The sequence below is a fragment of the Leopardus geoffroyi genome, chromosome C1 (genome assembly GCF_018350155.1).
Source record: "Leopardus geoffroyi isolate Oge1 chromosome C1, O.geoffroyi_Oge1_pat1.0, whole genome shotgun sequence".
NCBI lineage: Eukaryota > Metazoa > Chordata > Mammalia > Carnivora > Felidae > Leopardus > Leopardus geoffroyi.
In genome coordinates, this window is record NC_059328.1 from 73,716,158 (window position 1) to 73,788,246 (window position 72,089).

The following is a 72,089-nucleotide window of genomic DNA, read 5'->3' on the forward strand; positions in this document are numbered from 1 at the left end:
AATTTTTAATAGTCATCACTGTATACTTACTATATGCCAGGCACCGGGCTACATGCTTTACAGATGTTGGTTCACTGAATCCTTGTAACAAGCTTGTGAAATGATTTTTATTATTAAATCCATTTCCTAGATGAGGAGACTGAGGGCCTGTGAAGTTAACTAACTTGCCCATGGTTACCCAGCTAGTAAGAGGCAGAGGACAGAATCAGGCAATTCAACTCCCTACCTTATACTCTTAATCACTACGACATATAGTCTCCCCTTTAAATCTGTAGTCATGCATATTCTTCATAACCATCCTTCAAGGTCAGGTGATTTATTGTACATAAACTACTAAGATACATATTTTGATCTCAGGTCTGTCTGCTTCCCGAGCCCACACTTTTTCCTTTCTCTAAGTTGCCTTTGAGAAAGATAGACTTTGAGTTGCCCACCATTACCTGCCTAATTGTACCTTTCTCAGGCAGAGAGATAGGCAGAATTATTTATGCCACACATGATGCCTAAGCATGTATAGTGGTTTAGTCCATTGGTTTACCAATGATTTTAAGCTTAGTATCCTTTCTTCAGATTTTATGTGGTAAACCAGTATGTTCAAGAGATCAAGACAAAGCTACTATGCTTGAATTAAGAGTAGGGGATCAATGCCCTTTTTGTGCCTACCGCCTATAAGCCACGGTTTCTTCAGCTCCTCTATCAAATTTTGAAGGACACCAAAAAGAGCTGGAATATCACTGATTTCATCCTAAGTTAGGTACACATGGCAACCATCCCTAAGTGGAAAGTTATTTATCCCATTTATGTATTTATTGAGCATAACCTTATTCCAAGATATCAATGGTCTCCAAAAGAAAAATATTGTGCTTATCTCAACCAGAGGTACATATTAAACCTATCTTCATATGGTGACCACTAAAAGAAATTTATTTGTAAGATCGAATCAATAAGCATTCCTCTAGTGCCTGCTAGTCTTGAGAATACAAAATTCAATATGACATGGTAACTTGTACTCTACATTATAATATAACTATTATTTTCTCTGTTTTCTGACTCATTTAAGCACAGGCAGTTAAGGCCACTCTAGGACTACAGTAACAAAGTGAGCTGTCTTGGATTTTTCCTCCCATAGGAACATCAACGTCCAAGCTATGGACACATCACAAACAGTGGTCACTCAATGATTTTACTAAGCAACTAGCATCAATCATAGTTCACTTTCTTCCTCCAGACAACCCAGAGAATATGCCAGGCATGGCCCTCAGCTGCCGGTTTCCCTTATATGAAGGCAGATTTATCATAGATAGATAACTCATGGTGAGATGTAGAGTATCATGAAACCAAATTTAAGTTTCCTGGCTGCATCTATTATCTTTACCATTTTATTATCAGATTGATCTTCTGAATTTTGACATTCAGATATAATGACAGGGAAATCGTACTCTTCTGGAGTGAGGAAAGTGGGAAAGATGCCATATACATCTTTCAGGGTATGGGTATACGGGGTGTGCCAAAGAATAGTATGTGTCCATCAAATACCACTCCTTTGTCTTTTAGGCACACACCTAGACTACATTTCCAAGCCGTCTTTGCAATTAGGTGGCACCGTGTCACTTAGTTCTGGCCTATAGATGTTGGCAAAAGTGATGTGTACCATTTCTAGGCTGGCCCACAAAATCACCCTACACAGGCCTTCCTGGTCTCTCCTCCTGTATTTTCTGGTTGAGTGGAGAGGATGAGTATTTAGAGGAGGGTGGAGTCAGAAGGTGGAAAGAGGGTGAGTTTCTCAATTACTATGTAAAGCAAACCCTCCTCCATCAACCTGCACTGGACTGTGACAGTGAGAATCAAAACTTCATTGTGCAAAGCCACCGAGATTTGGGGAATGCTTGTTATAGGAGTTAGCCTACTCTGACTAATACAGAGGTACAGTGAATCGAGCATAAGAATTACAACCAGACAACACTAGGTTCTATACCAACTTTTCCATTTACCAGCTGTGTGACCTTGCACCAATTACTTAGCCTCTCAGAGTTTCAACTTCACTTGTGAAATGGGAATATAATAACACTTACTTCATAGGATTATGGCAGTACTCTATGAAAACATATGTGTATAGTGTCTGTTACATAGCAGGTGTAGGAAGATTACAGATTTACTCACAAAATCAAATTGTGCAAAGAAAATGTAATTTCTTTATTTCTCTCTAACTGACTAAATTTTCTTCAAGATCCTTCAGCCCTGAGGTAGTAGGGAAACAAATGTGAACTTTGAATGAGCCAATTAACAATATGTCAGTCTCCTTTTGGTTTAAAACCATCTTTTTCAGGTAGATGATCAGGCTTTTGGAATCCTTGCCCTCAAGGTGGTAGATGGGGGAGTTTGCTCTGTCACCATGGCAATTGGGAGTGGTCCCAGAAGTCTTCATCAGGCTCTTGGATGCTCTCTGAGTTCTTACTGGTCCTGCTGGATTTTGTCCTTTCTCTGTATTATTAGTGCTTGCACAGCTGGCATCTGCTTCAGGAGACTTGAGACCTCTTTTCTCTCAGGTTGGTGATGGCCTGGTGGACCTCTCTTTTGACCCAGCTGGGGCTAGGTAGCCTTCTGAGGTCTGGCTGTGACTCCCCCATATGCTTGCTGGCCCAGACTGTCCTTGGCGGCAGGGTCATTTTGCTCTACCGTGATGACCCTTCTGGTAAGCTGACTATCCAGCAAGTCAGTTACTTTCCAATTCTTTCTCTAGAGCATCAAGGAACTTCTGAAACTTTCCATACAAGAAGGAGACTTCAGGAGATTAGCTCAAGCTCTCTCTCAACCTAACCATGACTTAGCTATGATATGACTACCACATGCTGAGGATGGGGGTAGGGCCAATGCTCTTCAAGACAGTATTTCCCCAGAGACTCAGACAAGGATAGAGGCCTCTTTGCTCTTGGTATTTGGGGCTGACAGACTTAAGGGTAACCCCTTGTGTTCCCTACTTCCTGGTTTTCATTCCCTTGTTTAATCTCTGCCCCTTGCATATGGGTGGGTCCTGTGATTGCTTCTACCTAGTAGAATATGGCAAAGGCAAGCAGTAACAGTCATGTGATTCTATTACATTGTAGAAGACTCCATCTTGCTAGTAGACTCACTCTATGGACTTTCCTTGCTGACTTGATGAAGTAGCCATGTTGGTAAAGTCCATGTGACAAGAACTGTGGATGAACTCTAGAAACTGTGGGTGACCTCCAGGGTCTGTGGGGCCCGCAGACATCAGCCAATAAGCAAGGGCCTCGAGTTATACAACCAGAAGGAAATGAAAACTGCCGAAAATCTAAGTTTGGAAGTGGGTTCTTTCCTGCCAAACATGCAGATGAGAACACAGGCTGGTTGACATATTGATGGCTGCCCTTGCAAGATGCTAAGCAGAGGACCTGTGAGATAATACATACATGTTATTTTAAGGTGCTAGGTTTGTGGTAACTTGTTTTTCAGCAATGATTAACTCTCAAGAACTTTGGCTGAGAGGAATCATTCACAGCATTCATGTCCCCTCATTTCTTTCCTACCTCTGCCCTCTTACACTTCACACAGTCCTCTGGGGGCTAGAAGGACAGATCTTAACTTTCCTCTTCAGTCTAGGGGAGCACCCCTTCCTCTGTCCCCATCTATACACACATCATCGTTTCCTCCTGCCTGAAGTTCACTCTCTCTACTTCCTTCGTGCTCAGGATGTAGAGTGGCTACTATGAGACCTAAGTTAGAAGAAGAGGTAAAAGGTATAATGAGGATGTTATATTAAAAATATTATCCTCATGGTACAGATCGTAATACATAGTTTCCTTCCCTCTAGTTGGTATGAACCTCATTGTTTTCCCAGGTCAGGAAGTTATACAAGCCATCTTTAACTAATTTTCTCTTGAGTTTTGCCCCATCTTAAGCTCCTCCTGGCATGAGGAAGGTCATCAAAGCTGGGAGGCCTGCACACTCAGATATAAATATGGCTTCCTGGTTTCATATCGGGATGCATCTGTTGGTAAGATGATCAGGATAAGTTACTATCCAGTTTTGGCTCATGAAATATAATCACAGATGATTAGAGCTGGAAAGAGAAGTATAAAGTCCAAATACTCTCATTTTCTAGAAAAGGAAACTGAGGCCCAGGGAAGTAAAATGACTTGGAAAAATTCACCCTTTTAGTTATTCCAAACCTAGAACCAGAACCTGAACATGCCAACAAGCAGTCCATACACTAGCTGTCTTAAGATACCACGTACAGACTGCAAATAAGCGTGTAGCAGACAATTCTTTATGAAACAAGCCTTGCCAAAGTGGATTATTTTTTAAATCCACCTTCTTGAGACCTCTTCTTTTTGCAAGAATTAAGTTTTATCCTTTTTTGCTGGTAAAAGAAAATCTTCCCAGGAAAAGTCAAAGAATAGCTGCTTTTCTCTGACCCGCCAAATGGTAATAGCAGCTGTAGAAATATGTCCCATCACATCCCGGGGAGTGAGAGGTGGGGCATTTACAAACTTTGGGGTCCAGTTGGGGTTGTCTGGATCTGGGCAGTCTGCTGACCTTGGCCGGAGACAGAATTTTTTAACTGTGCTTTTATGTATAGTCTCTTCTGTCTCTATCTTTCTTTTTTCCTCTGAAGAAGGGGAGTGAGTCTTTATATCATTTTTTCTTTTTAGTCGTGAGTTTCTGACAAAGCCGGGGAAATATGAATATAGCCTTTGTGAAAATGAGTGAGAATCTTCTTTAAAAAACAATTCTTTTATCACTTTTATTCATTTTGCAGAGATTCTTTTCACTTCTAGAATTAGAAAATGGTCTGGGTCATAGAGAATGACCTTTTTAAAGCATGTTGTTATCTTATTCCTAATTCTCATAAGAGAGCTCCCTGCAGATGAGTAGCTTGAGACACTGTTAACGTTGCTTCATTTTGTTCTTTCCCAGTCCAACAACAGTCAGTTTATGATGTCAAGCACGGTGCCGTCTTTCCATTTTGTGTGAGACAGTGTAGTGTGGTGGATAAGAACTCTGATTTATGGAGTCAGACAGACCTGAGTTCAGAGTTCTGTAATTTTGGATGAGTTTGTCTTAGTTTCCTTACATGTAAACTGAGGAGAGTACTAGTACTTAGCTCACAGATTGTTATGAACATCTAGCCCAGAGTCTGGAGCATAGAGGGTGCTATCATGACACACAGGGCACTTTCTTAGAATCACTGAGCACATTAGTTTGTCCATGTTCCTAGCTTAGACTGAAAATTCCACTGCAACGGGTAATATGTCTGTCTTGTTCATGGGCGGAATCCAACATCCAGCTTGGTGCCTACTACATAGTAGGTGCACAGAATATATTTATGTGAATAAACGAATAGACAAAAGAACGATCAAGAACTGATAACTATTATTAATGTTACCTTGAACTTGGGCTGCACACCAGCAGATCACACAGGCTGGCTGAGTCCTCTCCACAGTGTCTTGTTCCATATGCACATCCAGGCTTGCCCTGCAGAGAGGTGGATGTCAACTGCTTCTGGGCCTCCTATCTTGGACATATTTAATTCAGGTTTAGCAATTTGGATAGGCATTCCTTCATCATCTGGCATCAGTGGAAGCCTATAGAAAATTCTAACAACCAGACATTTAAAAAACCAATATCTAAAGAAGAGCCAGAAAGGGCAAGCGTTAAAATAATCTGGTTAGAAAAGCAAAGTTTCTCGTAACTTAGTTCTCAAAATTCAAAACCTAACACGAACCCCTCATGAGTTCAATAATTTCTAAGGAAACTGAGGCTTTTAATGTTCCTGTTCCATTATAGATAATTTCCTTCTCATAGGAGGCCTCTAACAGCAGTTGAGATGGAAATAAAAATAGTCTGAGGAGAGAGAGTGGGAGAAATAAAAAAGGAACATAATATGGAAGTGAGGGAGGTCCCTAGGAGATGGAGAGTTTTGTAAACAAGCTGTCTCTAGACAGTGATTGGATTCATTTTTATGTCTCTAGAGCCTAGTGCAGAGCATGGCTGTGTTAGCAGATCTGCACACATTCTTGGGGGGAAGGGGACCTACGGGGTGAAGTCCTGGCAGAGGAGATGGGGCTGGAGCACAAACAGAGCAGGGGGGCACCAAAGCAGAACAGAAAGAGGAAGACAAGTACTTGGAAGGAAAAAGGGAGAGAAGACAAGAAGCTGGAGTGAGAGGTTCTTCTCCCACTTTCCACTTGTCCTCTTTTGATTTCTTTAAGAAAAGCAACAAGGGAGAAATATCAAGAGCAGAGAGTTCTAGAAGGATTTGAAGGCAGAGGTGGGAGAAAGACTAAATTCCTGGGGGTCTGGGTGGCTCAGTCAGTTAACAGCCTGACTTTGGCTCAGGTAATGATCTCACAGTCCATGAATTTGAGCCCCACGTGGGGCTCTGTGCTGACAGCCGAGAGCCTGGAACCTGCTTCGGATTCTGTGTCTCCCCCTCTCTCTATCCTTCACCTGCTTGCACTGTCTCTCTCTTTCTCTCAAAAATAAGTGAACATTAAAAAAATAAGAAAAAAAAGAAGACTAAATTCCTTGTTCCTTTTTTTTTTTTGCTCCGAAAAGGTTAGACCTCTGGTCTGATTCTCCAGCGCCTGTTCCTATTTGTATATATATTTGTCTCTCCCACTAGACCATACCCAACTTGAGGGCGGATAATGTTTTATCCCTCTCTGTTTTCACCACTGGACCTAGCTGGGTGCCTGGTTCATTTGATGTTCAATGAATTGAACTGGCAAGAATAGTTGATGGTACCTGTGAGTGGATGTAGCCATCTACAGAAACTGCACTTTTTTTACGATAGTGGGGCAATCAATTCTTTCTTTGCCCTCTGTCTCATTTGGGACATACACAATAAGGATCAGAAAACGTGTAAATGTAAAGGGAAATTTTCTGCACTTTCACACATGATGTTATTCAAAATCACTAGAATAATTTAACCAGAATAGTAGAAGTCAACTCTATCCTTAGAGACTGTTGAAAGCATACCTCTGAATGAGACAAAAGGCATTCAGAAGCGTGCACCAGTGTTTCGTTATAATCTACTTGTTCTCATCTCAGATTAACTTATTCCATGAGTATAAGGGATACAATTTCTTCCAGCTATAAGGTCCTGTCTATTACAGGCTAGTTAGTGTTAGAAATAGGTAAAGTCATGACGACATATACAGCTAGAATATTTTAGAAACAGAATATTCAGGAGATGAGTTGGGGTGGAAGGATATAAAGAGGGAAAGAAAATAAGGATAAGAAGACAGAAACGAGGAACAAAATGCTCATGCAGTGGAGTATAATAAGGCTACATTGTTCTTATCTTTGATGTGTATAAATGATCAAGCCTATACTCCTACATACTGAGGAGGGGAAAGTGTGGTTTAAGACGTGTTGCAAGTTAGCCCTTGAGTGACAGAAAAAGTGTATCATGTAATTCTACGTGAGACCAGCTTCTCAGCCTTTCCTGGGTCCTAGGGTCCCTTTCAATAATCTGATGAAAAACAAATGGGTCTTTTCCCCAGAAAAATACACAACCATCCAAAATTTTGCATGTGATTTTGGAAGGACACAGACTCCTGCAGCCCATCTATGGACTCTGTGGCAAGACCCCTTCTGGTAGATAAATTCTCCATGTTCCTTACCTCTTATCCCAGATTTGGGCTTTCAGCTGCCATTTAACCCCAGAGCAGATGAGACACAAGTGCTCTCCGTCTGTGGGTAGGGGTGATCTGGTGTCTTTTCTGTATTTTTGGTGCAAACAGTTGGTCTTCCAGAAATGGGAACTGCTATTAATAGCTGATGTTTGGCTGAGGCAGTCTGAAACAGTTTTCTCCAAAATGCTCTACGGGCAACATGAGTGAAGGAGACAAACCAAACACTAATGGTTTACATGAGTCTGTCAAGGGATATGTGGGGATTAGTGGTAAAGGGAGGGGAAGAAGAGGCCATGCATCAGTGTGAGATGCCTCAGAGCCAACATGTGGCAATGTTACTATGTGATGTCACACATCTGTTTTCAAGCTGTGATATGCCTCAGACTAGAACAAATAGATCTAGCAAAAGGTCAGGAATGGCAAACAGAATTCATCTTCCTTGGCAGTTCCAGTAGATTGTGTGATAGTCGGTTATATTGGTTCCCCCCAGTGAATCACTCCTCCTGGTATTCACATCATTGTGTAACCACCTCCCCTCAGATTGAGGCCGCTCCTCTGACTTGCTTTAACCAGTGAAATGTGACAGAAGTGTGGTTGTACCAGTTTTGGCTGAAACCTTGAGAAGACCTGGACATGTCTGCTTTTTGCTCTTGGGAGCCCTAAGCTGCCATGTGAGAAGTCTGTTTGCCCTGCTAGATAGACCATGTGGAGAGGCCATGTGGAGAGAGGAGGGACCCTGAGACTCCATGAAGGAGACTGCAGCCAACAACTGAGGCTCCAGCCATATGACCCCAGGCAAGTCATTCCAGTTGCCCCCAGCTCTTTTTGAGCCATTCTAGCTGAAGCATCAGACACATAAGTGAAGAAGCCAGTTTAGATGTTCTTGTCCCAGCAGAAGATATGAGAAGCAGAGATAAGCCATTTCTGCTGTGCCCTATCCAAGTTCCTCACCCTCAGAATTCTGAGAAACATTAGCGATGTTTATTTTAAGCAACTAAATTTTGGAATAACTTAAAAAAAAACAATAGAGCACAAAAACATTAATTTTTACCTAGAAATGGGGCATTGTTATAACAAAAACATAAACCCGTGGCATTGGTTTGGGGGCCAGACAGTGAGTAAAATCCAGAAGAGCCTTGAGAAGAATGTTAATGATATGCAAATAACAATAAGAAAGTTGTATTGGAGGCTAGAGAAAAGTTGACCTGAATTATGTAATGACAGCAAGTGGCACTGTAATCACATGGAAGACAGAAAATATATATCTAATGAACTTGTGGATTTTCCTGAGGAGATGATCAGGCAGAATGTTGGAAGGGCCAAATGACTGCTTTTAGTGGTGCCTGATAAGGCACAGATAGAGAGAGAGAAATTAGAGAAGGAACCATTTAGTTTTCAAGCAGAATCACGAGGAAACATTCCCAACCCAGAATCTGCTGAGCTGGAAAATAAAAGTTTCTCATTCCCAAACTCTCCAGCCTATAAAAAAAATTCTTAAAGTAAATAAAAATCTGGAAGCAGAGATTAATTCCATGACACTGCCTTGGAGGTCAAAACTGGATCAAAGGTGTGGTTACAAGACCCTTTGTGAAAACCTCGGAAAGATTTAAGGTTGTATTTTGTAGACCTTCTAAGAAGGGCAGCAGGGTTTTAAGAATCGTAAGGCCCTGTTTCCCATACTGTCTCAGCCTGACAAAAGAGTTTGTAAGAGTCTTCATGGCATTTTCCCATAGCACCCTGACTCTCAGCCCAAGGCAGAGTGGAACTTATTTTGGAGAGATTTATGAGTGTGAGTGTTTTTAATAGATTAAATTATAACTTGATATAGGAAGCCTACAGAAACTTAATTATATCAGCATGGGCTAAAAGGGACAAAATGGTTAAAAATCAAAAGTAGCCTCTGAGACCCTAACCTCTAATGGTGGGTCAGAAAGCAGATTGAGAAAGCTATTCTGCACAAACATAAAGCATTTCTAATGGAGAAGAAAGAATGACTCAGTAGGCAGAACCAAGAGTCACAGAAAACTACTTTAGGGGGCAGAACTGAACCCTTTGCCAGGAACATTCTCTGACTTTAGAGTTGAGGATTTACAGTAGAGAATTTCAGAATTGCTATGGACCAGTGACTTCTATGTGCCTCCCATATCCCTCTCCCACTTATGAATGGGAGTGTCTACTGTGGTTATCCAGTCCCTTTCTCACTGCTATATGCTGGGTGTTTGGAGGTGGAAAACTTACCTTTTTAATTCACAGGTCCTTGCATTTGAGGAACCATTCCTGAGTATCTGTACAGAGGGGACCACACATCTGCAGCTATACCTAATTTAGATAATGAAATTTCAGACTTCGAGTTGACACTATAGCCATGATAAGATGAGACTTTTGGAGATCTAGGTAGGGATCACGTTCCTCCTGCATGTGAGAGGAACCTGAATTTCTGTGGTCAGAGAGCAGACCATGGTAGCTCTCAAAACCTGGCTCCCAACAATTCCTCCCCTGGAAGTATGTACAAACTTCTCTTCCCATAAAGAGGTGGAGATTTCTTCTTTTTCTCATTCTCTTGAACGGTGGATGATACTATGACTGATTTTGACCAGAAGAATGTGGTGAAGTGATGTTTTGGGAATGGGCAGCTTCCACTCAGGAAGCCTATCTGCCATGCTGTGTTAAGCCCAAGGAATACAGAGAAATCAGGTAGAGAAGAACTGAGGTTCTCCAGTTGATGGGTCCACCTTAACTCCCAGCTGAAAGTGAGCACCAGCTGTCAGTCATATGCATGAGCCAACATGGACATTTGATCGTAGTTAAGCTTTCTGATAACTGCAGCCCAGTTACGTGGGGCCAAAGAACCATCTATCTGGGCCCAGACAACACACAAAAATGTGAGAGATAATAAAGTGGTTGTTATGTTAAGTCATTGAGTTTTAAGGTGATTTGTTATGCTGCAGTAAGCAAGTGAAACAGGTTCGTAGTGGTTTCTTGGAGTACTACGTTGAGAGAATTTTTAGGCCATATCTCGGTTTGGTAGGAAATACATTGTAACTGATTGCCAGTCTCTCATAGGGCCAGGAAGGGAGAGTGGAATCCTGTGTAAAATGGGACTGGAATTACAAAATCACAACGTATGCTATTTTAGTAGAGCTCAGAAAGAGTCACTGGCAGCTTTTTGTGAGAAAATTGTGATTCCGAATAAAAATAATGAAAAACCTTGGCTTTTGTTTAGCTCTGAGTTTTTCTGTTTTGAGTTTTGAATTTATTAATTTCTGAAGAACTTTAACTTAGGAGAACAGATAGTGAAATGGTCAGGCCAAATGAAACCCTAAGGGATTATCACTAGGATTCAGCCATCTCTGTTTTCTCCCTCCTCTCCTTCCACACTCAGGGCTGCAAGTAACTGTGAAGAGTCCCTGGAACTGTTAGCATCCCTATACATTGGTCTGTATTTTCCTGAATTGTCTAAGCTCAAGCCCAGTATAACATAGGAGTGCTGCACCTGTCTGTGAAAATTTCACTTATTCATTTTAATTTACCTACAGTTATCCTATGTGATGTATGTTATATACAGCTTTGTCTTTGCCAAACATCTCTCCAGGGACTCAGGAGACAGAAATAAACAAGGCAAAAGTTCTAAGCAAGTCATAGTCCCTATCTTTAATGAGCTTGTGTTCTAGTGTCCAGAAATCGATCTGGATATTACATCAGGATAAAAACAACACGGCAACAGAGGTACACATTATAATCCTAACTAGCATTTATTGTGCAGTTACCATGCGCCAAGTGTCTCCTCTAATCTTCTCAAAATTTTTAATTTTAATTACTTTTTATAACATCTTTCTTGAGATATATTTCACACATCACAAAACCCATCTCTTTAAAGTATATAATTCAGTGCTTTTGGTATACTCACAGAGTTGTGCAACCATCCCCAGCATCTAATTCCAGAGCATTAGATCACTCCAAATAGAAATGACACCTACTCATCAGCAGTTACTTTCTATGCCCCTCATCTCCCTAGCCTCTGGTGATTACTACTCTACTTTTTTTCTCTATGGATTTGCTTATTTAGAACTTTTTGTATAATTGGAATAATTCAATATATGACCTTTTGGGCCTGGCTTATTTCACTGAGCATAGTTTTCAAGGTTCATCCATATTGTAGCATTTATCATCTATTTTTTTTTATTACCAAATACTATTCCATTGTACGGATATGTCATATTTTGTCTCTTTACCAATTGATAGACATATGAGTTGCTCCTATTTTTTAAACTAATATGAGAGGGTTACTAGAGGAGGTGTGGGAGGGGGGATGGGCTAAATGGGTAAGGGGCATTAAGGAATCTACTCCTGAAATCATTGTTGCACTATATGCTAACTAATTTGGATGTAAATTTTAAAAAAGTTAAAATAAAAAATAAAAATAAATATAAAATAAAATAAGCTATTATGAATAACACTATTATGAACATTGGTGTATAATATTCCTAGGTATTTACATAAGAGTGGAATTAGTGGGTCATATGGAAACTCTATGTTTAACTTTTTGAGAAACTGATGAATTATAATTGTCTGTATTTTTATTTTAGCCACTCTTGTGGGTGTAAAGTGGTATCTTGTGATTTTGATTTGCATTTCTGTAATAACTAATGATGTTGAGCATCTTTTCATGTGCTTGTTGGCCATCTGTATATTTTCTTTGGAGAAATACCTATTTGGATCATTTGCCTATTTTTTAATTGGGTTGTTATGATCTTTTTCATTGTTTAGTTTTATATATTTATATATTCTGGATACAAATTCCTTATCAGATATATGATTTACAAATATTTTCTCCTATTCTGTGGTGGTGTTTTCACTTTGATGATGTCCTTTGGAGCCTCTAATTCTTTAATTTTTATGAAGTCCAATTTGTTTATTATTTCATCTCTTGTGTTTTTGACATCACATCAAAAAACTGTTTTCTAATTCAAGCTCATGAAGATTTACTCCTACGTTTTCTCCTAAGAGTTTTACAGCTTAGCTCTTATATTTAGGTCTAGGGTCCATTTTGAGTTAATTTTTATATATGATGTGAGGTAGGGGTTCAGCTTCATTTTTTTTTTTTTTTTTTGGATGTGTATATTCAGTTGTCTCAGCCCCATTTGTTGAAAGATTATTCTTTCCTGTTGAATTGTCTTGGCATCCTTGTAGAAAGTCAATTGACTATAAAAATGTAAGGGTTTATTTCTGGACTCTCAATGCAATTCCATTGACCTAAATGTCTATTTTTATGCCGTCATTTAATCTTTATAACAGTTATATGAAGAAGGTACTACTAAGGCTCAGGGACTTTGGGCATTTTGTTGAAGATCATGCAGTTACTATGTAGTGAAGCTAAGACTGGAAACTTGGATTGTCTGATACCAAAGCTCAGACTAGAAAGCTAATAAATCCTCTGCTCTCCCAGGAGGGATGGCTGTGGTATGGGTTTATATAGCCAGGGAGTGCCAGGATGGAAGACATTTGGAGTCAGGGTGGATACAATCTGTAGGGATGTGAAACTAAATAAAGCAATGTCAAGACCCAGGGGACAGTCAGAATGGAAAGATGACAAGACACCACAATTAATTAGAGCCTTTGAAAGCTCAGAGGAAGCAACCTAACTAGCCTGTGTGATTCAGGGATGGTTTTTACAAGAAACTCACATTTAATCAGTGTCAGGAAATGTCTGTATGAGTTTGCCAGATCGTGTGTGTGTTGGGTGAGGTAGGAAAGAGTCTAGAGGGAATATCATGCATGAAGACCTAATAGTGCTAAAGAACATGGCATAGTCAAGGAATGGCAAGAGCCCAGATGAAACCCAGGGGGAGCTTTGGGAACTAGCTTGAGAAAAGACTGGAAAAGTAAGTTGGGGGTATAAGGGCCTTGTATGTATTGTCAAGGAGTTTTTATCCTGGAAGCAACTGTGAACAAATGATTTTATGTAAAGGAGTTAGGTGTTCATATAACTGGTAGCACAGAGCAGGACAGATTAGAGAAGAAGGAAACGACAGCAGAAGGCATGGATTGGGAGCTATTGCAGGTAAGATAATGAGAGTAGGGATGGAGAAAAGAGAGCAGTTAAACAGGAGGCATACGTGATAGGACTGATGATTGATTTGTTATGGAGGAGAGAGAGGGAGAGACAAGAGGGAGGTGGAGAAGAACAGAAGAGAAAAAGGAAGAAAGAAAAGGAAATAAACATTTTTTGAAGGTCTAACATGTGATAGCCCTGTTAATATGTTTCTATTTTCAGGTGAGAAAATATATTCAGACAAGTTTATCCGAAGCCACAGAGGTGTTAGTCAACAGTTAAGGCAGTTTTCAAATTCAGTCCTCTTAGACCACAAAGCTCCTACTCTTTCCTCCACACCATATTGTTAAAGATAAAGCTCAAATTTTGGGTACAGGTGAGAAAATGAGTACTAATACCATTTATAAGAAGAGAAAAAAAGAGCTGATTTTAACCAGCTCTTTTGAAGTAGCTGTGATGACACCAGTGAAGATGACCTCTGCGAGGTTAGACATATGGGAGCAAAGCTCAGGAGAGACACAAGGACTTAAGACCACCGTAAGACTGTCTTCTATTCTTGAGCTAAGATGTTGGGTTATGCCTTGGGAAACAGCTGAGATTGTCCATGGAACCATATGGAGTGTGAAGAGAGGGAGGACAAAAAATGAATTGCTCAAATGGATCAAAGATGAAAGGTGGAAGAGTCTGGGGCATCTTCCCTGGTGGCATCAGTTCATCGGCCCAGCTGGCTTGTACCCGCAGAAATTTGGCTCCCAGGCCTCAGACAGGCTTGAGTGACAATAGCAAGGGGTCCTTTTCTTCCTGTAGTGAGCACTCAATAAATGATCACTATTATTATTACTGTGGTTATGATTCTGCATGGAGCAAAAATCAGCAACTATTTTTCAAGGGTATACTTAGTACAGTCCTCTTCCGAGGCAGGAATATGGGATAACATGATTTCCTGTGGTCCTTCCCAGCTCCATGGCTCCATAATCCTCCAATTTAATATGTAACTAGTGAATAAGAACTATCTTGAAATGTTGATTTTTGGCACAGAGTCTATCATTATACTTCCAAATTTTATTGGGAAATATTTGAAGCCAAAAGAGACTTTCGTGTTGTTGACTTTAAAAAAAGCTTCATTCATATTCATCTACAAGTATTCATTTAACACTTGCTCACATAAATAGTCCTATGCTAGGTGCAATGGAGAAGCCAGGTAAGTACAAAATCTCATCCTCGGGCAGTTTGTAATCTATTAAGAGGGGATGATAAGCATATCTTTAAATGGAGTGGGTGACTAACCACAGTCAAGAAGCCTGAAGGTAGCCTTGAGATTGGGCTTGGTTTAGATAGTCAGAGATAAGGCAATTCCAGCAGAAAGAAAAGGGGAATCTGAGTAGAAAAGAGGAAGGACAGATAGCCCAGGTGTGTTTTAAAAGCCAATTAGCCCAAGGGAAGCAGGGCACTGGCGAGGAATGGCCTTGAAGGCTAAGTTAGAAAGCAAACGAAGAATTACAGGTCAGAAAGCCCATAATTGCATTGTCATGCATCCACTCAGACTAGGCTCATCCTAGACTTTTCACAGGGATGCCATCTTTTCTATATAAAGTGGCATCTATGGGTGATTTGCTCCCATTCCAGCCTCTTGAAATGATTATTTTGGAAGAAGCAAGTTTACCATTTTCTCCCAGCTATTGGAGAAACCCATACACTACCACATAGATTGGTCACTATTGGAGTTCTGTACATTATCCGGAACTTTTTACCATTACTAGAATGTCTTCCCTTTACTCTCTTTCCCAAAGCCATGAAGCCAGCCCCAGATGCTGCCATCTTAGGAAGCAGAGGCAACTGATTCTGAGGACAATTGATGATTGAAATGCTGTCTGATTTCTCCTCCGCATAGCTCCTAATCCCTTTCCTCAGTAATTTGTATATGTTCTATTTATCTGGGATGAAATCCTCCACAGAGGGGCCTGGGGCATACTCTGTTTTGTGTAGCTCCTGGATGGCCAAGGAAGGGGCCTTGGGAGAGGTTTCTTAGATACCAAATAACACATAGATGATTTATACATAAATGAGTCAGAAATATGGAGATTAAGTTTTCGCTGAGATGCACATGAATTAAGGAGAAAAGTGTTTGAGGCAATTTAAAAAGAAATGCCATGAAACTTAAAGCATATGGAAAATAATACAAGATGTTGAAGAAATCTCAAAACGGATGGGGTTTGGCCTAAGGAGTCCTCGGAGCCCCTCCCCATTTCACAAAATTCTCATCGTTTGAAGAAATTAACATGACTTTAGAGACTGGCTGAAAAGGGTCCATCTCTCAAGGTTTGACTGGTTCATCCCTAGTCTAATTGTTCACATTTTAATTTTTTTGTTACCTTGTTCTGCGGTTCATGTCTAAATACTCGAAGATGTTTATATTGCATACATTCAGCTTTAATTGGCCCTTAAAAGAAGGTGTTGATTAGAATCTGCTCAACATCAACAGCTAGCTCACACAACATTCTGTAATTACTGTTTATTAATTTAGTTCAAGTGGCATAGTTGAAAGCCCTGTTCAGATGGGAGAAGTAAATTGTCACTGGTATTGAATATGTAAATTATGTGCATTGTAAATTTCCATGAAGAAATGTTTAAAGTTAAATGCTGTGCACATAAACCCTTCTGGTTTTATCTAACCCAACCCTTGGAGTCGAATCAGGTCTTTACTTAGAGAGCACATGGTGAAAGAACCCTATGGGGGGGTGGGCCATGGCCCCAGGGAGGTGCATCTTACCTTGAGTTTGTAAAATGAGATTTTGTAATCAAGTTTTGTTGTGTGTGTTCCTTTTTTCATGAAACAAGGCAACGCTAATGTGCTCTCTTTATCTTTGTTCACAAAGCCCTTTGATGGAGTCTCCCAGCAGATTTTCTAAGGCTGTTCATGGCAACCCAGCAAATTCCCCTGCTTCCCTAAGGAAGCTTCTAGATGCTGTTGGGTGGCATGCTGCAAACAACAGGAATTGAAGACTGCTTTCCTTCAGCAAATAGCTAAAATAAGTTTGTGTGTGTGTGTGTGTGTGTGTGTGTGCGCGCGCGCGCGTGTGTGGTTTTCTTCCCCTAGAATATCAAAAAAGATGGCAGAAACAGGGGCAAATTCTCCATTGGCATTGTTTGTTGGAGCCCAAACCATCTGACCTCCGGGAGCTGTATGATAGGCTCTGAGCAGCCCCTCCCAGGAATGAGTGTGGTTTAATCTGGTTGTGGAAAATTTATTATATCAAAGATTGTCTTAGATTCTTGCTGTATTTAGGTAGAAGTAAGTAAAGTTTTCTTTGAAACATCAAGAAATGACCAAAATACCTTGCTTTTTTCTGTACCAATGGTGCTTTGGGCAAGTTACTTAATCTACCTGTTTCTTGGATTCTTTACCTATGAAATGAGGAAGACGATAGTACCTACTTTATGGAGTGGATGCAGTGATTAAATGAGATGATACCTGCTCAGTGCTTAAAACAGGCCCTGCCCAAAATGTAGGGACAATAAATGTTGACTATTATTTGTCCCTGTAAAAGTTTGCATGTTAAAACTGGAGCCCCAGATGCTTTTATACATTCATTAAAAGATTCCTTTTCTAGAGATTTCTGATTATTTGGGGAGAGTCTTAAATGCATGACTAATCAGAAAAGATCCTTTAAAAAAATAGAGAGGAAAACCAAGGGTTTTGTAAGTGTGAAAATTCAGTTGTAACTTTTTTTCCTAAAGGTTGAAAAGAGTAGTTGAGGCAAAAAGTACATCTGGCTCCTATGTCACTGAAGCCCACACATGCCCATTTGGGGGGGGCTTTCTGGCTTTGTACAAGTTTTTCAGCCCAGATGTTGGATGTTTTCAATTTTGTAGAATCTGACTATAAATGAACTGAAAGAAAAAATGGCCCAACTGTTACTGGGACTAATTATGATAGTTCCAAGGAGAATGTGCATGCTTTCACTTTTCCTTTATGAAATGTTCCTCAAGAAAGCCTTTTGATTGAAATAAGCCTTTCAGATGATAGCTGACATTTTCAGTAATAATAATCCTCCTTCAGATTCATAAAGAGGAAGTAATGGAAATGCAAAGTGCTTTGCAGATGCTGCCTTGTTTATTTGCATTACCCTCCTGTGTGGCAGGTGGCAAGAATTATTCTCCCTGTTTTACAGATGCAGAAACTGAGGTAGTGAGAAATACAAGCACAAAGCAGAAGCATGAAAGTTCTAGAGCAGGTCAGTGATAGAATAGGGAGGCCTTATAATCTGATGGAACTAAATTCAATCAAGTTAGCAGCCATCTACTAAGGACACTCATGCTAATGAGAGCTCCTGTCAACCAGACGAACTTGCCTTCATGGATCAGATGTGTTTCAGCTAAGTTGTCTGTTCACTGCTATAAAGTAAATCCCATGTTTCTATTCATGTCTTGTGAAAAGACAAGGGCCCCCAAATTACTCCCATAGTTAGAGTTCAACATTTTTGACATGGGAGAGAGCTAAAAGTGGTTACTCAGGCTCTGGCTATTTTTAATCACTCCACCTCCCACCCCACTCCCACCTTATTAGTGTTTTGAGAAGTTGGGAAGAAAGATGGTATGGAGCTGAGAGGACAATGAAGTATTTTATCCCCTTCGGTGTTCACTCTGAGCAATCTTCCTTTAAGTCACCAGGAGTTCTGCCCAGCCAGAGCTCCTCCCTCCCCCCAGAACAGATACTTAATACCTCTAGAATTTGGCTTTGCATCTCCCTTGAGTGATACTAAGCTGTATTTTCACAGATCACAAGTAAGCAACACTGTCTTATTCTTGGTTTAATTTCTTAAAATATTTTGTTTCTTGATCTTTGCCAATCAGTGTCCTCCTTGCATGCCAGATACAGACTGACAGTGGGAAGAGGTAAGTAGAGAGATGAGCAGGGAGTCTCTGCCTTCAAGGAGGTTGGAGCTCATGCCAGTTAGGGGGAAAGAAGCAAATCAACATGGAGAGGCACCTACCCCTTTCCTATGGGGGCTTCAAGGGGAACTGTGGAAGAATGGATAGGAATTAGGCAGGTGAAAATGTAGTGGGATGGCATTTCAGACAGAGGGCATGGCATATGCAAAGGCTTAGAAACTTGACAGAGCTTGACCTCCAGGGAGCTGTGAGTAGTGTTATATGGCAATCATGTACAGTGCACACCCAAATTGACTGGATGTAGAAGTGGAGATGAGTGGAAACCAGGCTCAGAAAGTTCTTTAGTACTGAGGAATGTTTTCCTGAAGACCATAGGGCATCCCCGAAAGCTCTGATATGACAATGATTTGAGCTGAAGTCTTCCAGTTCTACAGAACCAACTGGTTCCCTACTTTGCCAATGGGGTAAATATGCTGTATATTTATGTTTATTAGCCAAAGACACAGATCCAATAGGATGAGTCTGTGTGTATCTGTGTGTGTGTGTGTGTGTGCGCACGCGTGTGTATTTTAAGGGACTGGTTTGCATAATCCATGATAACGGAGGCTGGCAAGTCCAAAATCTGCAGGATGGACCAGCAGGCTGGAGACCAGGGAAGAATTGATACAGCAGTTCAAGGCTAATGGCCATTTGCAGGCAGAATTCCTTCTTGATCGAGAGAGGTTATTCTTTTGTTCTCTTCAGTTCCTCAACTGATTGGGTAAGGCCAACTCCATTATGGAGGGCAATTTGCTTTAGTCAGAGTCCACTGATTTAAATGTTAATTTCATCGCAAAACACTCTCACAGAATCATCCAGAATGATGTTTGATTATATTTCTAGACACTGTGGCCCAACCAAGTTGATATATAAAATTAACCATCACAAAGGGAATATATATACATTCACACAAGTGTAGTATTCCTACACTTCTGTTTTCCATAGGACTCCGTTCATTCATGTATTCTTTAAAGATCACTTACCGAGTGCCTACTATGTGCCAAGTTCTGGAAATCCACAAGTAAGCAAAATCAACAGTATTACTGACCTCATGGAACTTTCTAGTGAAAGCAGGGATTGGCAAATTATGACTCATGGGCAAATGTGGCCACAGCCTATTTTTAAAAGTTAAGATATTTGGGACACAACCATGTTCATTTATTTATGAGTTATTTATGACTAGTTGCATGCTACAACGGCAGCATTGAGTAGTTACTACAGAGACAACGTGCCCTACAAATTCTAAAATATTTACTATCTAGCTCTTTATAGAAACTTTGACAATCCCTAAATTGGAGAATATAGGCAATAAGGGCATAGACAAATAGACATATAATATGATGTCAGGTGGTCAATAGCACTTTGAGGAAAAATAAAGCAGGACAAAAGGGTAGAGTGATGGGGCGCTGTTTTGACATGACACTTAGGAAAAGCCTCTCTGTAAAGATGATATTTGAGCAGGGACCTTAATGGTGGAAGGGAATGCCATGAGAATGCCCAGGGGTAAGTGAGTCCCAGGCAGAGGATTCAGCAAGTGCCTGGCATGCTTGAGGATCTGGAGACAACTGAATGCCAGGACTGATCTCCAGCAAGTTGTTCTCCCATCGGGTGCATCCAGGATGACCTGTGTTTCACTAAAATTAACTGAGAGATTAGATTCTTGCAGAGTGTGTTGTGAGTTTTTGGTTCTGCAGCATTGGAGACCAAGTCTTCATAGCTTCCTCATTGGTCTACCAAAGCCCAGGTGGAACCAGAGGCTTCCATGTCACTCTCTCTTCTCCTCAGCTCTGCACCGTTGCCGAGTCCAAAATGCAGATTGCTCATCCTGGCAATCCAAACTCGGTCCTACTCCAGCCTCCCTGTCTGACATGGCGTCATTGTGTCTTAACCCTTGCAGTTCACACCACCCCCAAGCTCCTTCCCCTCAAAGTTCCAGTATTTCTCCTTCCCTCACACTCCGTTCATCTTCCCTTCAGCTAATGCCATCCTTCTGCTTCTGTAGTGCCTCACTCCATCTTTCTCACTTGCTCTCTCCACTTCTCTCTCCCTCTCTCCCACTCTTCCTTCCTCTTTCCCTCATACCTCCAAGTCCCCTCCCACCCATTGCTTGTTCTTGACTCTCTATCAGCATTGACTGAGTTCATCTAATCCTGTTTATGCTTCTTTATCTCTTTTCCCAGTAGCCTATGAGACCCAAACAGCAGAAATTCAGTGGGCACAACATTGCTTTTCTCTGCAGAAGGAATGCAGTCAAATAAATGACCATCACTCAGCATTTTACTAGAGACTTGTTTGTACCTTGTGCTCTGCAAGGGTCCTAAAGAGACAGCTGTGAATCAGACATAACCTTGACCCTTACAGAGTTCACAAATATACTAGGGAGAAAACATATAAACAAATGCATATGGTACAAATGGGTGTTTGTAGAATGTGCTTCAGAAACAGAGATAGGATGTGGCTAGCTCTGCCTAGATGAATTAGGGAAGTTTCTTTGAGGAGATGGCATTTTAGTAAGGTCTAGGTGGAAGAAAGGAGGGGGATTCTAATCAGAAAAGCTGTTTCTGCAAAGGTAGAAAGCTGAAAAAGGAGCTGCATGTATCTGAGACTGAGGGAGAAGTTTTAAGTGGTGAAGACAGGAGAGAGTGAGAATGCTAGGACATGGGGCTAGTAAACATAAAATCCTGATGTAAGTAAGCAAGCAAGAAAATAAACTTTATCTTTGTATCTCCCTCACTTAGCCTAGCACCTAGCACTACCTAGAGTTGTGAACACTTGGCAGTGTCTTGATTTGAACTAAGCAAGTTAAATTTCACTATTATATCCTTAAGACCCACTTGAATGAACATGATATGCCAATAAGTTTTTCTATTTTTTTTAAGTTCATTTAAAAACTGCATGAGCAGGGAGGGGCAGAAAGAGAGAGGGAGGCACAGAATCCGAAGCAGGCTCCAGGCTCCGCACTGTCAGCACAGAGCCCGGTGTGGGGCTCAAATACACGAACTGTGAGATCATGCCCTGAGCCAAAGTCAGATGCTTAGCCAGCTAAGCCACCTGGGCACCCTGGTTTGCCAATAATTTTTGTATGTGATAGAGAGTACATATCATGATCGCGTTAGACGTATGGGTTGCACTGCAACATATATCACAGAATTTTATTGAGCTCACGACCTCAGCAGGTATCTCTCAATGATCTCTGCGGTTTCCTTGGTAGGACCAATTTATTTAATACACCTAAAAAACTTACTGTCCATTAATTAGGAATTATGCTCTGAACTAGAAGAAGCAGGTGAGCCCTCTGCTCCTTTATGCACTGGGGGCTATGGGACAAATGTGACTCGGACCTGTTGGCACTGGGCATGGCTCTGGAAATCTCAAGTTATTCCTGTTCTAGAGACTGTGGGAGGTGTTAAATCAATTTGTGTAGAGTAATGCCTATTTCTTCTAAATCTGAGGTCCATTCTCGTCTTCTCTGAGATGTCAACAATGTCGGTGAGGCTCCTGAGACCTTGCTCTTTCCCAAGGCTCTAGAGTCCCCATGAAGTCTAGAGCCTTCCCTACAGCACAGCTGCTTCCTGTTTGGGCCACTATTACTGCCCAATCACCCTCTCATGCGGAAAGCAACCTCAACACCATTGAATAGGTCCCAGCTTATCCTTTTCCTAGCTATGATCTTTCTTTGTTTCTTTAGTAGAGCATTGGCACTTGTATAGTGTGGTGGTCACTGAACCCCAACAACCTCTGAGAAAATAAATTGACATTAATAGCGATAACTCACACACAAAAAAAGAATTATGCTCTGTGTTTCAGTAATGGAATAAATAGGTTGAAGTCAGGGGATCTACCTGGATTTTTACTTTTATAGGACCCTCACTGGATATTAATAAAGTCAGGACAAGTGGATGTGACAAGGTTTCCTTTAGAAAGGACTGTAGAAACAATGACCAATGATGAGTTAGTGTCAATATTTAATTACTAAACGAGGTGAGTATGACCTAATAGCAATGTGATTTCCCAAATAGCCCAAGCCAGACCTTTTTTTTACAAGGCTGTCCATGTGTTCTTGGCAGGAAGCTAACACCATCTTAAAGATGAGTTTGTTCTCTATTAGGTCAATGAGGAGTGAACTAAATATTTTCTCATTGGGTCTTCACATGAAAAAAGTTTAACAGCTTTGAAGAAGCTATTACAGGCAAATGCCTAAAAGAAATACCCATTTGAAAAGTCTATAATTATGTACTTCTATAACAGTGTGTAAAGGGATCATAGTTCCCATCAAGGGTTATTGAGTAAATGGTGAGTTCTTAAGCCAGTAACTGCTTATTTACATGATGGTCGGCAATGGCAATAAAGGAATCATTGCAAGCTGCTGAGTAGATCTTATTCATCCATGTAGTTGGGGCTCATAAGGTGCTGAAGTCTGTTCTCAGACAAAAACAAAGCAAAGCAAGGTAAAACAAAACAAAAAAAGCTGCAGCAACTTGGAGCAAGGTGAGGCACTACTTTCCCATTGACCAGGGGAGGCTAATGAGAGCCAAAGGCTCTCACAAGTGATTTAGGTTCAAAGTGACAGGAAAAGCATTGCTTGAAGGACATCTGCCTTGGACTACTCAGCCTCCATTCTTCTTTCTTCTGATAAAAGCCTTTTTTCCTTGAGATCTACCCTACCCACATTGCTCACGACTCTGGTAAGGCTGCCAGTCAAATGGTCAGGCTTCTCAATCAGCAAGTGATCCAAGTAGCACTCTTAAGAGTCCTTTGGCGGATTGGATATAATTTCTGGGAAATAGACATGTATATGTATTTTTTCCTAGAATGGCTTGGTAAAGGTCAGTGTAAGCTTGGAGCTGCTGATGACTTTCTTTACCACCAGGTAGAAAAAATCTTGTCTGAAACTAAAACTAACACAGAATAAGGTAGAGGTAAGAGATAATGAAAACGAAATCGATTTCTCACCACACTGTCTGAGCACCTGGGTGAGACACATCTGAAGCTAGACTTCATCTTGGCTTCCCAGTTACATGGGCAAGAGATTGCCATTTTATGTTTATGTGGTTTGAATTGAGTATCATGTCATCAGGACTGTTGGACTCCCCAGTGTGGGGTACTCGACTTGTGATTTTCCTTTTTCTCTACTGTCCGTCCACCTCATTTTGTGAGGCTTCCTTAGTGTGTCCATCAGATGACATGCATTTGTGTATTGGGACAGATGATCTCTCACTGGTTGGATTCTGCTGTCAGTAGTCCCAGAAAAGATTGTGTAAGAGTGGAATCTAAAGGTTTGGCTTTTTCTGGCTAATCCTCCCTCCATGAGCAGGAATCAACAAGAGTTGTCTGACCGCACCTGAATGACAGTCCCAGGACAGAATGTTCCCCCCCATACTTTTGATTTCATTCCTTTTTAAAATCTTTGTCACATGAATGAGGTTTGTACCTTTTTAACTTTAAACTGGATGATTAGCACACGAAGATACGCTGTTGCAGAACATTTTACTTTAATATTTTCACACTTGTAAAAAAAAAAAAATGGGGTGCTGAAAATGATGTGCTCCTGAGGCTGTGATTATGGCTGAGAGACACTCACCATGGCAGATGGAATCACACAGTCAATTGCCAGTGCGAAGCCTCCAAGAAGATGAAAAATATAGTTTTAATTGATGTAAGTATTTAATTGTATGATTCCATTTATTTGAAATATCCAGAATAGGCAAATCCATGAGGACCAAGAGTAGGGTATGGTGGCCAGGGGCTGAGGGTAAGGAGGAATGAGAAATGACTGCTGATGAGTATGGGATTTCCTTCTGAAGTGATGAAAATATTCTGGAATTAGTGGGGATGGTAGCACAACTCTGTGAATTTACTAAAAACCACTGATTTATAGTCTTTAAAAGGGTGAATTTTATGGTTTGTCAGTTATATCTTAAAGAAAAATTAAATCCTCAGGTGGGGGGGGATGGAAGTTTATTTACCATCTCAACAAACATGAATCCTTTCCTCCTTTAAGACTGGTCTTGTCCCTCATGCTCATGAACAACTCGTGCATGTTCATTAAACAGGTACTGATTTAGCTTACTATGATCTAGTTCCTGCTCTAGGTACTGGATGTACATCAGTAAACCAAGCAGATACAATCTCTGCCTTTGTTCTTTTCTTTATCACTCTAATGACATCACCCTCCTAGAAGTTTTTGTATTTTGTTTCCTTTGAAATTTTATTTAAATTCTAGTGAGTTAGCATACAGTGCAATATCGGTTTTAGGAGTAGAATGCTGTGGTTCATCACTTATATACAGTGCTCATCATAACAAGTGTCCTCCTAATACCCATCACCTTTCTAGCCCAACCCTTGACCCATCTCCCTCTATCACCCCTCAGTTTGTTCTCTATCATTAAGAGCCTCTTATGGTTTGTTTCCCTCTCTCTTCTTTTTTTCCCCCTCCCATGTGTTCATCTTAAATTCCACATATGAGTGAAATCATATGGCGTTTGTCTTTCTCTGACTTATTCCACTTGGCATAACACACTCTAGCTCCATCCACATCATTGCAAATGGCAAGATTTCATTTTTTTGATGGCTGAGTAATATTCCATTGTGTGTGTGTGTGTGTGTGTGTGTGTGTGTGTGTGTGTATTTATACCGCATCTCCTTTATCCATTCATCAGTCAATGGACATTTGGGCTCTCTCCATAGTTTGGCTATTGTTGATAATGATAAACATCACAGTACAAGTATAACTTCGAATCTGTATTTTTGTATCCTTTGGGTAAGTACCTAGTAGTGCAATTGATGGATCGTGGGGTTGTTCTATTTTTAACTTTTTGAGGAACCTCCATATTGTTTTCCACAGTGGCTGCACCAGTTTGCGTTCCCACCAACAGTGCAGAACTCTTTTTCTTTCTCCACATCTTGGCCAACACCTGTTGTTTCTTGTGTGTTGTTAATTTTAGCCATTCTGATAGGTGTAAGGTGGTATCTCATCATGGTCTTGATTTGTATTTCCCTGATGATGAGTGATGTTGAGCATCTTTTCATGTGTCTGTTAGGAATCTGGATGTCTTCTATGGAAAAATATCTGTTCATGTCTTCTGCCCATTTCTTCACTGGATTATTTGGTTTGGGGGTGTTGAGTTTGATAAGTTCTTTATTGATTTTGGATACTAACCCCTTATCAGATATATCACTTGCAAATATATTCTCCCATTCCATAGGTTGCCTTTTAATTTTGTTGATTGTTTCCTTCACTGTGCAGAAGCTTTTTATCTTGATGAAGTCCTAATAGTTCATTTTTGCTTTTATTTCCCTTGCCTGCAGTGACATGTCTAGTAAGAAGCTGCTACAGCCGAGGTCAAAAAGGTTGCTGTCTGTGTTCTCCTCTAGGATTTTGATGGTTTCCTGTCTTACATTTCGGTCTTTCATCCATTTTGAACTTATTTTTGTGTATGGTGTAAGAAAGTAGTCCAGTTTCATTCTTCTGCAAGTTGCCATCCAGTTTTCCCAGCATCGTTTGTTGAAAACAGACTGTCTTTTTTTTTTTAACATTGGATATTCTTTCCTGCTCTTTCAAAGATTAGTTGACCATATAGTTGTGGTTCCGTTTCTGGGTTTTCTATTCTGTTCCATTGATCTGAGTGTCTGTTTTTGTTTCAGTACCATACTGTCTTGATGACCACAGCTTTGTAATATAGCTTGAAGTTTGGAATCATGATGCCTCCAGCTTTGCTTTTCTTTTTCAGAGTTGCTTTGGCTATTTGGGGTCTTTTGTGGTTCCATACAAATCTTAGGATTGTTTTCTCTAGCTCTGTGAAAAATGCTTGTGGCATTTTGATAAGAGTTGCATTAAATGTGTAGATTGCTTTGGGTAGTATAGGCATTTTAACAATGTTTGTTCTTCCAATCCATGAGCATGGAATGTTTTTCCATTTCTTTGTTGACATAAGTCTTTATAGCTGAAAAGAAGCCTTTACAATGGAGTGAATGAAAATGCAGGATTTTGGCAAAGCCCAAAAAAAGTGTTCAAAAGAGTAAGTGACTGCAAAGTCACTAGGAAATGAGATTGCCCCAAATTAGGTTTCAGTCTAATTTTTCAGTAAGCAGAGGTATGGAGTTAAGAATCAAGAACCGGACTGAAGTCTTTTGAGAAACATGGATGCACTGGGTGCTCCTGGGGTCTCAGGATTGAGGTTCAAGAATCAGGAGTTGGATGACACTCTTCCTAAGTATGGGTTCTGATCTTAGCTGGGAATGTCATACTCTCATTTTGCTTGGTGTTTGTTTCAAGATTTCTCAGCAAACATCATCATTTCTGCACCAGCAATGGGCCAGCAATGAGCACACGTTTCTTAATCTTGCTCAAGATGTGGAAAGTCTTAACTGGTAGAGTGAGAAAGACAACTGAGAGCCGGGGAAAGTGGCTGTCTCCATAATGGGAATCGATATCGTTAGTTGGAGGACTTCTTTAGTGTTGTGCACGTGGTCTAGAGGAATGCAGTGCTTATCGTGGGATAATAAAAATAAAGAAGTTGTGACAGAAATATACAATAGGAAAAAATAAAGCTGAATAACAGATGGTAAATCTAGAGGAAAGAATAGCAGATGACATACATTAAAAAAAAAAAAGGAAAAAAGACGCCCAGGAGAAGGGCAGAGGTGGAGGAGAGCCAGCAAAGGATGAACAAGGGCAAATTGGAGAAGTCTGTTGATGTTTGTCATGTGTATAATCCGAGATTCCCCTGGGATGCCCATGTCAGTCACTTCAAAAGTTTTTGAGGACTAGCCCATGAGTGTATGAGTGCCATACATTTTTTTTCCTCCATGTCTACTTTACAATGTTCTTTCAATAGGAGACTTGAGCTGAAATTTTACAAACAAGTCTCAAACTTAAATCTTTTCACTTGCCTTTGGGAATCTTAAATCATTTGGGCAAGAATGCTGGAGAATAGAGGATAAAGGAGTAGTGCTTTTACACAGAGTTGGTTCTGTCTTGTTATTGATTTACAAGTTTAATTTCCATCAGAATAGCAGAATGAGAAAACCTGAGACGTTTCCATTGGCTTCTGAGAGGCCTGGTTTGACTTGGCTGACAGAACAACCAAAATTACCTAGGGGTCTTCACGTATAACTAAAATTTGGGAAATGGATGCTTTCTCAGTGGCTGTCTGTTGTTCTCTTATGATGCTTGCTAATGGTTTCATAAACCAACTACTGCCCTCTCTCCTGCTTCACCCTCTCTCCTGTACCTCCCTCAGTGCTTCCCAGATTGCTACTACCATCCTTTCTCTCTCTTTTTTTTTTTTCCTTTCTTTAGCTCATCTCTGGGTCACAGCAGCCCTAGAAATGGGGGATATTTCTTCCAGGGCATATTATGTAGTGGTCCCAACCACCATGACTGTAGTAACCATGATGCTCAGAATACTTTCTGTTCCTTAGCATGAATTTATGATGGTATGGTCTACACCATAGACCGTTCAGAACTCTAAAGCACCATTCAGCACCGTTCAGAACTCTAAAGGCTCCATCATAAATATGAGGATTTGGTGCATACATCTTCTTGAAAAGCAAGTGGGCCAGTGATTAGCCTAAACTGATTCCTTGAACATTTAGTGCTGTACAAAATCCCTGTTACATTTTAGTGAAGAGTTTATTGTCTACTTGATACCTTAATACATGGTATTGCACCCTGCACAAAAATCATTACAATTCAGTGGCAGGGGAAACGAAAGCATCCAGCCAGTATATTTATTTTGAATATTAGTTTTATAGAGGGGAAAGTATAGAGATGCTATCTGTTCAAGTCCTAATGGAGCTGCTCCCATTTCTCAAGGGGTTATCACATAGTATCAGAGAGATCTCAATCTTTAAGATTATGGGATATAGAGTAATTAGGCTTCAATGTCTTTAGGAGTGGTTTTTTTTCTTTTTCTTTGTAAAAAGAAATGCCTCTTTCCAGATGTAGAACTGAAGTATCTGTTGCTTCTGATGTTGCTGTCAGAGGCCAATTGGGAAGCAAAGTATCAAATACAATGACTCCTTTGAATTCCCTTGCAAGAGGCAGAACACTCCCAGCCTCAAGATTCCGGTCCTTCTTGCCTTAGTGTGTGGAAAAAAGCAAATCCCTTCCAACTTGAAGAAAGAGTCTTCCTCCTCCCCACCCTTGCCCCGACCTCTGAACCCAGCCGAGTTCTGCTATTTCTTAGGAAATGGTTTGGTTTAGAAGAGTGGCATTTGAAGGTGAAAGAGAGAGAGATTAGAGGAATTTGAGCCTGTTTTCACAATTCCAGTTGGGATGTTGGAGAAAATTTCTGTGACATTTAAACTGCCAGTTACTTTATTAGATTTTCATTTCTAAAGCAGAACTAAGTAAGTGCAGTCAGTCAATGATTCCAGCCAAAATAATGTGCATGATTAGGCTCATTAAGAGTCTTTCTTCCCTTAACTGAAAAGTTTTAAATTCTGGCTTTGAGTGGAAGCACCGTGGAGAATCGAGTGTGGCAAAGTTTCCCATTTCAGTTTCAAATGCGCATAAGCATTTTGTGTGTGTGTGTGTGTGTGTGTGTGTGTGTAAGGAGTCAAAACTTTGGGACTAAAAAATAAATAATAAAGTGCTGAGTCATTGCTGTCCTTTTTTTTGAATGTTGGGTTTTCTAAAAAAAAAAGGGGGGGGAGAGAGAGAGAGAGAGGAGAGAGAAGTGTGGAAGTGGGTCACTTTCAGAAGTTTTAGACCATATAGTTTTGAAAGCAACCGTGTTAGCTTTCAGTACTGACAACAAAGCAAGACAGCTAGACGGGACACAAGTGAGAAGTGTCTTCTGTGTTTCCTTCTCTTCCTCCCCGCCCTGCCCCTCTTTAGAATATAATTTAACTTAGAACACATGTAGATTAGATCAGGGAAAATGTGGATGGGGACAGTAGGTTCAAATTTTTCTTGCGGTTTTCTTGTTTACTTATTTGTTTTCCTACCGGCTATTTTGGGGTTAGGGGGAAGGGGTTGTGCATTTTCAAGATGGAATTGCTCTCTGAGCCTTCTTTTATTATCTTTGACATTAGATTCTTCTCAATTATTCAGGAGCAGATTATCTAGCTTGCAGACTATCTGGGTATTTTGTTTCTTCCCTTTCCTCTCTCCTCTTTGCCAGTGTTTTGACAATTTCTTCATGCTGCTGACATCCACAAAATTGACCATAAAAGGAGAAAGGAAACATCCAATCAGTTTTGTTTGTTAATTGCTATGGTACAATTTGTTCAGAAAGAAACTAAAATATAGACCAAACCGGAGTTTGAAGATTATCTGTGAATCGAATCTTTCCATACTTTCTGTAAGCCTCATTTGTACAGATAATCGAGGGTTGGCAGAACTTCAGAGAAGTATCTCTTAAGAGAGATCAAACACTTCTCAAAACCCAGCTCCCTCTGAAATGGCAAATTTTTTCATTCCCATGGGAAAGTCATTGCTTAGAGAAGCAAATAGAGGTGCTGAGAGAGAGAGAATTCCTCTGGCCTGATCTACCTTTGATGGGACAGACTCAATAGAAACTGGCTAGGTTGGTGATTTGTTCTGGGCCCAGAACTGTGTCTAAACATGTATGCATGTGTGTGCACACGTGCATACTTGTATAATACTTAAATCCACCTTGAGGCAAGATGCCAGGAGAGAGATATGGAGGTCAATGCCTACGAGCTGCATGTTTCTTCTTGATAATGAGAGCTCTCTCCACCCCCCAGCCCCTCACTCTCCACTCTTTTGGGTTCAGGGGCTGCTCTTCTAACTCTGACCACCCAGTGGTGTGAAACTAATGATTAACCCTTTGGCACCAATGCTGGAGAATTTGCTACACTAATTGGTAATGCAAAACCCATTAGTGATTAGTGTGGGGATACTCTGTGAGTCCAGGTGTCAGAAGGTTAATGAAAAATTGAGTATTGTATTTTGCTGGGGGATTAAAATTTTTCGGATGGGTGATGTCTTTTTCTCCTTTCTGCCAGCAGCTGAAGTTGAGCATCAAGCCACTGGCTTCCATGGGCTGGCCTGCTTGCGGCAAGTCTGGTCGGATTTGATCTGGAAGATCAGAAAACCTTTGTCACCAAATCCACACAAACACCATCTAGAACTATCCTTCACAGTTCAGAAATAGAGATGGCTCCCAAGGGCCACATTAAGAAGTAGATTTAATTGCCCAATAATTGCAAGAGTTGTGCCTGCAAATATATTTGTTAACTGAAAAAAAAAAATTTTTTTTTTTTTTTTTTTGCCATATTTGGGCTCCTGGAAATGGATAAGAGGGAAATTTATTAGAGAACTTTATTTGGACTGGAGGACCCATTTGTGCAAGTACATTCCTTATTAATAGGTCTTTGTTCCTGCTGTAACCCTCAGCCAGGTATTTTGAGAGACATACTCATTTTCTTCTAAGTCATATCAGTATAGTAATCACTTTGGCTGAAAACCAGCTGCCATTTGCATGTTTAATAAAAATATAACACCAATACCAAACTCAAAACTATTTTTCCTTTTGGGCTAAGACTTCAAAATAACCTGGTTCCCTGCATCTACTAGGAATGCTGTTCACCCTGGGTTGAGGTCTTTACAATAGGGAGAAATGCGAAAACAGTTTGATCACTCTTTCTTTCCCCTATCAGTCACCAACCATCTCTCTTAATTATGGTGTAAGGACATTTACATAACCAGGGGGAGGGTCCTATAACTACATTTCTATTATGCTTGGCACTTGTGTGAAAGGATATTATATTCATGCGCATTAGAGATTGCTTATAAAAGATCAAGACAATAATAGCCGATCAGACAATAAAGGTCTCTTTTCTCCTCCCAGACAGGCTGTCTCTGACAGAAGAATACAGTTCATCAAAAGTGTCTGCAGGTTGTCAAACTCGGGGAGGTTTGGGGACCCTCTGAGGCTGTCATGGTCAACAAGAAGATTTTCTGTCGGGTTTTGCCATCACTCACCCTGAGGAAATAATCACTCACTACATTCTGCATGTTCTCATGATAGAGCTCTCCATTTGAGAGAAAAGAGCCATTTTATCAAAGGACAATATAGCCCTTCTCTGGGTCCACGTAGCTTCCATTATCAGACCATAATAAATCATATTTATGTTCTCAGTTAATAAGACTGATTACAATGCAGGTTTCAGACGTGGGAAAAGCAAAGCAGGTGAAAAGATGTTTTAATGAAAATATGATAAGAAAACAGCTTCTTGTGAACATTTTGCGCTATTATTCGTAATGATTACAGACAATTTTTGATGCATCTTCTTTAGCAATGGTTTAAGCTGCATAAATTGGCTCGCTGGTAGATAAGTAAAAATGATAAGAAAAAAATCATGAAATCGTCTTATGTTGTCTAGAATCATTATGTACATAACAAGTGCAAAATGGGTCTAATGTATGTGCTGGGGATGGAGGGAAAACAAATTTCTCGGGGAAAGATGGTTTGGGTATTATTCAAAATGATTTAGAAATTTTCTCATCTCACTTATTAATAGTCTGCGTTCCCTGGAATTTGGGGGTGCCCAGCACTAATTTCATCTCTGTAAATGAATCAACAACGTTACCTCTTTTATTCAGTCTCGAAGTTGTTTTTCCTCTTCTTCCCTCCTACCCCCCTCCCCGACTTGGAGCCCAGTACAAAGAGACAAAGAGATATATATTTTCTACTCAATGTTTGTACAACTGCCATTAGTGCTAATGGGAGTTAAGTGCTCCTTGGGCAGAGAACAGACCCCAAAGTTTAATATTGAAGGGTACCTTATTAAAAAGGTCTGGACATTTTTAGCTTCAGTGAGTTCAATTACATTAAAGAACCAACTTTCTAAATTAGTGCAAAAAGAAAAAGAATCAGATAAAGTATTGAAATGGCTTTAGCCTCTAACTGTGTAATTCAGAAGAGCAGCCGATGGCTGAGGAGTTGGGGTGTGCAGTCTGTCGAGTTCATTTGCACTAACTTCCGGATTTGCTCGCGTAACAGATAACAATTCCAGGTTAGCACCCACAACACTCGGAGCAGCCCTTTCTACCGTCCATTTGCATCTTTGATGAGGATGTCGTTATTCTTGGCTTGCGGGTTTCTAAAAGACAGTGAGGCTTTTTGTAGCCCATGTTATTCTGGACGGTGGTATTCTGAAACATCGGATTAACACAATTCACCCCAGATTTAGCAAGTGGTTGGGACATTTTCTTTATGTGGGGGGAGAGGGGATTGGCAGGCCTCACTTTGTACACTTACGAGAGGGTCTTTTAAACTTTGCTTGTAGAATGGCCGCTGTTATGAACTGAGAAAGCGAACATTCTTCATAATGAAGTTGTCACAGCTAGACTGCTGGAGAAGACACAATACAGACAGCACTGTAAACTCTTTTTACCAAAAGCAAGCGTCACCAGGATCAGAGTCTCTATTGTACTCAGAGATGCTTGGATTGTATTTTTTTTCTAAGCCAGTTTGCACTAATGTGAGATATTGGGCAACTTGGTGATGTCAGTGATGCCTCACAGATTAACTTCACAAGTCAGAAGAAAAATTCATGGGGAAAATAGATGATTTTAACTGATAAAGGTAGGCATGTACTTATGGATGTATGTGTGTGCCTGTGCAGGGGTCCCATGTTTTTCTGCAATATTTCTCTTTTTCCCGAAATTAAAAACCTATTGAGATTCAGTCCCCTCCCCCTAGATCATTGCTTTCTTTGTTGGCAATTTCTCTTTGTTCTATTCTAACTTGAGTGGAGGAGGGGAGAGTGATTGGCCCCATGTCAGTCACATTGTCTGACTTTCACAGAAATAACTGCCAAGACTTTTGCTGCCTCTTCCTTTGATTTTAGCCCTCACTCCATTTTTCTTTTCCTAGGTTGACCAAAAAATATTGCCTGCAAGAGAATTCTGTAATGCCACCATATATCTAATATCTATGAGGCGTTTTGTTTTAGCGTTACTGGACTTAACCACAAAAGACACTTGACATTGATAAAGAATCTGTCAAGTCCAGCCTGATCAGCGCACTGAAATCGCTCATGACAGGGAAGACACTAGCCCCCCAAAGCAGTGGTAGATTAGGAGAAAAATGATTAGGGCCTCGTCGTTGCGAAGCCATTTCGTGTGGGGCGGCATATATGGAGCCAAATGTGTTTTACTTGCCGCACTCCATTAGCATGTGTGAAACAGTTGGGAAAATGGCCATATGATTAGACAGAAGGAAACCTGGGTCTTCACATTGGGACTTGTTACTACTGAATAATGTCTATGCAGGAGGGATTGCTTTAGAGTGTGCTAATTTCTTGTATAATGGAAAAGAAGTGGCATTCGTGACTAGCACCTATGTAATTTGGTCATGGACAGTGCCTCCAAGTCTGCCAATTTTCAACATTTTTTTTTTAAGGCCTTGGTGAAATCCACGTTTTTATTGGCAGGAAGTTTCAGGATGTTTGACTCCTAAAATTTCCTCTCTCAATGTCTCTATTGAAACCAGTAGACTACATTTTCCCAGGGCCCAAGCAATCTTCGTGTGGCTAAGAAAAAAAACAGAGGGCTGCCTCAAGATGAAGACTCACGTCTGGTGTAGTTCTTCTAGTTTACATTAAAATTTTTTAAAGAGAGAACGTCATTGAAAAGATGACTTTAAGGATGAAAAGATAAGACAGACTCAGATACAAATGAAATTCCCAGCAATGCTTAAAACACCATGACTGCAGCACTATAAGGAAAAGACAGAGTAGGCAGGATTTTCCTCTTGGGGGTAATCTGTTGAAAACCTACATAGAATGAAAGAAAATCTATTGTGGGAAAGAAAGATAGCCTTCTTGAATGTTGCCTGCACAATTATGTACCTAGGCGTGTTAAAGCTCCTCAGAACAAAATCTTGTCCCGCATATGACTGGGGAATTATTAAATGTTGACTATTAAATCTTTTAGTTAGTTTCATAGTGTGTTTATTTCTCCAGAATGATGAATATGCAGATTTAAAATTGAACGCCTCTGTTCCCAAGAAAACGATAAAACCAAGTCCTTGCCGAAGTCTAGCATTTACAGATGGGCTCTCCAAAGGGATGACTCACCCCAGCAGGCGGCCACAGTGTCAAGTAAAAACTTTGCCACCTCCCACCTCCATGGAGAAGGACCATGCGGACTGGGAAACTGCAGGGACTTTGACGATGGTCCCTGGGCACTTGTGCAAAACTTTGGCCTGATTTAGTAATTGTGGATAACTTTACCCAGCCCCAAATCCAAGCAGAGGCAGCAAACAGACATTATTTCCAAGAGCAGGAAAGGGCGAGGACAAACCAAAGCGCAAGGGAAAGAGGTGGCGGTCCCTGGACAGACCAGCAAGACAGGCAGTAATTAGCGCAAAACACCCACCTGTGTCATTTTTTCTCGCACTTTCTCAGCTTGTCAGGCCCCCAAAGCTTCGTAGTTGGTCCAAGAATTCTATGCAGTCCTCCCTTGTGGCCACACAGAATGTGTTTGCAGTATTGAAGGCCAGCCCAGGACTAATTTTGAAAAGCGAATCTGGGAAACAGCTTAATTTCATTTCCTTTGGGATTTTTCTGGGACAAAGTTAGAAGTTAAGACAAATTGAGCAAAATAGCAGTTAAAGGCAGAGGCTACTTTGAGCAAAAGGCTCTTACGTTATCCTTGTCCCCAAAATTCTATACCGGAAGGAAGTTTAATGGGTTTTCAGTAAACGGTGGGAAGTTCTGATGCTACACTGAGCTGTTTTGCAGCCCCTGAGATGCTGGCGTGAACCGTGGGGTCTTTAATTAGAGTGCCCTCTTGAGCATCCAGGAGAAAGGCGTGGCCAAACGTACATACTGACTTGTGGTTCTCAATTTCACGAGTGTTTGATGAGCACCTACTATGTGTCAGGTACCATGATGCACAGAGCAGGTCTTCTAGACCAGTGTTCTTCCTGCCACCCACACACTGCTTCCGTGGGATGATTGACCCACAGTCAGTGCTTCTGAGTTTGTAGGTCTCAGGTCAAAAATAGCCATTTTGGCGGAAACCCGAAAACACGAATATAAGTGAAAGGCGTGCTTACCTTTTCTAGAGGAGTCAGTAGACAACGACGTACGTAAGAACACAGGCTTGGAAGTTCTGGTCTAACCATGGCTCCTTTGCTTTCGGGTCGGTTTGTCCTCGGGCAAGTTGCTTAATCTAAGTCTCAATTTCTTCATCTGTAAAATGGGTATAATAATATGACTTATTTTCTTAGCATTGTTGGGAGCATTAAATACACAAGTATTTAATGCTTGTGAACAGTTGGAGCAGCCAAAGCCAGATTAAGAGCTGGGCCATCAAGGCAGCTGCCCGTGGGGAAGGGCGTGGTGTGCCGATGTTTAAGGGACACCAGACACCCCTGGAGTAAACGATAAACGTGGTGCCCGTAAGGTGCCTTCTGCGCATGCTCCTGATATCCGGCTACATGGAATTGATCCTATCCTGCCAGAATAGATAGCATCCTTCAGAGAGAGAGAAAAAAAATCCCTATTTGCCAGTGTTGCTGCGTTTCCAGCTGCCATCACCCACCCTGAGAACAGCAGTTGTGGGCAGCTGAAAATAATGCCAGGCCTGTGGCTGTATTCTGGAGAATTATGCCATTATCTAAATCAGAGTCCCGATACCAGGCTTCCCAGGCAGTTGTTTGACTTAGAGAATCTTGCGAGAATACAAGAACAAAAACATGGGAAACATTCTGGCAGCATGAAAGTCAGAGAAATTAGGTTTTTAAGCAAAATTTGAACAAGGTTTTGTAACTCTATCAATATAAGTTATCTCTGTGCTTTGAAAGAAATACTATTCAATGGTTCTTGGACTAAAATAAGTGAAATGGAAGGCAACTCTATAATCAAGTTAAAATGTTTCGGTGCATGTGATAGTTCTCTTGTTTTTAACATCGAGAAAGACATACGTGAATTATATTCGTCGCAAATCGGTTTTTCCCCTTCTCAGCAAATGACGGTCAATAGGATATTGGCTTGCGGGGACACCACGTGAGTCCCCTCGGGCTCCCCACATTCTGTCTGGCCCCGAGCTCAGTCAGTGCCCAGCACGTGGAAACTCTCCGTGTGCCTTTGTGGTCACGTTAACCTACGTTAAAGCATCTGATGACGAGTTCCCGAGCAAATGTTGCATCGGCGACTTCAGGACTTCAATCTGTGGCATGAAGGCAAGGGGAGACGCTCAGCTGTTGTAAGCGTACTTCTTGGGACTTCTGGGCAGGTCTGGCCTCTGTATCTCCCTCCCCTCTTTCCTCTCCTCCCTCTCCCTTCTCCTTTGCAATCCTTCCTTCTCTTCTCCTTGCCCACTTCTCGGCCCTGCTCCTCCGCACATCATTCACCCGCACCATTCTTGGGCGCTGTCCCGTCCATGCTAGCTCTCTTCTCCCCTCCTCTCATCCTCGCGTCTGCCTCTCCCTCAGTCTGCACGACGGGCTAGTCGATACGCCATTAGACAACAATTCAAGAGAATGGTCTCTCTTCTCTGAATTTCCACATGTGGACTCTCGGCTGTGGTTTTATCTGGCAGTTTTATGCACTTGAAGCGAGGGCTGGTAGCCTGGGGGTCAGGAGGAAAGGCTCCACATTCATTTTTGCCTTCACCAGAGAGATCTTGGCATGGTTGTGAGGATTAAATGCATGTAATAAGCAGATCTCCTGGACCCCGGGGTCTCCAGGAGCAGAACAAGGCAGCTGGACTATAGCTGTAAGTGTTCACACATCTTCAAAGATGTAAGAACCTTTTTTACAAGCATGATTTTACATGAGATCCAATGTACAGAGCCCTTGAGGCAGGAGATGCTCTAGAAGCAGCAGGCCAGGAGCTCGGCTTCCTAGGGCTCATCCTCCACCACCACCCTGGTTCCCAGCCCCCTTCTCAGGTGGCCTCCCAGGAACCTACCCCAGATCCAGTTGAGATCCACGGTAACTCCAGGAGCCGGAAGGTCCTTGAGGGCGGCTGCCAAACCTTGTCTTTTCCGGTCTCTAGTCCCCCACCCATCCCCTCAATGTCTCCTCAGCAAAATGCTAGTTAGATGTAAACAGCTCCTGTTTAATTACTCCAGTCAACTTCCTGGTGGCTAGAAGAGAATATTACCGTATGCTTGTAATTACAGAGATTTCGCCTGTCTGAGGCAGTATTTCAGAGCGTGGTTAGGGGTTTGACTTCGGAGTGATAAAAATGGATGCAATTTCTTAGTCAAATCCACCTTGTGGTCCTGGGTGTTCTGAGCATTGAATCAGCAGGAGGCGACTGTTGGGGTGGTTCTTGGCTCACAGTTTTCTCTCCTCTCAGACTGACACCAACAAGTCCCCAAGGGCTTTTTTTGGGTAGCATGACTCTCTCCTCACTCAGTTTTGGCTCTGGTTTATGGGTCTGAGTGTGAACACTGACCCAAACCACGCCAAGCAGCATCTTCCCCTGGGGCTTTCTAAACTGGAAACGAGAGAATATTGTGTACCTCTTGGTGGAGGAGGTGGCCCCTGGATGCCAACCCCAGGAGCTCTCTGAGCTGTGGTCCCCAGCATGCGAAGGCAGTCAATCTGTGAAAGAAAAGGAAGCCTCTCTCAGAGAGGAATAGAGCCATGTGGTGGTCAAACCCCAATTTCAGATTTTTCCTGGGCCCCTGCCCTTATTCCTGATTGTGGTCCTGCATCTTTCTAATTCTCTGTTTGGCCCGAATCAGTTGGACTCAAGTTCTGTCACTTTCAACCAAGAGAGTTCAGACTCATTCAAGAAACGCTCCTTTTTCTTGTTTTCATCCGATGTCATATTGAGCTTATTTTTCATGTTAGTTCTGGGGAGACCCCACACTTTGTCCTTCTCTCCTCTACATGAAACCCAGAGCTCAGTGTGACCATCTCCCAGGCCCAGAGAGACATGTCCACAGGGAGACCCTCTCGGACCTAGAGTGATGGCGGGACACTGTTTTCTGCAAGACTGGTTGGGGCCCCTCCTTCGTGTCAGCGTGATATCCTCTAGTAAAGAGCCACTTAGGATACTTGCGAACTGCATGGCAATCATCTGTTTCCCCTCCTGGCTCTAACCTTCTTGAGGCAGGAACACTGGTCAATTTCTCGATTCCCAGTGTCCCAATGCTTGGGAAATTTTAGGCACTCAAGTTTAGTTTTTGTTTGTTTGTAGTAAAATGCCTTGCCAGATAATACAATTTTCTCTCTCTCTCTCTCTCTCTCTCTCTCTCTCTCTCTCTCTCCCATTGAGGGGTTTATACTTTCAGTCACGGATGCTAAAAAGTCTCCTTGCGTCCCTGAGAGTGGCATCATATCCCCCAAAGGATTTCCCTCCAAAGAGTGGATGTAAGGTACCCTGGAGGTACCCAACTCATCTTATTATAAGGGAGAGTGAATGAGTAGCTCCAACATCTAGGAAAGGGGGTAGAATATTTTGAGTGTTGAGGGTTTAAGATAAAAAGCAAAGCAATTGAACTCCAAAGGCAGAGCTCTGGAGGGAAAGAAGAATGGCGTTCTGAACCCCTGAGGTAGTAGACACTGGAACCAAAACCAGCTCAGTGCCTCTGAGGCTAACCAGTGCCAAAAAAAAAATGTGAATGGAAAGAGCTGGGCAAGAGTCGCTGCATGGCAGGGCCACAGATGTGGGAGATTTCGCTGGGGTCAGCACTGAGGAAACGGCACTGTCCCCCCTCGGAGAAGCCTGGCAGATCTGCGCAGAGATCTGGAGGGCAGTGTTCCCCGGGGAATCAGTACCATCTGCCAGAGCCCACAGGACTGACAGCGTGTTGCTAGGAGAAGCAGAGGGTGGTGGCCTGAGTGGCCTCCTGTATTTTCTGGTGGGGCTGTGTGGGAATCCAGGCTTCCTGGACGGCTGATCGGGGAGCAGGGAGATGTGAGAGAGACACCACAAGATCCTGTTAACAGCAAGCCTCCAGCAGTTCATCAGAAACAAAGAAAAGTGCCGTGACCAGATTTTGTATCCCGGTTCTGGAAGGCGATACCGCCTATGTGTTTGAATGGACACATGTGACGTTTGGGTCAATTCTCTTGGGCCGTGTCACAAATTTCAGTACGTCAAAAGGTCCCCGCTGGACTATTACAACATAGAAATGCCAGATGTTTGTATGGGTTTCACTCCTCACAACAGTGCTGTGAAGATAAGCCGGGCAGTTGGCACTATCTCCATTTTAAAGGTGAGGAAACCATTGCTCAGAGGGATAGGGTGACTTGCCATTGTTACAAGGACAGCTAATGGCAGAGCCACTTCCACTGTGCTGAGGTATCTCCCTCACCAGGGTGGGAAAGTGGGGGGAGTGCTTGGCCCCTTGTCAAGACGTCGGGGGGTTCTTGCCCTTCTACCAGTTGGCTGGGTAACAACAGGCCAACCCTCTTTGGAGATTTCTTTACGTTTTCCTTCCCTCATTTTGGGGGACAAGCCGTGGTCTCAAAGGCCTTTCTGGTGTGACCATCTCTGGACTTGGGGATATAAAGAGAAGAGATGGCTCATGTATGGGGTTGGAGGAAAAACTGCTAGTTATCCTCCAATGCCTAGTTTCCTCTCTCTCTCTCTTTCTCTCTCTTTCTTTTTTAAAATAAACTTTCATTCTAGAATAGTGTTAGACTTACAAAATGTTGCAAAGACAGTACAGAGTTCCCATATAGCCTACTTTCCTCTGTTGCTATACTTTATTTTAACATAGTACATTGGTCATGATTAATAGACCAATATTGATACATTATTATTGACTAACGTTCACATTTTTTTTTTTTCTAATTTCCTCAGGTGTTTTTGTTTTGTTTTGCAAATATCTTTTTTGCTTGTTTGTTTTTTGATTCCAGGATCCCACCTAGGATATCACGTTATACTTCTTAGTCATGTATCCTTTGACTTTTCTTGGATATGACAGTTTCTGAGACTTTCCTTGTTTTAGATGACCTTGACAGTTTTTAGGAGGACCAGTCAGGTATTTTGTAGAAGGTCCCTAAACTGTGATTTGTCTGATGTTTGTCTCATGATTAGATTGAAGGTTATATGTTTCGGGGAAGACCACAGAGGTAAAGTGCCATTCTTATCACATCATATCAACTATCAACATGATTGATCACTGTTCATGTTAACCTTGATTACCTGGCTGGAGGTAATATTTGTTAGGTTTCTCCACTGTAGAGTTACTCTTTTTTTCCCACTCCTTTTCCATACTGTCATCTTTGGAAGAAATTCACTATCTGTAGCCCACACTTAAGGAGTGGAGAATTATGCTTGACCTCCTTAAGAGTGGAGTATCAGATTTTTTTCATTCTCTCCTACTACTTAGTCAATCATTTATTTATATTTGTATGGACAGATGGATATTTGTTTTCACTATGGGTTATAATCCAATACTACTTTATTTATTTTCTTGCTCCCTTCTTTTATAATAGTAAAGTAAGTAAGTACTTGGCTGCATCAATGGCTATCATGAGCAAGACTACATTTCCTAAAGTACCTTGCAAGTAGGTATGACTATATGATTAAATTCTAGCCGGTGGTATGTGAACAGGAGTGACAGGTACTACTTGTTTCTTTCCTTGAATACATTTGCTGAAATGTGGCATTGAAGTTAGAGTTGTGGCAGCCATCTTGGACAAGAAAATGACCTTGGAAATGGAGACCACACATGGTGGTGCAATAAGATAAAAGCCTTGGTTCCTGACACCATGGAGCTCCAAAGAAACCCTGGACTGACATGCCTGCCTGTATGTTACCTGAGGTAGAAAAAAAAAAAAAATGTATCTTGTTTAAGGCTCATAGTTGAGTTTTCTGCTACTTCCGGAAGAACCTAATCCCAACTGATACAGTGTTGCATGGGTGTATGTATATACAGGGAAGGGATGGCTCCAGGAAACAAAATCGATTTTTAAAAAAATACACCAGAATCTTCTAGTTAGTTTTCCAGAGAAGGGTAATTGTGTTATATTCTTTTTAAAAATGTTTTTATTATTTTTTGAGAGAGAGACAGACAGACAGACAGAGAACAAACAGGGGAGGAGCAGAGAGAGAGGGAGACACAGATTCCAAAGCAGGCTCCAGGCTCTGAGCTGTCAGCATAGAGCTCGATGCAGGGCTTGAACTCACAGACCGCGAGATCATGAACTGAGCTGAAGTCGGATGCCCAACTGACTGAGCCATCCAGGCGCCCCCCTTTGTTGTATTTATATTATTTATAATTTTAGTAAAGATACATCTATGGGTAGAGGGGTGTTGTTTGCTTGCTGTCTGGTTCTCTGACTTTCTTTGTTTTGGGAAACTCACTAAGATTGGTTTTTGACTCACAAATAAAAGGCAAATTCCACCCATTATCCTTGGAATAAACTGTGAGGCCACCTGGAGTCTCTGTAGATGACGCAGAATGTTCTATTTAGTGGCTTAAACCTGGTGAATCTTTTGCTGCTGTTTTTGAAAAAAAAAAAGAGAGAGAGAGAGAGAAGATTTTTCTGGAAAAGATTTAGTTAGAGAAGTGTCCCCTGACATGGGCTTAAGATTGGAAGACTTACACTTTGAGAAATAGACTGTGGATTATTGCTTTTGTCTTGTCTGGCCATGGAATTTCTCCTAGCCAAAGGTTGGGGGAATGGGGGGAACAGTGCCCATGCTGGGATGGGACTGGTGGAGAAGGTTGGATGGGCTACAAGGGGTTAAGTGGCAGATACAACCTGGGAAGTGGAGAAGAACTGATGGAGGACTAACTTTGAGAATGAGGACAGAGGGTTTTCGGGAGGGGAGAGTGATGTAGCCATGAATTAATGGGAGGCTTGGAGGTGATTATGAGATTGCACAATGCAAAACCAGGAAATGATGACTGCAAATATCAGCTGCAAATATGATATTACCCTTATAAAGTTTAGGCCCATGTAGCTCAGTATCAGGGCAGTGTCACTACCCATGTTTTGTTACATGGAATTTGTGAATAGCCCAACTTCTTTACTCAGATTTCTCAAAACTCCTGGCAAAGACTCAAAGAAGAACACCGTTCCTTTTCCTCTTGTAGTCATTTCTGTTCCCACGGCTGGCTATTCCAGAAGCTGCTCTCCACAGTTCCTGGAAAACTCTCTTCTTCTCAGACCCTCACTGATTTTCCTCTTCCTCTCCTCCTTCCCCTCATCTGTATCTTCATTACGTGAAGTTGACCTAGCCCATCTCGAGGAGGTTGCAGATGGAAAAATTAGGATGGAAGTTACAGGGTTCTGTTTTGCTGGAGGATGTGACAGGTATCTTTTCTACCCACCCAGTTTTACTAAGGAAGTGACAATATTTGTTGATAATATGCGTTGAATTCATGAATAAAGGCATCCAGTCAAATACTTGCCTTCCCAGATGCCTCAGGAGTGGCACGTGACCATTTTGGCCAATGACGTGAGCAGCAATCTGCTGAGAGTTTCTAAGAATACTTTTGTTTCCCTGGTAAAGTTCTTCTATAGCTGACATGGCCCCTCCATCTTTCTTCCTACCTTGAATGAGAGTGTGATGTTTTGGATTCACAGCAGGTATTCCATGCATGTCAGCCTCTTAACCTTCTTTCTTGTTTCTGCCATATCAATGCCACCCACTGACCCCCATCTGTCTAGGCCAGTCTGAGACTAGGCAGGGATACCTTGACATGCATGAGCAGAGGCTGGATCCTAAGCCACCCTCTTGCCTCTGGAAGAATTTAGATTAAGGGTGGTATGAGGTATGAGGGGTCAGTAACCAGTAAGAGATATAAGGAAGAGAGAAAAGGGGGGTGGGGATCTTGTTGTTTGAGGGTGGGAGGCAATGGCTATTCAGAGCTCCCAGGGCTGTGAATGATATGTGATTCCAAAGGGTGAGCTGAGAAAAGCATGAGGGCATGAGGGCCAGAGCCAGGGCGAAACAGTGGGCCACAGCCTGCGCATCAATATATGGATCCTTATCTAAGGCAGAAGGCCATCCAGGAAGGCGGAACCCTGGAAGGGAAATTGTGGAATCAGAATGAACGATGTAGGGGCGCCTGGGTGGCGCAGTCGGTTAAGCGTCCGACTTCAGCGGTCTGTGAGTTCGAGCCCCGCGTCGGGCTCTGGGCTGATGGCTCAGAGCCTGGAGCCTGTTTCCGATTCTGTGTCTCCCTCTCTCTCTGCCCCTCCCCCGTTCATGCTCTGTCTTTCTCTGTCCCCCAAAAAATAAATAAACGTTGAAAAACAAATTAAAAAAAAAAATGAACGATGTACCAGGGTGGGTAGAGCGTGGGCAAAATGGGCCGAGAGACTCAAAAGTTACAAACTTCCTATTATAAACTAAGTAAGTCCCAGGGTTGAATGTGCAGCATGGCAACCATACTTGATCGTACTGTGTTGCATATTTGAAAATTGCTGAGTGTGGAGCTTGAAAGTCTCATCACACGAGAAACAAATTCCGTAACCATGTATGGTGACAGATGTTACCTAGCCTGATTGTGGTGATCGTTTCACAAAGCATACAAATATTGAATCATTATATTGTGCCTGAAACTAATATAATGTATGTCAATTATACTTCGATTTAAAAAATGGCCTATTTACCTATAATAAGGACTAGGTCAGGTTTTCTATTTTCACAGGAGACTTAAGCCCCCCAGAAGGTGGACATGGGGAGATTCACACACACACACACACACACACACACACACACTCCATCGCTCCATAGTATATGGGTGACCCACACTATAATCTGACAGCGCATGGCTAGGCTCTCCTTACTCACAGCAGTCCCATGCAAAGAGCCTTTCTGAGTCCTATGTCGCAGAGAGGGCAGAAGCAATGTAAGTTTACTCAAATTTTGTTAATAACATCTTTGTTCGCAATAACCTCTAAATGATATCCTATAAAAATGTAAATTATCTTCTCTGCTATCTGTTACTTAAGAGCAATATTATAACGACAATAAAGGAATCTAAAAATGATCTAATTTCACGTTTTACTCCAAAACATGGCCAGGGACAAAGGTCCCAGTGACTGTGGTGTCTGGCAATGTAGATTTTCAATGTGCAGGTAAGTATTGATGGCCTCTGAAGGACTGATTTAGTTGGTCAGACTTAAAAAGAGGGAGACTCTGCAAATGTTGGGTTCATAGATCTTCTCTTTTTGAGGATTTGAATTTTAATCAAGATATATTCAAAGGTTTTGCACATGGTTTTTTTTTTTTTTGTTCAGTGATTTATATAAACTGGTTTAGTTAATCAATATAGCTCATTTATATTAAAATGATGTTATTTCATGGGTGTCAAACCAGCCCCTGGGAAGTCTAAAGAGTGAGGAATTCATATCCATGCAGGGAGACACAAATAGGAAAGAGCAGGGGTAGGAATGGAAGCAAAGAAACAAACATTCCAGGGAATGACGTGTGAGTGATGAAGACGGTGTCACAGTCTCTGCAAGGGAGAGCAAGTGGTACCTTCCTGGAACTCGGTGGGTCTCCCTCGTCTCGTAGTTGAGAAACTCGGGGTTCAAAGGCATCAGGCCATATCAGGCTTTCCACTGAGTGTATGCTTTGCAGTTTTCTGTCATCCCCTGTTGCCTTTTGAGGATCTGGCTGTGATCCTTCTGTGTATGTCTCAGAGAACTCCACTCCTATTGACTCTTCTTTTAATTTTTTTGTTTTTTTTTTAATGTTTATTTATTCTTTGAGAGAGAGAGAGAACACAAGCAGGAGAGGGGCAGAGAAAGGGAGACGCAGAATCCAAACCAGGCTCCAGGCTCTGAGCTGTTAGCACAGAGCCTGATGTGGGGCTCAAACTCACAAACTGTGAGATTGTGACCCGAGCTGAAGTCGGACGCTTAACCAACTGAGCCACCCAGGCACCTCATTCCTATTGACTCTTAAGAGGACCAGAAAGGGTAGCAATCTCTCCCCAAACATCATCTTGTCTGAAGCTTCTGGATAAGGCTTTTACAGTTAAGCTCAAACTTTGTCTTTCTTACGGGGTTGTACCTTGTCTACCCCTATGAAAGTATCAATAGACACAGAGTTTTATCATACTTTTTTTTGACAACCTGAGACCTGATGGCTCTAACAACTGGGCTCTCAAGTAAGTGTTTAACGTGTAGGCCAGCAGATGGCGCCATTTGTCATTCATTGACACCCGCGTATGAAAGCATGAGGCACGGCTTCTTGCCTCTTTAATTTGGGTAGTATTATAAGTGAAGTGTTTTCGACTGTTTATTATGCATGAGCCAAAATTCCATGAATGTGTAACATTTTCTCCTGTATTTCCCTTTTTTATAACATCATTTAAATTCCTTATTAATAATTTAAAAATGTTCTGGATTTTAATCACTTTTCTCATCACTGAAATATCTGATGAAGGGATGTTTTTTTCCTCTGCTGAAGGTGAGATAGAGGAAACCATCAGCCAGGAAGGAAGATGAGAATCTCACTCCTAACTCAAGCTCATGGCCCCCTGTGCTTCACCTCATCTTTTCAGTTTAATTGAATAGTATTTATTTAATTAATAAAAATATCTGTCTGGTGCAGGTTTCAGAAATCCAAGGCTTGAATATGCTGCCATTAATAAAACAAGTTTTTTTTTTTATATCCAAGTTTAATTATGGTGGTGTTTGTTTGATAGCTTGTTACTGTAAATAAAAGAGATAAAGGCAGCCCTTCACTGGAGTAGCTCGAGAGCTGTGAAATATGTACCTAATTAAAACTATTGGTGTAAGAGGCTAATAAAGTACATGTGCCTACTAGATGTCTTATTCTAATGAATCTCGGCTAATTTGCTTTGACTGATGAATTTCGGTGTTAGTGGTAGGGGCTGAATAATTATGAAATTTATCACAAGATACAAGGACTCATTAAGGATTACTCAGGTTGAGTTAGAGGAATGTTTTCTTTGTCAAGAACACAGGCCTTGACCAACATAATTACGGCAATGCCAAAGAGTAGCCGGATTCCAATCCAAACTCAAGCGAATGTTTAAGGCCAGGAGGGGCGCATGGTAGGGGGTGGGTGGTGGGGGCAGACAGGAGACTGTCAATTCTGGAAGAAACACCTGTGTAGTATTCAGGCCTGAATTTTAAATAGAAGCATTCAGTGCACACAGACCTCCTCATGGATGGTTCTAGTGACAAGGACTCCCTTCTCACTCTTTTATTGAAAACATTTTCCCACTCTTCAGGGAGAAAAATAGATGAGCCTAGCATTTCTTTAGCAAGGACACTGCTGCAGGAAGCCCATTCAGCCCCCAATTCTTTTTTTTTTTTTTTTCTATTTATAGGTTTCAGCTTTCTGAGTCTCCCAGCTTATTAATGAATCTGATTTCATTAACTCCTGGCTGGTAGACCCCCAAACTGAGGCCATGACTGGAGCCCATTTGGGCCAGTCTCATGGAACCACTTGCCGAACACCCAAGAGGGAAAATATCTGTTTATCTTGGAATGGAAGTTCTCACTCTTACAAGGTGTGCTGCTGGCAATGCAGAAGGGCTGTCTTCCCCACGATGAACTGGACGCTCTACTCCTCACCACCCAGAAACCTGAGCAGAAGGTGAGGACACACCGGGACACCTTCCCGAGGGCACGAACCAGAGGCGGTGGCAGAATTGCCCTCCTGCAGACAGGCAGGACTGTGGCTCAGAGGATGAGAGCAGGGAACGAAGAACCACAGCGAGCTGAGGCTGGTTTCCACCTCTCCTTCTGGGGGCCAGGAGGAGGGGGGTGGGAGAGGCGGCGGACAAGAGGCAGCAATGCTCCAGTGAGTGACAGGTGATGACACCCAGCTAGAAGCCTTGTCAAACAAATGGAGACCTATTTACCCCCCTACCACTAGAGATGGCTGTTCCCAGGGCTGAAATCAAGGGGGACAACATAAGGTCTCAGGAGAGCTTCATGGCCCTGGCCCCGGGGCAGTCACAGTGTGAGAAGGTTCTTTTCTTGCTCACATAGGAACAAAGGACTTTAAACTCTATGACATCAGACCAGATATATAAATATATCTAAAGTGTATATACACATACTCACATAAATATTTGCCTCTCAACGTGATTTAAAATGGAAACAACTACAAATTCAACTTGTAGGTATTTTACTACCAAAGCATTCAAATCAATTAATCCATTGCTTTGTTTTTCTTTTTAAAATAGCTTTGATACAAACTTTCCCGATTTACTTAACTCTGAAGAGAAATGCCTGGCACAACATGAAGCGAAATTTCAACCTTCATGCCAAAGAGAAAAACTTATTAGATAACTTGTTGAATTAAAAAAAATTAATGTTTATTTAATTTTGAGAGAGGGAGAGAGAGAGCGGGGGAGGGGCAGAGAGAGGGAGAACAGAATTGGAAGCAGGCTCCAGACTCCAAGCTGTCAGCACAGACCCCGATGCAGGGCTCAAACTCATGAACCGTGAGATCATGACCGATCATGACCGTGAGATCATGAGCCGAAGTGGGATGCTTAACCGACTGAGCCACCCAGGTGCCCCAATAACTTGTTGAATGTTTAAATTGTTGTTTTCTAACTCAGAAAGGCATCTCTTTTTCAGGAAAGAAAATATCACTATGGTTCAGGGCAAGAGTGGTGTAGGTTTTAGGGTTTCCCCTTCTCCATCCCCATCCTGACCCTTTTGCCTAAATAAGTAATAATAACAATAATTGGTATTAAGTGCTTACTGCGTGGCAGGCAGGGTGCTCCACACTACCCTCAAGACAACCCTAAGAGAGGGGAACTATTAATATTTTCATTTTACAAAAGAAGAAACTTACGCACACTGCCACAAGGTCCCACCCAGCAGGGGAGTGCCTACCTAACTGGTACACAATGTTGTCTTCTGATCGCGGTATGCTCTGAGAATCTTCTAGAGCTTTACCACAGTTTTTCCTTTCTTACCACATAAGCACAAAGAAACTATAGCTCAAATGCAGATTAATGCCAGATCTACAGACTCAAATGGAGTCATGTGGGGTTAGCATCTGTTTTGAAGGCTTTGCTTTCAAGTGACTGTGGATAGGAATGCAGGAGGCTGGGCACCAAAGTGGAAACTGAGCCTGTGTGTCACCATTGGTGGGGCCACTATTTTATGCGAGGAGAACTCCTTTTGCCTTGTATCCGTCATCTATAAAATGGAGTTGGCTGAACAGTCCAAATGCCAAAGGGTTGGGCACCTATATTGACGGGCTTGATATGAATCCCCAAATAGAGCCGCCTGCCTCTTAAAACCTTGCTTCTTCCCAAGCCATGATTTATATACACTGCTTTGTCTTTTATGGTTTCCTGACTTAGTTGTTTCAGACTAAAATTTGTGTGTTATAAGCCTCGGCGTGCATGATTTCTTAGGTTTTTAATTACAAATGTAGTTTTGACCTATTAAATCACATGTGAGGTAAATTTACCATAACAAAGCCTTATTAATCCCCCACAATTAAGAATTTACAGTTCTTTTGCTGAACTTTTTATTGACCTCCCGTGAGGATACTTGCACAACTATTGCGAAGAAACTTTGTAGCCTCTAACCGGCAAGCCAGAGGTGTAGCAGTAAGATTATGATTTAGGAAATCACTCGGTACATGGAGCCAGACTTCCTGTTTTTATAAACGGTGTCTCCTTGAGGCCTTACAATAACTGTGTGAGATTAGCACCATTGTCCCTATTTTATAGATGAGCAAACCGAGGCACAGAAACGTGATAGGAATTGACCAAGATTACACGGCCACTAAGTGGCAAAGCTGGGATTCGAAACAGTCCGCCTGGCTCCAAAATGCACTCTCTAAGCCTGAGTCTACACTGCCTCTTTTAATCATAATAATAGCAACAACAACAATAGCAGCGGCAACAAACACATAGAGCACTTACTATGCTCCCAGCACTATCCTATGATAATATGGATGTTAGCTCATGTATTCTCATAATAACTGCATGAGGGGGGGTCCATTTCTTATATCCCCCCCTTTATAGATGAGGAAACTGAGGCATAGAAAGGGTAAGCAACTTATTTGAGGTTCCATAGCTGGAAGGGAGTTACCAGCCCAAGCAGTGGGCTGCAGGGTCACCCTTTGCCCCAGGTGACTCTGTTTCCCCCTCTGCCCACTCCCACCTCTGCTGCCCACCCTGGGAACTCCTGCCATAGCAAACTCACGCCTCCCCCCCCCCCCCCCCCGCCTCCCTTCTCCAAACCCACGGTGCACTTGCCAGCTGCGGGGCCTTCTCTCCAGCTGTTCTCATGACTTGTGAAGGTCTCTTGCGCTCCTGCCTGGGTGGTTCCGAGCTCGGCTGCTCATACTCTCTGAGGCTCGGCTTCCTCAGGTGTAAGGTGGGGGTGCTGTGATGATTTTCTAGGGGGATGCATGTCAAAATTTGGGTACGTATGAAGTCTTCAAAGAGCGACAAGTTCTTTTGCATCTCTTATCCTCAAAGCCCAGTTCGGGTCCCTTCCTCTGCAAATTCCTTCGGTGGACAGTATAATCAGCTGGCCTCTGAGCTTCCCCAGCCCTCTGTGTATATATCTCTATTTAGCACTAATCGCCGCTGGCTTTGTATCGTGGTTGCTTCTGTGTGTGTCTGACTCTCCCACTAGACTCCGAGGTTCTCCATGTCTCCAGATGCAAGACCAGGACTTCAATGCATACAAATTCTTAAAAATGTTTTGGTGAATTGAATTCAAAAACAATGTGGTGGAGCTGTGGGCTCCATTAACAACGAGCTGCATGGCCAGGTGGCTCTCCCAGAAGGCTGGGGGTCACTCCCATGATGGCAATTTAGAAATGGAGCCAGGGCGCCTCTGGCTTCATCTGTCCCCCCCACCCCCACCCCTGCTCTCTGCTCACCACTGCTCAAACCACAGCTTTCCTGATTGAAGGCTTCCTTCCTTCCTCGGCATGTTCCCTTCGCTGCAGTGTGCCTGAAGTGCTGGGGAGCCTGAGTCCCGGGGGTGACTGGAGGAGTCCTCTGTCATTGCCTCGGATGGTGGCGGATGTACCAGACTTGCTTCTCTCCCAGGTCTCCTTCAAATGACCTTCGCTGAGGCCCAGAAATTTTGACCTACAATTTTAGATTAAAAGCATCGTCTTCCGAAGTTCTAAACCGATGGAATCATGGGACACACTGATAAAGGCTGTCTCCATGACCCCAGTTCCCCTTGGCATGCCTTGTTGGGAACCCTCATGGCAGAGAGAGAGCTAGATCAGAGGTTTGGGCCCTGGAAGGAGCAGCTTGTGACCGGGGGTGGGCATGTGGGTGGCGTGTGGGAAGAAGACCATGTCGGAAAGAGGGCCAGGACAGATGATGGGACGAGGCGGTCTCAATCATAAAAGAACAGAAGATAGAGAAGGTGGGTGGTGAGGAGATGTATCCTCCGGGCCCTCTGCTTCCTGATTGTGCCTACAATAAACTGGGAGAAGTCCCTTGTTGGATTTCTGGTGGTTGAAGGCCACCCTGAAAAAGAAGAAACTTAATCCCCACGGTGTTGGTTCTGTTAAAGGGCGGGGAGAGAGGCAGTGCATTCTGGCTGCTGAGAGATCTGACTCTGGGGCCCCACAGAACCAGATTTCGATTTTGGTTCCACTAGGGACTCTCTCAGGGATGCTGCACAGTTAGTTAACTCCTCTGTACCTCACTTTCCTTGTCTTTAAACTGTGGACATAAATAATAATGCCCCATGAAGCTCTTCAGAGGCTGATAGGTGATCCTGGATGGTAAGCCCTCAGGAAAAGACAACCAGGCTTCTGAAGAGAAGCAGCCCCAGCTGCTTTCAACATCCGTGCCCAGAGTCCGCTGAGGAAAGCGCCAGATCACTCAGAAGGACAGTGATCAGGAGCAGGCTGGCCATGACCCTGGTCTGCAGAACTCACCGGTGTTAGTCCTGGGAGGGTCGGATCCCAAGTGTCAGCTGATTAGGCCCGAAGACTTAGCTGTCTAGCCGTGGCCACATAGCCGGGGAGGCGCCAGAGTTAGGCTTCTGCCTGGCGCCTCATGGCCCTTGGCCAGGGCCCTGGAAGCCAGAGGCATAGGGAGCAGCAGGCTTTGTGAGGAAGGGTTGGGCCACTTCCCGGCCCATAGCAACCACCATCCTCAGACTTAAAGGCTCACAGAAGGAGGAGGAGACCTGCAGACCACAGGTTGCTGGCGGGATGGCTCTCTCTGGGTGAGGACCATTCCTAGCACTTAAATGAATTTAGCCCATTTTCCTTCCTTCTGATCCTTGCCTTATGTAGGTATTTTTTCTTGTTTTCTTCTCAGGAGGGACTTAGCTCCCTGCTCTGGGCTTGTGGATTTTCCCTTCCCCCACGCTCCTCTGCCTTCCCTGGTGCCTATCAGGGACAGGGAGTGATTGAAATTATTGATTCAATCCGTTTATCCTCCTACCCCCGTGCATCTCGGCTGGACCACTGATTCTAGGGCCGAGCCTCGGCACGGTCCGCTGGCTTCCTCCACTTGGTGCCGAGGGCAACTGGAGCTGCAGAAACTCCTGGGGAGTCAGCAACGAAGACCAAGGACTGGGCTGGCAATGGACTCCTGTTCCCAAGCCAGCTCCAGCTACTGAATCCAGGGAAATTGTGACGCGGCCGGCTGTTCCGAAGGCAGGGCCCGTCAGCTTGATCCACTGCAAAAGAGGCAGACTTGACTCTCAACCTCCAAGTCCAAAGTTCCTCCAAACCTGCATCCTGAGCTCTTACAAGGAATCTCTGTGGGAATACTCCCTCCCATAGTATGGAATAAGTCATAGCCACAAGAATGAAGACATTGCTGTTCCTTGAGTGACAATAAAAGCATCATCTTGGGGGCAATTGTGACTGGACTTACCGTAAATGCCTTCCTCTTCTATTAGATTCCTGAAGTTCTCCTGCCCGCCTGCATTTATTTCCCAAGAATTCTGTGCAGCTGAAGTAATGTGCATGAATATTGCGTAACATTCTGTGGACGGATACCATATCGTAGAAATAATTTAATTGACGACCTGTAATGAAAAGAGCGCTGGGTAAGTCGCTTGGGTTGCAATTTCTCTATATATTTTTACATTGCCAGGGATAGTGCTGTTGACATGAATAGGCCAGTATTGATTTCATTTAAAATTTTCAACATCTGAATGATGTGAGCAGTGATCTGTGGGAAGATACGGCGGAATTGTCGGCACATCCCTTGCTAACAAAATACCATTTTGAAAGGATTTTTCTATTAGCATTCACAACGAGAAGAGGGAGTGAAAAGGGTTATGAGAATGTTAAAATTTTCACTGACCAACGAAATATGAAGTCACCGTCTTCATTTTACTCTTAATTAATTGAGTTATTGGAGCTTATATAATCCTCTGTTAAATACCTAAAAGAAAGCAGGCAGGGACCTTGAGGTGTTGAATAGAATACTTTGTTTTCTGAAGGTAGTGACTTCAATGACCCCATGAGAAAGTGCCCGACCGCACGCAGACTCCCCCCTAGAAATGGATTTCAAATGCAGCAGCAACTCCTTAATGCCGCCCTTTTAATGAGTTCCAATTCAGTGATTGTAACTTACCAGCATTTAACAACAGGAGCACAAATTAGATTTTCAAACTTCAGGGATGGGGTTTCTCGTGGTGCCTGAGTCCACCAGTTGGATAGCAAAAGGTTGAAGGGAGATAGACCCTGGGCAGGTGGCCCTGGGGATGATTTTTTAATAGCCCTCCTGTGGTAAACTAGGGATACTGATCGGGTTTCATTTGGGGGGCGTGAGGCTTTGGGGTGCTCTGTTTGCTCATCCTGGAGAGAAGTTTCTAGGGAGAATGTGGACAGTATGTCAGGTGGCAGCTCTTGTCTTCATGTCTTTGTTGATCTGGAAGCTAACACAGATGAGCAGAGAGACAGGCTTGGTGGTGAGTGGACGTCCAAGTCCCCAGAGAGCCCCAAAGCTGCCTCTCAAGCTTTCTAATGGCTGGGCCCAGCTTCAGGTCAGGTGGAGCAAAGAGGTTTGAAGGGAAAATACAGGGAGGGAGCTTTCCAGAATCACTGGTCACTTGTCTGGTAGAAGAGTCCTCTGGCTGCAGATTCTTCCAGAAAATGGGTTCTTTGGGTAGTAGGACTCCCTTGCCTGCCCAGCCCACTGGAAGAGCTTGTCAACCTTGGGAAAGGAGGCCCAAGAGAACAACTGACCCAGTACACAGCAGGAAATGGAGAAGTGCCCCCCGGATGCTGCTTTGAAGGGAATGAACTCATTCTAGCTTCAGTTCAGGCAGTAACACAGTGGGGAGGGCAGAGACAAGGCTGAAGGGATGTCATGGCAGTGGCTTGGGTCCTCACGCCAAGGACGATGGGATGGCATGAACATGTTTTAAATCAACAGAGACACATCAGTGTCACATATGCCTGGATGTGTGGGCGAAAAGCAGTTCCAATACTTTCATTGACATTCTTGGTACACAATCTAGATTGTGAAAATATGTATCATTTCCATGGAACTCAATAAAGCCATTTTCATTTCGAAAGAAACAAAAAAAGTTCTGTAAACTGTTTTAAAAAACCAAATTGGTTTCTGGTCACTGACAAAGACTTTCAGAGAAGCCACTCTAATGATGACAGGTACCGTCCAGGCATGTGGCTAGGCCCAGGGTTCTTCTTCCAGACTATTCTCTGTCCTGGCTTTGATTGTCCTCCCACCAGTCATAGAGTGGGGAACAAAAGTAAAAAGTCCACCACAAATGCATCCTCGGGAAGCCTTTCACCCCAAGTGTACCAAAAGCCCATACTCTGGAATGAAGCCACCCCACAGGAGTGTGGCCTGCCACAAGGGTTTGCTACAGCAACCTGCCGGCAGCCTGATGTTCCCATCGTCGGTGACAGATCTGGGGGGGGGGGGCTTCCCACTGGCTCTGGAGACCCCCAAAGTGCCAGCATGTTGTTTGAAGCTGGGGAGAGAATGGGATGGTATCATATGATATTATATTCAGGGACGCTCCGGGCATCTTCCTGGTCGGCCACTCAGCCTCACTCTGAGGCAAGTGAGAGAGACAGAAAGAGAGAGAGAAGAGGAAATGGGATGGGAACATTTGTTTTATTATGAGCTAGCTCTGTGGTTTTAATTAGCCCTGAAAAAATCTGGACTGCTGGGCTGGACCACACGGAAGGCTGACTCCTCTAATCTGTCTAGGCCCAAGGAGCCTCAGACTGCAGCTGGCTCAGGGCTTTGCCCCTTCCTCCCTCAGCAGCCGGGCCGAGGCCTTACTGTCCTGTTGCTACAAAGGTTGACCCCCTGCACGGTGGGCAATAAGAAGGAGGCCAGAGAGACAAAGTGAGCTCGCTCTCAGTGCAGAGGAGGGAGGCGGCTCACCTTGTCCTGGGCATCAGCCCTGTGCCTGGAAGGCCTCGCAGAAGCAGAGAGAACACTTCAGGAGAGGGACAAGGAGAGGGAGGGCTGGGCTCGCCGCCCCCATGCACCGCACCTTAACACACCTGCGGAGCATAAGCTCTTACCCAAATGCCTGCCTTTTTAACTCCTTGAAGCCAGAAAAGTGCGACCCAATATCCTCTATCTAATCAACTAGTGCTCCTGTCCTTGAGATGACCCACACATTGTCGCGTTAGTTCAGTTTCATATTAGCCGTGACGGCTTATCAGTACATCCTGAGGGAAGGACAGTATATTTAAGGTGATTTGGGGTGGTTCATGGACACAGGTATCAAGGTATATTGCTTCATTTAGTGAGAAAATTATTCCATTTAAAATTCTCTTTCAATCCTTCTAATTAATTCAGCAGACTGTCTCAATTGATACTGTGTGTCTTTAACACCTTTTTAATAACTTAGTCTCTCTTATTTTTTAAAAAAGTTTATTGAAGTATAGTTGACATCCAATGTTATATTAGTTTAAGGTGTACAACATGATGATTCAACACTTCTATACATTACTCATTGCTTGCCACGATAAGTGTAGCACCATCTGTCACTATACAACATTATAATATCATTGACTATATTCCCTGTGCTTTACTTTTCATCTCCGTGATTTATTTATTTTATAACTCGAAGTTTGTCCTTCTTAATCCCCTTCACCTATTTTACCCAGCCTCCCCGCCCACCTCCTCTCTGGAAACCACCAGTTTGTTCTCTGTATTGATGAGTCTGCTTTTCATTTGTTTGTTCATTTGTTTTGTTTTTAAGTTTCCCCATATAAGTGAAATCAGATAGTATTTGTCTTTCACTGTCTGACTTATTTCACTTCCCACAATACTTTCTGGGTCCATCCATAGTGTTGCAAATGGTGGGATCTCATTATTTTTATGGCTGAGTAATATTCCAGTGTGTGTGTGTGTGTATGTTTGTGTGTGTGTGTGTGTGAGTTTCCACATCTTCTTTATCCATTTGTGTATCAATGGGCAATTAGATTGCTTCTATCTCTTGGCTATTGTAAATGCTGCTGCAATGAATATAGGGGTGCATTTCTCTTTTCAAATTAGTGCTTTTATTTTCTTTAGGTAAATATCCAGTAATGGAGTTATCGGATTGTATGGTATTTCTATATTTAATTTTCTGAGGAAACTCATACTGTTTCCCAAAATGGCCGCAGCGATGTAAATTCCCACCAACAGTGTACAAGGGTTCCCTTTTTGCCACATCCTCGCCAACACTTGTTATTTCTTGCTTTGTTGAATTCTAGCTATTCTGACTGGTGTAGGTTGTAAGGTTTTTAAGTCTTATTTTCTTTTTATTATTTATTTTTTGAGAGAGAGAGGATACAAGTGAGCAAGAGGCAGAGAGATAGAGGGAAAGAAAGAGAAGCCTAAGCAGGCTTTGCACATCAGCGCAGAGCCCGAAGTGAGGCTGGAGCTCTCCTGGAGCAGGGCTCGAACTCACAAACTGTGGGATCATGACCTGAGCTGAAGTTGGATGCTTAAGTGACTGAGCCACCCAGGCGCCCCTCTCATTGTCTCTCTTTTTAACAGAGAGTAGGCCTCATTGCCAGAGTAGATAGCAATTGACAACAGGATATAGCAATAATTTAATGACATGTTTTTCTTTTTTACTTATTAATAAATTCCTTTTATTTAAGGTAAGTGATACAGATTGTCCTCTTATGTTAAGAATAAAAACGATCAAGAGTTATCCAATGTTTGCCAGGGACCAGAAACTGTTTTTAGTGTCTAACATATTTCATTTATTTATTTATTTTAAGAGAGAGAGCGTGCTTGTGCATGTGCACAGGGGAGGGGTAGAGAGATAGGGAGAGAAAGAGTCCTAAGCAGGCTCCGTGCTGTCTGCACAGAGCCGGACGTGGGGCTTGATCCCACAAACCATGAGACCATGACCTGAGTAGAGATCAAGTGTTGGACACTTACCTGGCTGAGCCACGCAGGTGCCCTGGTATTTAATGTATTTTAATCCATTTAATCCTTGAAACAACCCTGTAAAATAGAGCTACTCCCATCTCCATTTTACAGATGCAGAAACGGAGACAGAGAAAGTGTAAATAGCATGCCTAAGTTTACCCAGTTAGCAAGGGGTGAAGCCAAGATTCTGATTTAGGAATTCTGACTCGGGAGGGAAGGTAGTGGGGTGAATGATACTCACATGCCATCCTGACCCTCCAATCCGTGGCCCTCGTGAATGTTATGCAGATCTTCCTCCAAATAAAAGAAAGGACATGATATCTGCAGACAGAGGACCTGGTCTGCGTGCGCATGGCCTCCTTTTACTATCGTGAGGCACCAGGGAGGGCCCGTTGGGAGTCTCACTTGTCCTGTCTTCCTATCTGTGAAACAGGAATTCAAACGGCACTAATGTCAAAGAGAGGATTTTATTCTAGAGGCTGTTCAAGAACCTTTAGAATGAGTAAGCTGTATCCCTGAGTGAATTATTTTCAGAGGTGAAACTGAACAGTGTTATGTCACTAATTTCGAAAATCTCCACGCTTCAAAAATATTTGCAGATATTTTTCATGTTATAAACATAATTCATCTTTTATTATGGAAAAGGACTAAATAACTGCATATAGTTAGTGAAAAGAAGGCTCCCCCATTGGCACCTTGGTCTGTTACCCTTTCTGATATACACATACACAGATACTATGTTTTTTAAAAATGAAAGTGAGATCGCATCAAACATACTATTTTTTGACTTCCCTTTCCACTAAAAGGTTCTATTTTCTCTTGCTCTGGTCCATGTCTCCTTCTGAGAGGCAACTTTGCATGTTTCCGATTGGGAGACATTGAAGTTTAAAATGGCAGTCTTGCGTCCCTAGTTCTGAAGATTGTAAATGAAGGGTCTATGATAGCTGGCAAGAGCCATTAGTGTAACAAGATATCACTCCAAAGTCAGGGAAAAAATCCTTTTGTCTATATGGAGTTTGATCCCTTAGTATATTTGGGGCCTCATCCAAGGGGAGGTTCAAGATAGTCTTGCTTGTTTTCCACATAAAACTCAGAAAATTGCTTGATTTAAAATGCAATTCCTCTCCTCTTTTCCATTTGTCAACTCTGAAACATTTTTTTTTTTTTTAATAATATTGTAGTTTTTTGTTTTTTTTTTTAATTTTTTCTTTTCAACGTTCATCCATCTCTGGGACAGAGAGAGACAGAGCACGAACGGGGGAGGGGCAGAGAGAGAGGGAGACACAGAATCGGAAACAGGCTCCAGGCTCTGAGCCATCAGCCCAGAGCCCGACGCGGGGCTCGAACTCACGGACCGCGAGATCGTGACCCGGCTGAAGTCGGACGCTCAACCGACTGCGCCACCCAGGCGCCCCTCTGAAACATTTTTTAAGAAGTGTTAGACCTAATGGAGTAACAAACTGCAATGTAGTAATAATATTTTAGGTAGACAAAAGCTCATTCTGGTAGGAAAACAAAGACATAGTTACAGCCAATGACAGTGGAAAAGGAAAAGAAATGTTGCTTCTGCTCTCAATCAATCTGAACTTACCTAATTTAAAAAGTTAAGCTGTTTCGAATTTTGTAATTGTTCTAATGGGGAGCCGGCAGAGACATTATGTTATTCTAGCATGTTCTGGAATGACAACAACTTTAAAGATTTTTTTAATGCTTTTCATTTTGAAAGTCTTTCCAGATTTCAAGTCTTGCCTGGTGGCCAACCCTTAGTGTTCTGTGGCTTTGTGGAAACATGGGCTCACCTCCTCCTGGTGCCTCATTCCCTTCAGCTTTAATTAATAACGTACAGTAAAATCCCTACTATCTAGCCAAGTCACCATTGGCTGTAATCTTGTCTGCTCTCATGAGCCAAACAGAAACACATACTTTTTCTTGTTCAATCACCTGCATCTGCTCTTTAATTTACAGAGGAATCTCATTTTGCTCTGTGTGCCCCTCTCCGTTCTGTTTATTTATTTGCTTCTCATATTTTTTTTTCCCAAAGAAAACCATAGGTAAGAAGCTATGCAAATCTAATATTGAAGATTCTAATGGCAGATGCCTTAGTTCCTGACTATCCAAACACTCCTTCCAATTTGTGGCATATGGAAGGATGAAGAATTCAAAAAAGTACCCTGGTGTAACACAGGGACGACTTTATCTTTCGCTAGAGCAGTGGTTGAAAGTGGGCACATGTAGCTGGTTACATCACTTCAAAGTGTCAAGATTGAATTAAAAAAAAATTTTTTTAATGTTTATTTATTTTTGAGAGAGAGAGAGGGAGAGAGAGAGAGACAGGGCGTGAGTGGAGAGGGGGCAGAGAGCGAGAGGGAGACACAGAATCCGAAGCAGGCTCCAGGCTCCGAGCTGTCAGCACAGAGCCCGACGCGGGGCTCGAACTCACGGATGGCGAGATCCTGACCTGAGCCCAAGTCGGACGCTCAACCAGCTGAGCCACCCAGGCACCCCCGTCAAGGTTGAATTTTAATGCCGTTCTTCCTCTTGAAGTGTGCAAAAGATTATGGATCATGGACAGCTGTGTTTTGTATTCACCTCTGTTTAAGGACTAAAAAGCAAGCAAACCTAATGTAAGGTTAGGATCATATCTTTACCTACCTACCTTTTTTTTTTTTTTTTTTTCTTGGCATTAGAACATTCTTGTGCTACTAAAAGTGAGAGCGAAGCGTGCATTCAAATCATCACCATCGCCATAACCATCACTCAAATCTGCAAACCCAAGTCTGTGACAGAGGACCCTAACTTCATCCGTACACCAACAGCAGCCCTCAAATATGAAGCAACAAGGCTTAGGTGCCCTTTATGTCATCAATGTTATAATAGAATATTGCATATAGTACCCTGCTAGCATTTTTGGTACTTTAGTGCTATGGTTGGGGTCCTTTCTTCCTTCCTTCCTTCCTCCCTTCCTTCCTTCCCTCCTTTAGTTCTTTCTTTCTTTCATTACTAAATACAAATTTTATGTACTGTGATAAAGTAGTGGAAAGAAACTGTGTCGTTCTCTTGAGCTAGTAGAAATAAGATTGCTGCTGAAAACCTTTAACTCCAAATTCTCTGGCTTTCATGGGAATGGAATTTCAACTCTAATGCAGCATTAATGGGGTTTTGCATTGAATTGCCTTTTGGGGTTTGATTTGCCTTTTAGAGAAGCTGGTGTTTGACTGCATGTTCAAACACGGCATGTATTCTTATGAGCAATGTGAGATTCAAATAAACACAACGAGTGTGTTCATTCTGATGACCTCCCCATCACACATTCAAATAAACACAAATGTTCTCAAATGTATAAAAGCAGCTGTGTTTATGTCAACGTGCAAAGCACCAGATATATACATTCAGATTCACTCATCTATCTGGAACCGTGTACCTCCGCTCATCGTTAAAAATTTAGTGGAAAATCATGCATGGGGCATGTGTAATGTGCAATTTTCAAGCATACACACATCTCTAAACAAATTTTCTTCAAGCATGTTACTGACATTTGTTCTAATTGAGGATGAAGCCTGGAGAAACTTTGAAGTTTTTGAAAACAAAACAAAGCAAAATGCAAGTTGCTACCAGAGGGCACTAGCGTATCTACAGTATTCTGGCAGCATGGATAAGTCACCTTCCCCAGTATTCAGAACAACCTTCTCTGCCTTTCTTCCCCTTTCCTTCTCTCTTTGTTCCCTGTCCTCTCCTCTCCTCTCTCCTTTTCTCCCTTCCTTCCTTCCTTCTTTAGGTTAAGCAAAACCATGCAAAGTTCTTTTTCTCCCCCCTCCTTCCCTCCCTCCCGTTCTCTCCTCATTCCTTCCTTCCTTGCAAAGCCATGCAAAATGCCAGCTCAAAAGTTAGTTTTTTCCCCTTGTTTGCTTTAAGTATCATAAATGGGAGACGTGACAAATCATTTCTTCACCTCAGCTGGAAGAGCTCAGGCATTAAAGCCGGGTTAAGCTATACTCTCTGCGTAAGAACCAACTTTGGCTTTGGATGTCACACTAAAACAACACTTCCATCTTGTATTTCTTCAAATATGAGAAGAATTTGCAGCTCTCCAGGATAATCCCCAGCCTCCATTTTGCTGGCACACAGTATATCTACCTATGTGCCAGGGACTGTTCTAAATATTTTGAATATTTTATCCTATTTCATTCTCAACCACCCTCTGAGGTAGGGACCGTCACTGGCCACATTTTACAGATGAGGGAGGGCAAAGAAGGAGCATTCTCAAGGTTGCAGAATCAGTAGGTTCTAGGCCTCACGGTTTTTAAGAGAAGCTGTAAATCCAAATATTTACAAGCAATACCCCAATTTTTAAATGTTAGCAAAAAAATTGAAGTTTTTGCGAAAGTCTGTCAGCTAAACAAAACACATCTGGTAGGTGGATTAAGCCCCTCGGCTGCCTCTTCTGATTTAAGGGGTACTATCTCTAGTTTTTCGGTGTTAGAAAATCTGCTCCTAATAACTAATCAGATGATGAGAAAGTAGAATTGGGAAGCAGAACACTCATATTCACATCTGAACTGTGTCAATTCCCAGCTGCATGACCTTGAACAAGTCAATTCCTGAGCTTCGGTTCCCTCACCTGCAACAGAGAGAATTCCTGCCGTAGGAGGGAGATTTTGAGTCTTGTAATCCTCATGGCTCTTGTGTAATATTTACATTAAAGCCTTTGGTAAACTCCAAGCACTATATAATTAGAAACTATTGTTATTATCATCTCCTTATACCTGAATGTGAACAGAAGGACACGCACATTTACTACGTGCAGACATGTCGCCCTACAGAGACTTCACCAACAATGGCATTACCCCCACTTTATAGATGAAGATTCTGAGACTCAGGGAGGTAAAATAAATTGCCGGAGGGTTCCAAACTAGTAAGAAGTGCATGTGAAATTCACACAGGTTTGTTTGACTCTGAATCCCATGTTTTGTTCCCCCATACCCCCATTGACATTACAAAATTATTAAGCTTCTATGAGGCATTCCACTTTTAGTGGGAACCAATTTATAAGATGTGTCGAAGTGACAGCTTAGGATCCAGCTAGAATGAAGCTTAAGGTCAGCAACTATCGACGAGGAAAGGAAGAAAAGCACCGTCCAGGGCACGCAGGCAGGATCAGACTGGACGGAGCCCCACAGTGGCCATAGCTCCATGCTGGGCATGGGAATGCTAGGCACCTGAGAAGAGAAAGGAGGTCTCTGGCAGGCTGTCTGCCACTTCCTCTTGAGAGCAAGCTGCTGCAAGGGGTGGGGTGGGGGGTGGGGGGCTCCTCCCTGCTTCCTGCTGTGCAATCCCCAGAGCTGCAGAGGCTAGAGAAATGAGGCTAGTTGTGCTGTTTGCTAGCTTACCAGACAAAAGCCACATTTGCACATACTAGCCTCATCAGTCCGGGAGTGACATTTGGACCCTGTCCTGACTTGTCCTTTTGTGCTATTTCTCAGTTGGTTTTGAATTAGGGAGGGGGGCTATCTCGCAGTCCCCCATTCCAAGCCCCCCCCCACCCCCCCCCCCCCCCCCGCCAGCCCCAGCACAAGGTTGAAAGGATGGAAGAAGGAAAGAGCTTAGTTCTCTTTGGCTTTGGGTGTGTCCTGGGCAGTCCACCTTCCAGAACACCTTTAAATGAGTGCAAAATCTCCCTTTGACCTGAGAAACTTTCAGGCTGAAAAGATCCATTTCTTGAAATTTTATTTATTTTTGAGAGAGAGATAGAGAGACAGAGCACGAGCGGGGGAGGGGCAGAGAGAGAGGGAGACACAGAATCTGAAACAGGCTCTAGGCTCTGAGCTGTCAGCACAGAGCCCAACGCAGGGCTCAAACCCACAAACCGGGGGATCATGACCTGAGCTGAAGTCGGATGCTCAACCGACTGAGCCACCCGGCTGCCCCTGAAAAGATCCATTTCTTGAAGACAAGGTAAGGCAGCACTCTGTGCAAGCCCAGCAGTCTATGGCAACTTGGGGGAAATGATTTGACCCTTCATAAAAGTTATTTGGCTGGGGATGGGGAGGGGGGAGTTGCCTTTAGGATAAGAGCTTTACAAACTAGGGGCTCTTCTTATGGAGTTCAGTGACCTGTGGAGAAGGGGCAGGTTCTTCACAGCTAATTTCTGTTATTGCTCCACTTCTAATTCTCTTCCAGTCATTAAAGGGGAAAGAAATTTAACATGGGGGGTGTAACGAATATCCAACCCCATGGAATTATAGGATGGATGGTTTCCCCAGCAGATTCAATGGTGGTAACGATAACAATAATCAATACAAATTAAGGACATGCTTCTGTTTTAATGCACTTAGTAACCAGATCTCTTGTCCTCAAATAAGTCCAAAGGAGAACTGTGTCCTCCTAACCAACTCAAGTGCTGTTGTGAAGGAGGTGTATGTGTGTGTGTGTGTGTGTGTGTGTGTGTGTTCCTTTTTCTCTTAGGGATTCTATAGCTTCCTTCATTCTTCGCCTCTCTCATATTACAGAAAGAAGGTAATTTTTCCTGGCCATTTACTAAAGCTCATTAAAGACTGGAGAGAACAAACAATGCTACTCCTCAGAGACTACCATTCAAAGTCACTCCACAATTCTCTGTTCTAATACTTGAGACAAATTAATTATTCCTTAGTGAAAAGTGTATAATTCCTATTCTTCATTTTTTGGGGGTGGGGAATAATAATGGGAAGTTTATATCTGAGTGAAAAGCTGTCTATGCTGAAGGGAAATGAGAAAAAATGTGCGTTCTGAGAGGAGTAAAAGCAATTATTCTAATAATAATTCTAAGAATATTAATGTCTTTTTAAAGTAGATTGCCTTCAAATAAACACAGAGGTTGAAGCAATGGGAGGCTGGTTTGTTTATTAATCATTCCAAATGTGCATTCTTCTAAATGAACAACTACACGATCAACTTTGCTGGCACATATTAAATTTAGTTAAACAGCAACTTGCAAACGTCTCAAAACTTTTGTAACCAGAGACTAATTTGTTTAACACGTTTAAATGTTATATTGATGTAAAGCCCCACATATTAAACTTCAAAGGAAAAGCTCTTGAGAGCTCCTCATTTTAAAGACTACATGCTGCAAACGAGATGGAGACAAGTCTCATTCTCCTGTTTTGTTTTGTTTTTACATACGAGGCAGTCTCCGGGCCCTGGCCCTCATCCTCAGCGGCGCTGTGTTTGGTCATCTTTAGAGAGGCAAGTGTCTAACTGTGGGGACTGGAAGGCGATGGCTAAGAAAGGCCTAGTGTTTCCCTTTCATCTCTATTAATTAATCCTGGCTCCGTTGGCCCGGAGTACGTTGCTGTTGACATCACCTTTTCCTTACACTTTAAAAAGTCCCAAGAGAGATCAACTGCAGCACAAAACTGGACAAAGAGTACATTTGGTAACCATTTTATTTCTCAATTACCAACCTAAACGTATGGAAAAGATTTGCGCGCTCTCCGATTTACACAACAATTATGCTTCAAAAGTTTAGAAATAAATAACTTTTTTCTCGGACTCATTAGTCCCTCCACCAATTGTAATTGGCGTCAACTAACGAGTTTGCTCCACGGCTTGCCCTTAATTACTGATAAAAGCTAAATTGCAATGCTAGCCAATCAGAAACGAGTTTATTCATGAGAGTATAGTATTCTTTTAAAAGCTCTATCTGTCCTAATAAGTGGTTTTGTGTTTGGTTGAAACCTTCCATAAGTTCCCTTAACATAAGCAAAGGACTCTTAATAACTATATGCAGTGAAGGAATATCATTACTGCCCTCATTCAAACAGATAAAACAAAGGAAACATTTTATAAATTTCAAATGTATACATCATGAACTTGGCAGACCCTGAAATCTCATCCATCTGGTGGGAAATAGATATTAGTAGTCATAAGACTGATACCGAGAATTTGCTTCCTCCTCCAACGTCTAATTCCCCCCCCCCCCCCCCAGTATCCCCAGGCTTCTGCAACAGGCAGTAAGAAATAGGAGAAACCCCAACCGTCATGAGGCATGTTAAACCCTAATGGTATAAACAAGGTTTGGCTCAGGCCACAATCCCACATTAAAAATAATAGACATTCAGGAAACAAGAGTGTTAAAAGCTGGTGGATGGTGGAATCATGCCACCAGGGAGGCCTTGCAATCGCACAAGCTTAATTGTGGAAACATCACTCTAAAGACAGCCCTCTTTGTTTTTGTTGTTGTTTTTAGAAAACAAAAGAAACCTCTTCAGGATTATTGGAAATTCTGAAGATGGGTTCTTACTCAATAATATCCTATAATAATTAGGATGCTTTTGTCTGCTATGATCAGACAGCCCCGTCCAACGTGGCTAGAACAACGGGGGTATTTATTTTATCACATAACAAGAAGTTAGAGATGAGGAGTTACCGGTTTCATTAATGCAGGCAAACCCCATCATTCAAGACATAGGTTGTTGCTACCTCTCCATTCCCATGGTCCCTAGATGGCTGAGGCAAGTTTAGGTATCTAATCCCGGAATAACAACATCTAAAGGCAAAAGAGATGTGGCTTTTTTCTTCTGTTACTTTTTATTTAAAAAAAAAAATTAACATTTAGTCATCTTTGAGAGACAGAGACAGAGCATGAGTGCGGAAGGGGCAGAGAGAGGGAGACACATAATCCAAGCAGGCTCCAGGCTCTGAGCTGTCAGCACAGAGTGCGATGCAAGGCTTGAACTCATGAACTGCGAAATCATGAACTGAGCTGAAGTCGGACACTTAACCGACTGAGCCACCCAGGCGCCCCTTATTATTTTTTTTTTTAATTATTATTATTTTTTTAAAGTTCTCTTCCGCTACTTTTTAAAGAGCAAGGAACGCTTTCCTGGAAATAACCCCAGGCTCACCTCCTCTCACATCTTATTGGCCAGAACTAGGCCACATTCCTGCTCTTAAGCCAATCACTGGCAAGGATTGCCTCAGGCTTAGACCAATCACAATTCACCTCTGGAGGCTGCGGAGGATCTCAGATCCCTCCCTGGATACCTGAACAAAACTGAAAATTTCACCGGAGAGGAGAAAGAGGATGGCGGTGAATGATTTATTGGCAAGGTAAACAACAGCACCTGTCACGCACTTAAGGAGATTATTATTCAAAGGTAACCATTCTTAATGACCTCCAGTCAAAAGTGAAGGGTGAATGAAAGCATGGATCCAGAAGGCAAAGTAGAATATGGGGTGCGGTCTGTTGTTGCTTTCATACGTGTTCTCTTGACAAATTATCCTTCAATACAGGGGAACATGTCTTGGCATTGCAAGGGGGGTGTAGACAGCCAGGTGAGGCAATGGGGGAAGGGGGCCTGGGGACCAGGGTAGGTTCTGCCACCAATTTGCTGGGTAATGTCTGCTGCATGGGAGACCTCTGTGCACCTCACTGACTTCACTGTGAAATGTGGGAGTGGGACCAGAGGATCCCTGATAGCTCTCCTCACCTTGGAATTTGATAGATTTTCACTTTACTCACTGCCATCAAGTAGTCTCCTTTGTCTCTTTGCTCCCCAGCTGAAACAAATGGCATGGCAAAATTCTCTCCCTGCCTTTAGATGTTTATCTGTTAACTCTTTCTCCTGAGACTACATTATAAGAATTACTAGGGCAAGACGCCTCTGTATGCTTTGCTCCCTCTTGTATTCATTGAACTATTATTTAGTGAGGAGCTACTCAGTGCTATGCACCATGTGACATATTTGGTTCACCCATGGTGGCCGCGTGGTCTTTATTTCCTTATTGGTTTTCTGCAGCAGTTTTTGGTGTCCTCAGGTTTTCTTTAGAGAGGCAAAGTAGCACTCCTAAAGTAGGGATATGATATGTTTAGTTCATTAGTTTATTGTGAGGGTGAAGCCAGGCTTAATTCCATAGGATCACAATTTCCATGAATAAGGCAGCACTCCCTGCTTCCCAAAGCCACCCACTTGTTTCATAAATACAGTTGCCATCTATGGCAGTGGAGTGAGAAGACGTAGGAGAGGCTAGTCCTCTGTGGTCTTAGAGACAAATGACAATGGAATGATTAAGGAACTTTGTAAAGGCAAGTATAAGAGGGTTTTCACATGAGAATGGAGAAGCAGAAGCTGAGGGACTCAGAATTTTAAGGTTCCTGTGGAGAATTCTCTTGGGCACACTTTTTTTTTTAAATCTCTAACATCATTTCCCTCAAAACTTGTTCGGTAGTTACTTTAGCTTTTATGCATGTGACCAAACTTTGTGTACTCTTCTAAGACTGACAAACAGGTGGCTCTAGTGTTTTAGAGGGAGAAAAAAAAATCCATGCAGTCTCTGGCATATTGACCTTTTTGAAGATGGGGGTGATTATTTTAAAGTATACAAATTCCTGACAACCCAGCATAGGATCGATAGCAATCACAAAAAAGGTGCCAGATCATTATACTACTTATGTGAAATGTAGTACCAGCTCTCAGTGTGATGAGGTTCAGAATTTTTTTGTAAAAATAAAAAGTATTATCGCAGACACTTTATTGCTCAGCCAATAGAGCCATTTCCCTGCCCCTAATTTTCTACTTATCAATTACTGATTTTTTTTAAGGCAGAGATCCTTGATTCCAGGAAAGATATTTCCCACAGCCCAGGGATTTAATCACCATTGGTTTAGGGCTAAGCATATGGCCTCATTTTAGCCAATGAGACATAAGGGGAAACAAAGTTTGTTGGGTACTTCCTTTCCCAGTCAAATCATCTTGCCAAATCAATGATCTATTTTCAGTCATCATCTTAGCTTCTCAGCAGCTTTTAAAGATGTGATGAGTTTTCTCTTCTAGAACATTCTCTTCATGTGGCCTCTGGTTTTCCTACTACTTTATTGCCTTCTCTTTATAGGCCCTAGATTGGCTCTTCCTTTTCTTCATAATCTCTAAAGTTGAGACACTCTAGGGCTCAATCATTGGCCCTTTTTCTATCGACACTTACTCTATATGGCTTTATTCATGGTTTTAACACCTTCCATATATTGAGAGCTTATAAATTCATTTCTGGAGCTCAGACATCTCCCATGAGCTTACATCTCTAATTGTATCTAACTGACTTCTCAACTTCACCACACGGATGTTAAATGGGGATCTCCACTTTACTATGTTTTGGTCCAAAATAGAATCTTGATTTATACCCCCTCATCCTGCTTCTTTTCCAGTATTCTCCACTTCGGGAAAAGATAACTATCGTTCTAGCTCATGCCAAAAGACTAGAGATCATCCTTGATTGGGTTCTGTCTCTCAGCCCCTGACACAGCCTCTCAATTGGTATATGCTCTGTGCACTATCTTCAAAGTACATCTGGAATGTTACACTTCTCACCACTTTTACCACTCACCACTTTCATCTTTCACTGCAATAATTTCTTTGCTATTCTCTCACCTCCACTTTTACCTCCAGCGTCCGGTAGAATCGATTCCAACTCTATGTTTAAAAAGTTAATGCTCCAAAGAAGATGAGTTCATTTCTCACATCAGTTTGGAAATAACTTTTCCAGCGTGGTTTTGGCAACTTCATTCTGTCACCAGGGACCCACCTTTTACCACAGCTTCTATTTTCCCACTCCATTGTCTCAGTGCAAGGCTTTGTCTTGGTACACCATTTTCATCATCACATCATCTGCTGGTGAAATTTTAGCCCTTTGGTCCACATTTCAGGTCTAAGGAAGGAGGAAATCTGGAGGGTAAAAAATGGGTCCTTCCCACCTGAGGCAGTTCTCATTAAGTACTTTCCTGGGAGTCCTATCTACTCTTCCCCTTGCATATTATTTATTGGCCACAGCTCAGTCCAAACATGCTTCATGGAGCTGCAAAGGAAGTTTGGGAAATGCAGTCTTTTTTTTTTTTTTAATGCTTACTAGTTTTTTTTTAATGTTTATTTATTTTTGAGAGAGAGAGAGAGAGAGAGCAGGGGAAGGGCAGAGAGAGAGAGGGAGACACAGAACCCAAAGCAGGCTCCAGGCTCTGAGCTGTCAGCACAGAGCCCAACTTACAGCTTGAACTCACAAGCCTTGAGATCATGACCTGAGCCCAGACCAAGAGTCAGATGCTTAACTGAGCCACCCAGGTGCCGCTGGTGTTTTATTTCTTTCTTTTTTTTTTTTTTTTAATTTTTTTAACGTTTATTTTTGAGACAGAGAGAGACAGAGCATGAACGGGGGAGGATCAGAGAGAGGGAGACACAGAATCTGAAACAGGCTCCAGGCTCTGAGCTGTCAGCACAGAGCCCGATGTGGGGCTCGAACTCACAGACCGTGAGATCATGACCTGAGCCGAAGTCGGACGCTTAACCGACTGAGCCACCCAGGCGCCCCCTTGGTGTTTTATTTCTAAGAGGAAGGAGGCGATGGATCCTGGGGTAAGCTTGTAGCAATTTTTGCTACACATCCCTTATATCAATTCTTCCCTAAGGCCAGTTAATTTTTTAAAAAATGAAATAAATTTGATTAGGACATCATGACTTAACACTCTCCAATAGCTTCCCATTGTGTTCAGATTCAAATCTAATGGCTCTGCCTCTGTCTCTAAAATCATCTGTTTCATTTTCTGTCCCACATACTCCATTCTAGCAACACCAGCTTACATTGAGCATGCCAAGCTTATTCCCACCCCAGAGCCTTTGCATTTGCTGTTTCTGCTGCCTGAAATGTGTGTGTGTGTGTGTGTGTGTGTGTGTGTGTGTGTGTGTGTATGTTTTCAAATCTGGGCATGACTCAGCACCTTACTTCCTTAGGTATAGTCTTGTCCTGTTTCCTGATGTCACTCTCTAAAATGATGACTGCAAAACCATGATCAGACTTCTGTAGAGCCTAGAAAATCTTACTTTTGGTATACCTACCAAAGTCACATCAAAAACATCCCACAATAAATACAATGTGAGTGTGCCCATATAAGAATTGAATTATATCACAAGTGCCAAGTTAATCAGTTACCTTTGTAGACATTTACTTGGACATTTATTGATTTTAATTTTTGCAGTTTAGCTTTTGTACTTTGAAATCACTAAACTTTCCACTTCAGGTTTCTAATGTTTTCTTTTTTTATAAGCTTGAAACCTGATATGCATTGAGCATGTGCTACAGGACATACTGGGTAAAACTTCCTTAGATCCCTATAAATGTTATCCTAACCAACACACTAAAATTGTTCTGACTACAGAAACTTCCTCATTTTTTAAAATGCTTATTTATTTTGAGAGCGAGAGAGAAAAAGAGGGAGAGAGGGAGAGAGAGGATCCCAAGCAGGCTCCGCACTATCAGTGCGATCATGAGATCATGACCTGAGCCCAAATCAAGAGTTGGATGCTCAACGGACTGAGCCACCCAGGCGCCCTGAAACTTCCTCATGTTTAAAACATGTTAATGAAAAACTTATTAATAAAAATTACACAACTAACGTTACTTCTACCGTGACACCAATGATCTATAACCATGGTTTAGAATAGGGTTTTTCAAGCTCAACATTACTGACGTTTTGGGTAGAATAATTCTTTGCTGTAGGGGACTTTCCTGTGCCGTCTATGATGTTTAGTAGCATCCCTGGCCTCTACTCACTTAAGTCAATAGTGATTTTCTGTCCCCCCTACCTGTGACATTGTCTCACAGACATTGCCAAATGTCCACTGGGGGACAAAATCATCGACTGTGGAGGAAGAACCATGGGCTTAGAAACTAAAGTTGTACAAATCTATTCAACAAAACCCATATACTGATTTCTTAACAGATAGGAGTGGACCACGGAAGGTTTCTTCAACCTGTAAATCTTTGCAAATACCAAGTTTTGAACTTCAGCTTTAACAGTGATCTTGAGAGATCACTTAACCATGATTTGAGTTTCTTCAATTAAAAAACTTTTTTTAAGGTTTATTCATTTTTTGAGAGACAGAGAGAGACAGACCATGAGCGGGGGAGGAGAAGAGAGAGAGGGAGACACAGAATCCCAAGCAAGCTCCAGGCTCTGAACTGACAGCACAGAGCCCGACGCGGGGCTCAAACTCACAGACTGTGAGATCATGACCTGAGCTGAAGTCGGACGCTCAATCGACTGAACCACCCAGGCTTCCCTGAGTTTCTTCAATTTTAAAATGGAGGCTATGAGGGGTGCCTGGGTGGCTCAGTCGGTTGAGTGTCCGACTTCAGCTCAGGTCATGATCTCATAGTCTGTGAGTTCGAGCCCCGCGTCGGGCTCTGTGCTGACAGCCCAGAGCCTGGATCCTGCTTCGGATTCTGTGTTTCCCTCTCTCTCTGCCCCTCCCCCGCTCATGCTCTGTCTCTCTCTCTCTCTCTGTGTCAAAAATAAACATTAAAAAAAATTTTTAATGGAGGCAATGAGACTGATTGTGTCAGGCTGTTAATAAGATTAAATGATTTGCTATGTGGAAAGAACACAGCCCAGTGTCTGGACACATTGAGGGGTTCTGTATTTGTTATTTCTCCTTTCTGGGTTAAAATGGAAAGTACTGAATGAAAAACAATATTATGGCTATTTCTGACATAAACTCAGCATGTAGGAAGGGGGATCATATGGGGGGCAGTAGATGGTGTGGGCTGGGGAGAGGGGAGCCCTGCCCAACTTTCTAGGAGCAGAAGGGAACTCACAGCTGTCATGACACATGAAAATCCCAAAAGAAGAGTCACGGGCACATGAATGCATCAAAGGAAATTTGGAATAGAAATCATTGTTCTGTTTGCCACAGGTACTCAAAATACACCTAAAATCCAGTCACTTCTCACCTTCCCTCTGCTATCACTGTGCTTCAAGCCACCAGCATCCGTTGTTTGATTACTGCGAGAACCTCCTGTCTGGTGGACTCGTGGCTTTGGCCTTCCCACTCTATAGTTCGTCCTCAACGACGAAACCAGAGGGAGTTTTCTAAAATGTAATCAGATTTTCTCTTTCCTGCCAGAATCCTCAGATAGCATCCCTTCTCAATCCAGGTGAAAGCCCAAGTCCCCCACCTGCCCCTGCGTAAACCTTGATCTCTCCTACTATAGCCAGGGTACCCGGCCTCCCTCCAGCTTCTCAACTGTATCCAGCATGGCGCCTCAGGGCATTTGCACTGCAGCTGCTTCTGCTTGGAACTCCCTTTCCTTCAGATGCATGGCTCCTTTACTTCCTTTAGGTCTGGACACAAATGTTATCATCAAGACCTCCCCCAACTCAGGAACATAATAGTGTAATCCACCACCAGACCCGTTCCA

The 72,089-nt window shown here is 42.5% G+C and overlaps 2 long non-coding RNA genes across 3 annotated transcripts; one reads left to right on the forward strand and one right to left on the reverse strand.

Annotated features, from left to right (window-relative positions):
• Window positions 1-30,119: 30,119 nt before the first annotated feature.
• LOC123600018 lies at window positions 30,120-35,138 on the reverse strand. 2 transcript variants are annotated; one of them, XR_006713425.1, is made up of 3 exons: window positions 35,003-35,138; window positions 32,880-32,972; window positions 30,120-30,694 (listed from the first exon to the last, which is right to left on the reverse strand). It is a non-coding gene; the product is annotated as an uncharacterized LOC123600018 (long non-coding RNA). The 2 variants fall into 2 exon arrangements; XR_006713426.1 differs by lacking the exon at window positions 30,120-30,694 and adding an exon at window positions 32,603-32,721.
• Window positions 35,139-46,866: 11,728 nt separating this feature from the next.
• LOC123600019 lies at window positions 46,867-59,955 on the forward strand. The gene is made up of 3 exons (XR_006713427.1): window positions 46,867-47,131; window positions 51,816-52,554; window positions 59,558-59,955. It is a non-coding gene; the product is annotated as an uncharacterized LOC123600019 (long non-coding RNA).
• Window positions 59,956-72,089: the final 12,134 nt, after the last annotated feature.